The following is a 72089-nucleotide window of genomic DNA, read 5'->3' on the forward strand; positions in this document are numbered from 1 at the left end:
AACTCCATTCACCGCAACTCTTTGGGCCCGGCCATCCAGCCAGTTTTTTACCCAGCGAAGCGTGTGCCCATCCAAGCCGCAAGCAGTCAGCTTCGCCAGGAGAATGCTGAGGGAAACGGTGTCAAAGGCCTTACTGAAGTCAAGGTAGACAACATCCACAGCCTTTCCATCATCCAATAAGCGGGTCGCCCTGTTGTAGAAGGAGATCAGGTTTGTCAGGCAGGACCTGCCTTTCATAAACCCATGCTGACTAGGCCTGATCCCCTGGTTGTCCATTATATGACTTTTAAGGGCACTCGAGATGACCTGCTCCATGACCTTCCCTGGCTCCAAGGTGAGACTGACAGGTCTATAGTTTCCTGGATCCTCCTTTCTGCCTTTCTGGTAGATGGGTGTCACATTTGCCACCCTCCAGTCCAATGGGACCTCCCCAGTTAGCCATGTTTTCCAGTAAATCATGGAAAGTGGCTTGGCAAGCACATCTGCCAACTCCCTCACACCCTTGGGTGTAACCCATCCGGTCCCACAGACTTGTGTGCATCCAAGTGATGTAGCAGGTCTCTGACCACCTCCTCTTCAACTGTGCTGACCTCAATCTGCTTCCCCTCCCCATCTCCCAGCTCATGAGGCTGGATGTCCAGGGAACAGCCAGTTCCACTGCTAAAGACTGAGGCAAAGTAGGCATTGAGCACCTCAGCCTTTTCCTCATCCTTAGTTACCGTGTTTCCCTCTGCATCCACTAAAGGAGGGAGATTTTCCCTAATCCTCCTTTTGCTGTTAATTTATAGAAACACTTTTTGTTATCCTTAACAGCTGTAGCCAAGTTGAGCTCTAGCTGTGCTTTGGCTCTCCTAATGTTCTCCCTGCATAACTTCACTACATCTTTATAGTCTTCATGAGACCTGGCCCCTCTTCCAAAGGCAATAGATTCTCCTTTTGTTCTTGAGATCCAGCCAAAGGTCCCTGTTTAGCCAGGCCGGTCTCCTTCCCTGCCTGCTTGTTTTTTGGCACACGGGAACAGCCTGCTCCTGTGCCTTTAAGACTTCTCTCTTGAAGTATGTCCAGCCTTCCTGGACTCCCATATCCTTCAAGGCAGCCTCCCAAGGGATTTTGTTAATCAGTCTTTTGAACAGGTCAAAGTTTGCCCTCCAGAAGTCTAAGGTGGCAGTTTTACTAACCCCTCTCTTTGTTTCTCCAAGGATCAAAAACTCAATAATCTCATGATCACTGCACCCTAGACAGCCTCCAACCTTTACTTCCCCCACAAGCTCCTCCCTGTTCACAAGAAGCAGGTCCAGGAGGGCACCTTCCCTGGTCGGCTCACTCACCAGCTGTGTGAGGAAGTTATCCTCCACACATTCCAGGAACCTCCTGGATTGTTCCCTCTCTGCTGTGCTGTGATCCCAGCAGATACCCAGGAGGTTAAAGTCCCCCACAAGAACAGCGGCATGTGATGACAAGATTTCTCCCAACTGTTTATAGAAAGCTTCATCCACCTCACTGCTTTGGTTGGGAGGTCTGTAGCAGACTCCCACAGCAAGATCTGCTTTATTGGCCCTTAACCTAATCCAAACACTCTCAACCCCGTTATCACTATACTTGATATTTTTCTCCCTTATACTATAAAAAATTGTTCTCAAAAACTTTGGAAACATTTAGAACTGAAATTTGTAACATCTATTCAATTCATATTAATGAAAGATAATATATATATGTGTTGGAGCTCTGCAAGCATTTTAACCCTTTGTAACAGCAGACAATAACAGCACAGTGCATTTTAAGTACCTTGCTAAAAATACCATTCTCTTACATTTGTGAATATTTTCATTTTTCTTGCTTTTAGAGTGAGGATAATAGGTATTGTTAAATTCACTATAAATACCTAGCAAACATTTCACAGAAAAATATGGTATATGAAACAAAAACTGTTCTTTATTGAGGTAGAAAGAGAAAATGAACTTTGCATTCATTAACTATTTCAAAACTTGTACTGAATTTCTGAGGGGTAAACAGGGAATTCTTGGGGGTAAGCATATTAACTCTGTGTCACGTCCCAATTTCTCAGGACAATGACTCAGATTCGCTGATTCCCAGATCAGGTTTAAGGTGAAATGACACCAAGGATTCTTCAATTTACACAACTTAATTTTTATTCGCTCATGTACCGGGTCTGGCTGAGCCAGAATTGGTTTTCCCCTGTAGCAGCCCTCATGGCACTGTGTTTTATGTTGGGAGCTGGCAGGGTGTTGATAGCACACTGGTGTTGTGGCTACTGCTGAGTAGTGCTTACACAGCACCAAGGCTCTTTCTGACATTTCCAACCCCCCCACAGTGGGACGGGGTGGGCAAGATCTTGGGAGGGGACACAACCAGGACAGCTGACCCGAACTGACCAAAGGGATATTCCAGACCATATGACTTCTGCTCAGTATAAAGCTGGGAGAAAGGAGGAAGGGGGTGGGGTCACCCTTGGTCCTCTGAGGCAACCACTACGCGTATTGGAGCCCTGCTTCCTGAGAAGGCCCGACATCGCCTGTTCATGAGAAGTAGAGAATAAATCTGTTTTCTTTTTTTGCTTCCGCGCGTGGACCTTTGCTTTGCTTTGCTTATATTAAACTGCTTTTGTTTTACCCATAAGGGTTGTTTTGTTTTCCTATCTTATTTTCTTTCCCCTCTTTGCCCTGTTGAGAAAAAAGGGGAAGCGGGGGGGAAGTGATAGAGCGACTTGGTGGGTACCTGGCATTTAGCCAAGGTCAAACCACCACAGCTCACAACAGATAATTGGCATGAAACTTTTTCAGTAATCTTTGCATCCTCTGCAACAGGCATTAAACTCACACCTACTAGTTGCAGATCTTATAACATCTTGCCCCAACAAGCCTTGCCTTATACGCAGGCATACAGAATAAGAATGGGAGAGAAAAGGGGAAAGAGGAGAAGAGTGAGAGAGAAGGACAAAAAGGAAAATTTCACCAGTCCTGGTTCCATCGTTGGTCCAGCCAGCCTAGGGGTCCAGTTCTGGTGTGGTTCAGCCACCCGGGGCTCTGACTTGTGTCCTTTCATAATTCCTTGCCCCTCCTCCATGTGGACACTTGGACTCATCAGGCTAATTAGACATCATGAGCAGTTTATGCTTTCAGATTCTTCTGGAAATGAGTCGATGGGCGCATTGTGAAAATAGTCTCTACATTGGCTCTTCATAAAGTCACTCAAGGTAGGGGAGTTCAGTCTCAGAAAAATGTGGTCCCACCTCCGCAGGACCCCCTCTTCTTGCTGCACCTCCCTGCCATTACCTGCACAGCCCAGGCATTTCCACAGAAACATTTCCTTTGTCAGAATTCTTTACCGGATGGCTGAGACATTAACTGTGGTTTCATCAGACCGTCACACGCTGCTATGGGTACCTATTTCCAATACTACACGTTCAACAGATTGAGTAATTCGGCATACTTAGTTTAAATATCAAAGCGAAAATGTTTCCAGAAAAGACCCTCCTCTCACTGTAATACAAAATAATTTTAGTAGATATCTTTTCATAGCTTCTTTGTCAAATTCCCGAATTTACAGACATGCTTGAAATAACCTTTATTCCTTCAGTATGTTTTGAGAAATAAGTCCAAATAGATTCTAGTCCTGAAACAGAGAAACAAGACAGCTACAAAAGAAAGGTACTTTTAATCTTTTCCATTATTGAATGGTCTTAACAGTTCATTGCTTTTTCCAGCCAACTTCAGTGGGAAATTACACTTTTAGCATATTACTTACTGATGTTTGTTTATTTATTTGCTTTTTTCTTTCCTTTTGCTTCTTAACAAGCCTCCACTTAGGTTGTTGATTTCTTGGGGAATGATTCCTGTCCATTGAGCTTCCGATGGAAAGCCAGAAACTCCAGTCTAAGAAGAACGTCACATCATAGCTTGAGAAGTTGTGATGTCAATGTGCATTTTTTTGTTTGTGGAGTTGTGTTGTGTTCTTTACTTGGGAATATCTGTAAATTGTGGATTTCAACAAGTAGCTGCAGTCTTTCCAACACTATGAACAAAATTCTTATTTGATCTTGGCCATTTTTAAAATTTGTAGAGTGAAAACAGGTTACTGAGCTTTACGGATTTTTTTGTGCCTTTAACTAACAACTTTCAGTTTTAGAGAAGATTCATACTGTTGCTTCTGAACACATTATCCAGGTGAAATTGTTGAGTATTTTATTTGCTAAATTATAGGGTACGTTTAAAAAGAGAAAAAATTATCTCTGTGCAAAGTCCACTGAAGCCTTCTACCTATCTCTCCTTATGGAATTTTCAAAAGTGCAGTGGTGTTAAGATAGGTCCATCAAACAGATATGAGTGTATGATATTGTTTCCTGAAAAGTGGAGGTTCAAGTTTTGCAACATCCATGTGCAACTTAGTAAGTTTTCAGTACAGACAGTCCATTTTAATAGCCTACTGAGCTGATAGCAAATCATCTACTTTGGGGAACAGATGACAGAGACATCCATGAATTTGAAAACAATGAGAAGTCTGCTTACACCTAGCTGACACCTAGAGTGGAGTATGGGTGATAAGTTTGGTACATTTATTATCTTATCCTTGCTGACTTTTCTCTGATGTTTAAAGATATCTTTAGAAAGTGTAAGCTCACAGAGCGTTGAGAAAATCTTACAGTGCAGTTACTTTACATAAAGGGGACCAAGCAGATCCTTAGGGCAACTACAATATAAGGAAACAGCCATTAAAGTTTAAGTGAACCACCAAGTATTACTGTGCAAGTCATTTAAAGTATTGAAAATTCAACTGCTATCTCTTTGCCTCCTAAGCATATACCCATCTGTGGTGGTTTAATCCCTGCCAGGGTCTGAGACCACGCGGCCGCTGCCTCTCCTCCACAAAGGGAGTTAAATGCAAAGCCACGGGGCTGAGATAAGGAAAGGTTTAATACAACAGAGCAACAGCAACACAACAATAACAATAACAGTAACAATAATAACAATGAACAGAGCAAGATAGATATATATACCGATACAGCAGTGAGAGGACCGGCTGCGCCAACCACACGATCACCGATTCTTCCTGCGCTCTGGCCCCGGACGTGACGTCGGCATGGTATATGAATAACCCAGCTAGAGCTTCCCCCCACTGCTGGGGAAACTTAACCCTATCCTGGCTAAACCAGGACACCATCAAATCACACTCCTGTTAATTTTTGGGGGACTTGATATCAAAACATGATATTGCTATTTCTTTTCAATAAATATTAAAAACCATAATTTTAATTAAAATGGTTATTGACAGTAATAACTGATCTTTTTTTAATAGGTATTTAATCCAAATATTTATACTTGGGTAGTTTTACAAACAAGGGACTCTGAAAAATATTATATATAACACTATCATTAATGCTGTCAGTGCTTGGAAATATTAGATAATGTCCCCCTCCTGCAATATTAGACAAACTGCTTACTAAAAATATTTTTTGTAAATACTGAAGATTAAAATATATATATATAATGCAAAACTAATAAAGTTCCTTTGTGCACATAATCTCAGTTGTTACATTCAGACAATCTTAAATAAGCCCCAGGGACTCATTTAGGTTAATCTATTATACTCTTTCAAAGAAAAATCTGTCCTCCACATTATTCTCAAGCTTTTTGATATGCCTGAAAATATTTCATATATCCACTCAAATCAGCTATCAAAGACGTTCCCGTTTTCTAGATTAAAAGTAACACTTACTACTAGCTTGCCCCAAGGCCATCAGGTTGGACATTTAGGGAACAGTGATGTAGAGCTCCAGTGTGCAGATGCTGCTTTACTTTCCATGTTTGCTTAATGTTCTTAAGTTCCAAAATTACATGGAACACTTCTGAACGTCCTCATTGAAGGAGTGTAAATACAGGGCAATGTACCCAGAAGACTCTCTATTCTTAGAGAGACCAGGAAAGGGCTAAGCAGGACTGAAATCCTGGACTTCCAAAGGGCTGACTTTGTCTTGTTTAGGCACCAGCTTGACAGGATCCCTTGGGAGATGTTCCTGAAGGGTATAGGGGTCCAGGAAGGCTGGGCGCTCTTTAAGAAGGAAGTGTTAATGGCTCAGGAGCAGGCTGTCCCCAGGTGCTCTAAGAGGAGCAGGCAGCAGAGAAGACCACCCTGGCTGAACAGGGAGCTGTGGCTGCAACTTAAAAAAAATGAGAGTTTACAGCCTTTGGAGGAAGGGGCTAGCCACTCACAGTGATTACAAAGAGGCTGTGAGGCTATGCAGGGCAGAAATCAGGAGGTCCAAAGTCCAGCTGGAAATTAATCTGGCTTCAGCAATCAAAGATAACAAGAAATGTTTCTGTAAGTATGTCAATAGCAAAAGAAAGACCAGGGAGAGTCTCTATCCCCTGCTAGATGCTGAAGGAAACTTGGTAGCAAGTGATGAGGGGAAGGCTGAGGTACTTAATGCCTTCTTTGCCTCAGTCTTTAATAACAAGATTAGTTGTATTGAGGGAATCCAGCCCCCTCAGCCAGATGATAGAGACTGGGAGAACGACCCCCTCGCAATCCAGGAGAGAGTCAGTAACCTGCTGCATCACATAGACACACACAAGTCTATGGGACCAGATGGGATACACCCGAGGGTGCTGAAGGAGCTGGCTGGGGTGCTCGCCAAGCCGCTTTCCATCATTTACCAGCAGTCCTGGCTGACCGGGGAGGTCCCGACAGATTGGAAATTGGCCAATGTGACGCCCATCTATAAGAAGGGTCGGAAGGATGATCCAGGAAATTACAGGCCTGTCAGCTTGACTTCGGTGCCCAGGAAGCTGATGGAGCAGCTCATTCTGAGTACCACCTTACAACACATGCAGGACAACCAGGGGATCAGGCCCAGTCAGCATGGGTTTATGAAAGGCAGGTCCTGTTTGACAACCTGATCTCCTTCTACTACAGAGTGACCTGCTTATTGGATGAGGGAAAGGCTGTGGATGTAGTTTACCTTGACTTTAGCAAGGTCTTTGACACCATTTCCCACAGCATTCTCCTGGCGAAACTGGCTGGTCGAGGCTTAGATGATTGCACGCTTTGCTGGGTAAAAAACTGGCTGGATGGCCGAGCCCAAAGAGTTGTGGTGAACAGAGTTAAATCCAGTTGGAGGCTGGTCACAAGTGGTGTCCCCCAGGGCTCGGTTTTGGGGCCACTCTTGTTTAACATCTTTATTGATGATCTAGACGAGGGGATCGAGTGCACCCTCAGTAAGTTTGAAGATGACACCAAGTTGGGTGGGAGTGTTGATCTGCTCAAGGGTAGGGAGGGTCTGCAGAGAGATCTGGACAGGCTGGAGCGATGGGCTAAGGCCAACTGTATGAGGTTCAATAAGACCAAATGCCGGGTGCTGCACTTGGGCCACAACAACCCCCAGCAGCGCTACAGGCTTGGGGAAGAGTGGCTGGAGAGCTGCCAGTCAGAGAGGGACCTGGGGGTGTTGATTGACAGCCGGCTGAACATGAGCCAGCAGTGTGCCCAGGTGGCCAAGAAGAAAAATGGCATCCTGGCCTGTATCAGAAATAGCGTGGCCAGCAGGGACAGGGAAGTGATCTTACCCCTGTACTCGGCACTGGTGAGGCCGCACCTCGATTACTGTGTTCAGTTTTGGGCCCCTCACTACAAAAAGGACATTGAATTACTCGAGCGTGTCCAAAGAAGGGCAACGAAGCTGGTGAAGGGTCTGGAGCACATGTCGTACGAGGAGCGGCTGAGGGAACTGGGGTTGTTTAGTCTGGAGAAGAGGAGGCTGAGGGGAGACCTCATCGCCCTCTACAACTCCCTGAAAGGAGGTTGCAGAGAGCTGGGGATGAGTCTCTTTAAACCAAGTAACAAGCTATAGGACAAGAGGTAATGGCCTCAAGTTGCGCCAGGGAAGGTTTAGACTAGATGTCAGGAAGTATTTGTTTACAGAACGGGTTATTAGGCAGTGGAATGGATTGCCCAGGGAGGTGGTGGAGTCCCCATCCCTGGAGGTGTTTAAGAGTAGGGTCGACATAGCGCTGAGAGATATGGTGTAGATGGGAACAGTTAATGTTAGGCTAATGGTTGGACTAGATGATCTTCAAGGTCCTTTCCAACCTAGATGATTCTGTGATTCTGTGATTCTGTGACTCTACATCTGCAGTGCAAATGCCTCACTGAGGGAACAAGAGTGGAGAATGTGGAAACCTGTGATGATATCAATGTACCCCAGTAACAGATTTTCTAAAGTGGAGACCCAACAGTTTTAATAGCAAAAATGTTCCTTGAATACATATATTTATTTTGACCCAAATACACTGTAGCAATCCATGAAGCCCTTTAAGTATAGTAAGAATTCTTTGATTTGTAGACTCATGAGAGACAAGGAACCAGATGCTTCGTCCATTCTTCCTGCCCACAGCTTCAAATCCACTAGCTAACTCAGCAAGGAGAATTTGCAGGACTGATCATTTACATCAAATGACCTAGTAGAGGAAAAAACAAGGTTATCAAGGGATTCTGAGACAAGATAATATGTTGTTTACACCAAGTATAGATGTGCATAGATGTGCAGAGTTTCATTCAGATTTCTCTGTGGTATTTTATGTGTAAAAGACTGAATCCATCTCAAATATCAAGGCCTAACATTGCTACGGACAGTTACTATACACAATTCTTCATCTAATTTACTAATAAAAACAGAAACAGAGTGCTGGGTTCAAGCCACAGTAAACTTCAAATATGCATGATGGAAAAGTTGTTCTGACCATTTTCTTTGTTGTGCAATATAATGCTATTTGTACAAAAATTAATTACACACAAATATGACTACTTGAATTTTAAAGATCTTATGATGAGACATCTGGCCACAGATGCACTAGCAGACAGTTTCAGCTGGGTTTACTCCTTTTGTTTTCTGTTGCCAGATCAAGAGAGAACAAAGGCAGGATTCTCCCATAATGGTCATATGTTGTATTAAAAACAGAGAGGAAAATATTTTCTCATGTTTAAAGTTAATTTGTTTCTAGCAAGAGCTCAAAGCAAAGAAAAACCCTGGCTGAAGTAAAGTCTATTTCATTTCAATGACCTAAAATGTCAGCTCTTCCTAACTATGATTAAACTCTAAGTTAGCTTTGAGGTGGATACGGAAGGTCCAGAACAAACCAACTACATGATTTAATCCATGTTTTTTCCAAGAGAAACAGAACAGAAATATTCAACAGAACAACTCACCTTTATAGCAGAAGCAACTCAGATCTGCTGAATTAGACAGGTTGAAAAGAAATCTGCACCATATTGACTATGTCAGTGAAGGTCATGTCCTCTCTCCTGGTCTTAGAGTCAGTCCACCCAAAACAGGTTTCCTTAGTTGCAGCAAGCATAATGCAGTTTACTTGGTGCCCCTAGAAAACACTCCTTTCAACACTCTCAGAGCCTTGATTGTCTGTTCCTCTCATCAGCAGCCACTTTGCTCATGCTATGGACTTTCACACTGCTTTTCTCTGTTTCACCCACTTCACTTCAAATATTTCTCCTAGCTCAGCACACAGCTTCCCTGAGGGCATGTGAGCAATCTCATCACCTCTCCAAACCAGGGGCAATCATAATGGATGTGTCTGGTCATGATGGCTGCATCCAATTTGAAGTGGATTCTGGGGAGACAGATAATAATACAATAGCTAAGGGCTAATTTGTACAGTGTACCCACCTATCCACAGTACTGGTCAATGTCTGACTCAAACCAAATTTGGAAGAAACTAACTTCTGTAGTCAGTATGTATAAGTCAATTAATTATCTTACTTCATAAATAGTGGACAGCCCACTGAGCTCTCCTGCACAGCAGCGGGCTGCAGGCCAGGATCTCCCCTTGAGTAGGGACACCTCTCAAAGTTACCCCTTGAGGCTGAGAAAGTCCTTGCTGCAGCAGATTCTTGGTAAGTGATTAACAGCATGTTAAACTTTGAAATTCTAACTAAGTGATATAAAGGATTGACTGTGCACATATAATCCTTTAGACATAAACCATTGACCAAGTCTGGGACTAGGAGTGCATCCAGCTGCACCTAGACTCCTCTCTGAGAAAGAGTTTAGAAAACAAGGGGGTGCATTCTGAACCTTGTGTCTCAATGGGAGGATGTCCCTGGCAGTTTTGTCTGACCCTGTTCTCTATGCAGTAAACATCAAGTGAACCTTGCCATTGAATCTTGTTAAACCACTGTCACATTTACTGTCAAACTTTGTTAAATCACTGGTTTATATCACTAAACATAATCCTACTTGTCTCTTATGAATGAAGTACATCACTCTATCCTCAACAAGGAGGCAAAAAGACATACCACATGTGCATGGATTACATCTCCAGGGTCTTCCAGCACTACTTCCTGATGTCCAGACACAATCTCTTCACCAAACATATGGTAACCACACAATAAACTGAAAGCAAAGAAGAGTTATATTATCTATCATATGGACATCAAAAATGTGGCAATGTGTTTCTGCTTTAATATAAAATGTTTGCCATTACTATATACAGAAATGCCGATAATCTATTTCATTTACAGTTTTAAATGGAAAAAAAAAAAGAAGTCAATATTCAAACCTCCTTGCCTTGCCAAAGAGTAAGTAGCCATACTTGTTGGGTATTGTTGGACTATCAAGCGATTCTATGTGGAGAAATTTTTCTCTGATTCTTCTGAATTTCATTAGAAAATGCTATCATAGACAGATTCTCAGCAAATGCAAAGTTCTCCAACATCCAAAGGTTCATGTCCAAAGATGATTTTTCCATCTGTTTTTTTGTTTATACACATTAACAAGAAGAGTTTCTAGGAACAGAAATTGGACATAACTGAAAGCCAGTCTGACAGAGTTGGTACAGAGAAATAACTATAGGGACTCCTTCATCCCTGTTTTCTCTCTGCAAAAGTGCTTTTTAACTGTATGTCCACAAATCCCTGGAATAACTGATTACTTACTTCATGTGATCCCTAGAAGGTAACAAAGAAAAGCTTAACTAGTGTCAGTAATTTAAATCTGTGTTATGAAGAATTGGAAAAATATACCTCCCCTGCAGAAATTTAAGGATGTGCAAATCCAAGAGGACTGACAAAGGCTGTCTGTCTAAAGGAGTCAAAGATCTGACTTGACTGGCAGCTGTACCACAGAACTATGGATTGCATATGTCTTAGAATTACAAAATACTAGAATACCCTCCAAAGCAGCTCAAATGAAATGACTGGAAAATGACTACAGCATCTGTAACACAAACTCCAATGCTGGCTTAAAATAAAAAATCAGTGCAAGCACTTAATTTTACTATTCATTCTTCTACATGTTGAGACATAAATGCCTACTATATAAACACTTTGCTATCACTGAAGTCGGAGGTGATATTTTTTCTTCTCACCTTATCAATAAATGTGCAGTCACAAATAATTTTTTTTCATAATCTGGAGCTACGTAAAAGTCTTTATAATCACTTCTTAGCTGTTAAACAGTTCTATTATAATTATTTGTTCTACTGACATATCAAAAAATATTCAGTTGAGTATGTGGGGAACACAACATACATCTTCTATAACTGTTAATGAAAATTGTAAGTCTGAATGTTTGCATGTACCTTGCTAGAAATGTATTCCATAAATTGTCTCCTGATACAAATTACTAAAACCAGCTGAGACCTTGGGTGAACAATATGCCCACGTCATCTAAGATGTTAGATGGAAGTTGCAAGGAAGTTGTACTGGCAGCATATATTACTTCTACCTTTAAAAGACCCTAGAGATCTCCAGGTAATTTATTATCTACAATTTTTCCTTGCTCAGTAGAATCAGTTCTTTCCATTTGAAGTTTTTAACATGCTTAGGCATGCACAGGGAATAAGGGCCGACTCTATTTAAGAGAGATTCTGAAAGCCTGAGGAGTGATTTAAATTAAGTGACAAAAGTTGTATCACTGAAAGATTATATATTGCAATTCAAAGCAGTGGTTTGCCACAGCTGTTTTCAAAAGTCAATTCACTAGTTGCTGTCATTGTCTGTAAGACTTGTCTTCCATGTTGTTTTCTTTATGCCAGATTTATATTTTAACCTTTAAGCCTCTTGGTGAAAAAATCCACCCTCCTGTTCCAGTTCAGAACCTATCTAGCCCCTCCACATAGTGCCCATCCTGTCAGAGCTCCTTGGGAAAAAAATATGTCTCATGTTACAGTATGGGAGACCAAAATGAGTCATTAACTCCCTGAGGCAGATGCTTTTATAGGATTGAATATATTAACTATAAGTCAGTGCATAGAAAATTCATATTAGCCAAAGATGAAAGAAGATGACAAAAAAAAAAATTCAAAGTAATCCTTGAAAATTTTGAAGTTTCTGAAACATTACAGTAGCTTGCCTCTGAGTCTGACCAAGATTACAAGCAAAAGCATGCAGAAATCATGAGAAAATGGTGATATTCAAATAACTGTAGATCTAGCCAATGCTAAAAAGCTGTAGTATTCTGACCAAGCCTCTTGTCAAGAGTCTTAACCTGGTCTTGACTCTGGCTGAAACAGCTTTCAGTACCACTGAGTCAAGGAGCTTTAACAGAGTTGTTTAGGAAGTTTTAGGCCAAACAATTTCTCTTTTAAAAAATGGCATGTCATGAAAATGTATGTTTTTGTAGGAAATTATGACAGATGTCTTAATTTGTTGACCTCAAATTAATTGCAAGAAAAGTTTCAACTGAAAATCAACATTACAAATCAGCTCTCTTATGGACAATGACTTTTCATTTTGAAGCTATGCATAGTAAAAAATATTAAAGTAAGACACTACTGACATAAAGTTTTTTTTACCATTTTTTACCTTTCACCTTATTTTTAGGAGGGAAAATAATATACCCTTCACCAAATGTTCAGCAGATAAAAACTATGTTTTCCTACCTTATGTATTATTGAAACTTACCTGCTATCCTTACTTCATTGATTAATACTTAGGCAATAAACCAATACTCAATTAAATTTGGCTTGGTTGTGTAGTGAACACATGGGACCAACAGCTGCTGCAATTCATTTTTACACTGTTTACATGGCAGGTCAGTTTAATATACTTCATGTTTACTATTCTTTCTAGTCAAAGATGTTTATGTGCTCTTCATATCTATTATTTTCTCTCTGGCTCCTTACAATGTAATTTTTGCTTGCTTTCAATTTATTAACTGCTAACCTGGACAATGTGAATTTGTAGAGCTATGATTTTCCTCTCCCTGTTATGTCAACCTCATGGCTGTATCTATACTACTTGGTAGAATGACTGAAGGACCCTTCTCTGGATCTGGGGCCATCCAGATAGTTGAAGTCTCTTTTCTTCCTAGCGAAGGCAGTCTGTCAGAACTGGCTGTTGTGATGATCATTAACCCATGTATTCTATGTCCAGACAGCAAATAGAATAGAATAGAACAGAATATTTCAGTTGGAAGGGCCCTACAACAATGATCTAGTCTAACTGTTACATTCAACAGCTGCACTGAGATCATTGATAAACACATTGAACAAAACTGGCCCTAGAATTTGAGTCTGTCTATTGTCACATGCCAAATGTGTCAAGGAGAATGCTATTAATTTCACAGAAGGGATAATTGTGAGTTAGCACTCAGGTCCAAGACCTCAGACTGTTTAGCTTAATAAGAAAAAATTAGCCCTAGAGTCCAAGGTTATTTGTAAGGAGGTGTAAAGATCAGTTCAGTAAAGCAAAACTACCATCAGGGGACTTGCATTTGCCATACAGGCATTTCAGAAAAAATGGACAGGCAAGGGTCAATTCCCAAAAGCCTGTAAACAAGCAACAATTTGGCATGTCAGTAGTAGGATGAACATGTTAGATTTGAGGAGTGTCTTCTGAAGCTGATTCCTAGATCCTGTCAATCTCTGCCCCTGAACTGAGAGAGGATCAGTGACCATAACCCCAGTGCAGCACTTGCTGATTCTCAGGGGTGAATGAACAGGTGACTGTACCCTGTTCTTTTAAACCATGAAGACACTGCACACAGTGTAACTTTATATGCCATATAAGATTTGTAATTTAAAATCTTGTAATTTAAAATGGATAAATAGAAATATAAGTTGGCAGTTCCAACCTACCAAGGATACCCATCAACCTCAAAAATCCTTCTAGACAAAGACAAGATTCACCTTCTAACCATCACTACTATCACTGTTCAAAGTTCCAGTGCCCAAAATCAAGGTGATTAAAATAACAAACCCAAACAGAGTCTTCTGGTCTGTGCAAACTACGCTGTCCACAGAAGACCCTCAATTTTATTGCTAAATCCCTCCTAAGCTGTTCACAGTAACAGCAAAAATGTTTAAGATGGGTAATTGATATTGATTCTAGCAGCAGCTATTCACTTGAGTGTGCAAGAGGCAAAGAGCAGCAGGACCAAACTGCCTTTTCTTTTAATGTCTCCTGACTATAAATAGAAATCTATGTGTTTACCCATATATTTAATACCCATTTATCCCATCCCAATGAGTTGTAAACACTATAATAAAAAGAAAAAGAAAAGTAGCAGAAAAGAGCAGGAGTTCTGCACTTCCCATCTTTCTGTCCACGCCCTTACATACTATTGTCTTCTAATTTGTGGAAGCTCCAGTTAATAAGGCAGGCAATACTATAACTTTCATTCTATTATTTCCTTTGTGAAAGAAAATGCTTTCCAGAAGTATACAAATTGCAAAGATTGTGACTTTTAACATTTTGAAAGTATATAACCATTACACAGGGGAAGATTCCTATCTGTATTCATGTTCTTGGGCTCCCTTGAGTGCCCCAGCTGTCCCTGTCTGCATTGTCTGCACCACAAATGCTTGAGGGAATACACTGGGAATGCACATAGCTCAGCATTGGGTTGGAGCTTTACCAGAAGGTGTAGTCTTGTGATTTCTGCAGTTTGAGAAATACGGAGAGAGAATGGGATATTACAGCCCTTGCATGAATGCTCATTCTTATTCTATGAAGGACTGTACAGAATTTACACAAAGATAAACCAATCTGATCTGACTGTAGGTACTTACGGGAATGTCTGAAAAATGCATTCTGTCAGGATGGCTAAAATGTATTACAGTATTTATGGCTTGATGTATTTTATTCACCCACATTTATCACTGAAATAAGCATGGACCTTTACAAGATTTAGAGGACACTTGCAGAGCTAAACCTTGACCTTTTGTTCAGCCTTTTCACCAGCTGCAGGTACCAGGACATGTTCCTGGAAGAAAGCCCATGAATGCTCAAGCATGTGTTACGTAACAAGGCAGACCATATCACTGAGACTACAAATATGAAATTTGCAGACTATCAGCATACACATGATTTAACATTAATCATTCCAATTTGGAGCTCTTCCTCTGTTATATTCATACACTTGAAGATTATTCCTTGCAGAAGAATAACCACTCTTGACAGTCAAACTCAACTTTTTTATAGTATAAGTGTAACAAATCAAGACATCATTACCTTGTTTATAGGAAAATAGAACCTAATCAAGATTCTTATTGAGTCTATACATATAGCTGATACTTTCTAAAGAACGGCTTGTCTCACACGGAAGCATTTTTTGAACAATTTCAGTGGATGTGGGGATTAAGTATTTGAGCAGCACAATAAATGTAGGTAGTTATTTTGAAAATATTTCCACAATTATTAGGAAGAAAGATGGGTCTTAATCCTTTGTCCTGTATTATACAGAAAGGATACAACTGTACACTGCAATGAGCAAGAAACAGATTTGTTCAAAAACTCTATCCTGCATATAAAGAAACACACCATAACAGGATCCTATGGAGCTATTAATAGGTCTCCTCCTTTATTCCTTCCTCTTCTTTCTTCTCTTCCCATTTGTTAGGCTTTCTCAATCCATGTAAATATAAATATATATCCTCTTAATACCAGTTTGGGGAAAGGAAGCACCATTTCTATTTTGTAGACACAGCACAGAGTAAATGTGAAGCCCAGGGTCACAGAGGAAGTCTGTGACTGAGCCAGGTAATGGAATATGTTTCCATTTCAGCCTCCTAGTAAAGATTTGTCACCAGCAAATTAAATGCTGTTCGCAGCTGCATAAAAATGGTTCTTTTCTTCACTTTACAGATGGTGGAAAGATTCTTAAAAAGTTTTAGACGCACGCATATGAAAACTTGAGGATTACAGAATAATATACACCTGTAAGCTACAAAACAATACAGTGGGTAGTATTAAAAATGATCAAGAGAGAAGTCACATGGGCTTAATGAAAACTTTGCTCTAAGCATAATATAACACATCTGCCCAACTTCTTGACAGGATCTCAACTCCTTTATAGCCATTTATGCCAGACCCTGACAGCATATAAGCTTTACATGATGTGATGGCAGAGAACAACTTAGGCAGCAGGTAGAGTTACACTGGGGGTTGGTCCAGGCTTATCAGACACCAGCTGGGCAGCCCTGCAACACACCACAGCTCAGCTCTGGCTATGCCAGCAACAGTGCATCAAGGACCTTGGCACTTAGGATGCTCCAGAGGAATATAAAAGGCTCACAAATGCTTGATACCTATTCGCCGCGTGAAAGCAGGAACCAGGAAAAAATTGGTGTCTGCTGAGACAAATTCCTGTTTGCAAAACAGTGAGCTTTGCCCAGAGGTCTGGCTAGCAATCTAGACGTTTCAGCTCCAGGGACTAACAAAAGCAAACAAGGAAAAACGTGCTAAAGAAAACTAATATGTCACTTGCCTAGGGTATCTCAGAGACAAAGAGCAGTTACTGTACTTTAAAATCTCTTCATGCATAAACTAAACTCAAATCCTCTCTCAAAGCACAGGACGCTAGAAGTATAGTCAGCAACAAAGGATGTAAAAAGGAGAGAAAACCAAAATGTGTCCTCTTTTTCTCCTGTGTTAATAGTAGCTGGACAATTTGGGTTTGTTTTGTATTCTATCAAAGCATCAAGTTTTGAGAAGTGGTAAGCACCTCTTTTCTTAACTGCCTTCAAAGGGAGTTGTAGGTGGTGGCCAGAATCACTTGGAGCTTACTACTGTAATTAAATAAAGAAGATTAATCTTGCTCTGTATTCACTTACTCTGTATGATGAGCAGAGAGCTTAGGAGCATGTAAGGGAGAGAGAGAGAGAAAACCACAGTGAAATAAGGGTATTATTTTAAAGTAAACAATTAAGTTTTCAAAGTGTCTTCCAGAACCCAAATCAGGTCCTCCTCCATCTTTTCATGCAGAGCATTTCCTTCCTCTTTCTGCTTATAAAAATAAATTCATTGAGAGAAAGTACCTTAAACAAAATGCCCTGGAGTACAGGTAGAGATTAGGAGGACTACACCATAAGCTTCTGAGGTGTAATTTCCAGCATTAAAGTTCCCCCTTTAAAATTCATGGATTATATGTAAAATAGCACTAAATTTTAAGCCTTAAGAATTTTGCAGTACTGGGGCAGATCTCCTTATCTAGGACATCCAAAGGATGTTCAAGTCTACAAGCAGGTTGTTAAGAAACTAGGTGGGCAGGAAAAGATAAAGTGTATCATCTGGTTCATATTTGTGTGAGAATCAAGGAAATTTTTTTCTGAATGCTTTTTAATTTAGGTGACATAAGAATTTCCTCAGTTCCAGTACAAACCAATTTATCAAATCCATATTTAATCTGAGTAGAGCAGAATACATAGTTCATACATCATCCATACAATTTCAACAGAAAGACCAGTTTATTTGTTCCATTAAACATGCCCAACTTGTATTTTATGAGTTATATCATATATTTCCTTTCTCCTTCAGCAGACCCCATTGATGTCCAGTACCTACACAAGTTTTCCACAAAAGCCAGAAGAAACCTGTTATTTGAAAAACTGAGATCATCCATTCAGTTGTTTCAGCTTGTTAATTTGATTTTGAACAAAAGCTGTATTCTTTCCTCTCCTCACCTCACAGTCACAACGGCAGATTACATGTGAAAGAAATGTTCTCCAGACTAATTTTCAAGGGCAAAAAGGCTGCGATAGCACCCAGAGCAAAGTGGCTGATATAAGCAAAACCAAAGACAAAAATATCAGTGTGGTGTTTACAAGAACATAGTTAAAGAGTACAGAGTTTTGTTTTCATGCATAGGCCCAAAGGAGGAAACTACTCTACTATGTCATCATCATGTTTCAATAAAGACAGGCCTCCAGGGAATCTGCTCAAGGAAGTAAGAAGCAAACTGTGCTGGAAGTCTCTTGAGGGGAGAGAAAATGTTCTTTCCATTCTGACTTGCCTTCCATTTAGGATAATATGAAAACACCTTTGTTTCAGCCAACGCCACTATATGCCAGGCCAAGAAAGCCTTCAGTACAGTCAGTGCAACATATCATGCTACTGAATATTTTCCTCACTTTTTTCAGTCTAAATAGCCTCACTGACATATGTAGCATGCAAACTTCTCAAAGCATAAAACTATAAGGAAAGGCAATACTGAATGCATGGCTAGAGTTACATGGCTCATCAGAATATTCATACTGAAGGTAAAAAACTGAGCAGAAGCACTAGTAGAGCATAAATATATGTCTGTAGCACAAACAAGAAGAGGAGATGAAGACAGAGATAACAGAGTCTTACTTAGCATGTGTGGCTTGGTTTAATGATCAAAATGTATAGTTAGAGATGAATGTGAAAAATAAAAAAGTATATGTACAAATAACACAAATCGGAGAAGTACAAAAGCTAACCAGGATATTTGAGGTTCCCAAGGACTCTGAAAACTGCTTGCTAACAATATATTACCCAAAAAAGGAAAAAAAATATAAGGGCAGTCTCTGGGGATTTATTTTGTTTTGCTTTTTTTAATGCCAATGACAAAATGGGAAAACTCTGAACGGTAGGTTAATGAATCTTTAAATCTTTTTTGTCAGCAGAAATTATATTACTGCAGAAAAGCACACCCAGAAATTTGTACTATATTCATTATGCACAGACACTGACTGAGACTTCATTTCAGGAAACAGTTTTATATCCTTGTTTCACCTATGAGCTGGAGCAAATCTCTTGGGTGCTTCAGCTTTCTCATCTGCAAAGAGACGTGATTAAATTGTTTTATGTGGTGGCTGAAGCAGTGATGAAAAGCAATACATGGAGACAAAGTGTTATTATAAAAGTACAAAAAATATGTGTAAGTTATGAAAATACATTTGGCACCAGATAACTTGTTGGTGTTTTATGATTCACATGCAGTAAGTTTACTGATGTAACCACAATAGTGGAACTACATGGTAAGGGAGAAATTTGACCCAAAACCTAAAACATGATTAAGCAGTTACATAATAAGGAAAGAGCAAATTTTCTATCAAATACTATTTTGATCAATTAATTGTAAATTGTTTATTGGAACTATTTAGAAATATGTTTATTTTCATTTTAAAATTATTAGAAAATATAGATTTAAGTAGAAGAAATATGTTGCATAGGATTTCACAATGATATATCCAGTGTCTGGTAAGATTCAGATTTTCATTTCTGAATGAAAAATAGAGAATAAGGTTACAAAATTTGCAAATTACATCACGATGGAGTGGCTGCATGTACACAGGAGCTCAGGATAATAATTCAAAATGTTTTAATTAGAGCTATATCCTGGAAAATAGGGAATGAAATTTAAAATACCTTGAACATATAAAGATTCAAGTGAGGATGGAGAATGGCTATTCAAATTACTGTTCAAAGAAAAAGGTCATAAGTATTATAAAGCTGCACATAAGTCAGCTGTGTCACACAGAAGAGAAGGCAAATACTTACAAAATGTAGTAAGAGCAGTCTTTTTTTGAGACATTAAGTAATTCTTCAGCCTTCCTAGGTATCTGCTGCTTTGCAAAACAGTCTGTGTTTGCATATGGCATTTCAGGAAGATATGGATCAACTGTAGAGAGCCCGAAGATGAGTACTGAGAAATGACAGAGCTCTGGAAAACCTGATTGATGAAGACACATCAAAAACATTGTGGCAAGAGACATTTGGTCTGCAAATGTCTATGAACTAGTTATAAAGAAAAAGAGAATAAACACTTTTCCTTGTCTTGTATGGGAAGAACAAAGATTAGCGAGTTAAAATGGAGGAAGGGAGAGTGAGATTAGATTCAAGGTACAGAATAACTAGAAATAAACACCAAGGAAAACTATATAATTTCAATCCTTGCAACTTTAAAACCAAAAGAAAACAAAACCCTGATTTGATTTTACAGATCCTGATTTTGAGTGGGAAATGGTTATCATGACACCTTGAGGTACTTAGCACACCTATGATTTGTAATTTCTGTGTTCATAAAAATTAGAGAACTGCAAATCTAAATTAACTCCATTTAAGTCATCTGAGTCACTATGGTTTTATATTAATGAATCTGAAAGCAGAAACTTGCCTAAAATGGCCAAAATTTATTCTTGTTTCCAAATGAATGTTCATCTTCAGTCCACTGGTGCCTTTGCTAGAAATGTGTTCTGTCTGTTGTGTGCTACTGCCTCTTGTTTCAAGCAAATAGCAAGAATTTGTAGGCATATGTTGCTTGCGTGGGGAAAAACTTCTTGGGTGCTTTACTGTATTATTGTCCCAATCTAATGTCAGGGGGAGGTTTCAATACGATCCCAAGAGCGAGATTAAGACACAGACAAGGTCAAATGTCGCACAACATTTCAAACTTTATTCCCGTAAAGAGAGGTAATAACGACAGGACAGAGGGAAGCAGAAAAGGTCAGAACAGCTGAGCAAGCAAACGGAAGAGATGCAGCAAGCTCAGTTGCTTGTGTCCTGTTGGTTTGGCCTTGGTGCAGGTGATGGGGGGTTCCTGCAGGTGATGGGGAAACCCCTGAGAGAAGAGTACACAGTCCTTTTATCATCCCAGTCCCCACAATCAGTCCGCCCATTTCCACAGAGCTCATTATCATATTCGCCTCCCCGTGTTCCTCCATGTGCGCATGCCCAGATGTTCATGGTGGTCGTACTGGGGTTGGGATCAGCCAGTGATGCCTTCAGCCTCCGCACGTCCTCCTCATCCCGACTTCTTCCCCTGGCTCTGCGTGCACGTGCAGCTTCGTAGATGTTACAGAAGATCTCGTTGTTCCAGCTGCAGGCAGACACTGTATTTTTTTCAGGGTAATTTTGTCCTCTTCAGGGCATACTTCTTCACAGCAACGAGATGTTGAGGCCCAGTTTAAGCAGTGGTGCAGTGTCAAAACAGGCAGCTGACACAGTCTGACAGTCTTACACCACCCTGCGGCTCAGGAGATGGTAATGACGCAACAGCAATGCCGAGACAAAACAGCTGACACAGTCCCTTACAATTATGCACCTGCAAACAGTAGGAGTTGACAGTTTTGATCTCCCAGAGATCTTAAGTGGATGAAAAAGATCAATGACTGCTTCATCTGCAATTTCAGCTTGCTTCCAAGCATCGAATAGTTGGGAACTGAGGTACCCAGGAGCTCAGCTTGCCTTTCCATGGCAGGCTCAGGGAGCGTAGCCACCATCACCCAAGGGTGCTAAGTGGATTTCTCAATGGATCACTAAACAGCATGTTCAATGGACAGCATGACTGTGAAATATTTTCTTAAGGTGTTAGTGATGTCGTCTACTTCTTTTAATCTGTTAGAGATTGGAGACGGTGTGATAAGCAACACGCCCTTTTTTTTATCCTCTCTTCATAACATTCTCCTGTGAATTTCAGGCAAATAGTATCGTTTTCAATAAAAATCTGATGGAACAGAAACTTTGTAAAATCTTTTCTGGTTCTTTTTGTTATTATTTGCTTTCCTCAAGAGCTCATGCTTTAGTTATTAAACTTTTCAGAGGAGAGAAAAAAAAGAAAAAGTTGTGCTGCTAGCTATTTTTATGTGTTTAAAGTAAATTTCTAGAGACATTTCTAATGGAAAGGTTGAAAATATGATCTGTTGCCAAGAAAGCACTGTAAAATCATCTGAGAGCAGCTCAGATGATAGAAAATAATTTAGTATATTAACAGAAAATCTACACTCATCCAACTTTTACTGTCTGAATATATCAGTCACAGGGAAGTGTAGGAGGATCTCACTGAAATGACAGCAATGTCACACAACCTCAAATTTAATTACTTCAGTTCAAAACTCCTTTGGTCCAACTGATAATTGACTTCCTCTAATGATGGCTGAGTGGATAATCTTTTTTTTCATTATATTTTGTAGCTTTTTATTTGTTAACTTGAATGGATCAATTTTTAGCAAAGCAATCTTATAAGCTTTTAAAATGCCTGTTTTGGTAGAACCTCAAATATACTCCCCTGTTGAAAGATAGATGGGGGTGCTTTATTATTATTATTATATCAAAAAATTCTGTATGTCCCAATTGACCTGCTATAGCTAATAAATATATTTTTAAAAGACCAAATTATTGCCTCTTATCATCAATATAGTATCATTTTGACTTGTGAGAGAGAGAAAGGATTGACTGAAGCATATCATATTCTGGGTCCTATTATGTGAACAGGACATAACTTTTGTTATTGTTATACTAGCTTTGAAAACTTTTACACTTGGAAATTTAATTAGTAAAGCTGTCTTTTTCTGAAATGCAGCTAGCTACATTGACACCTTCTAATTTAACAGATTGTTGTGTCTATTCAGTTCATAGCTACCTACTATTAACATACATTCTGAATCTTTTCCCTTTTTTAGATAAGCTTTGTGAAGGAGGCTAGGAAAAATCATCAATTTCTAATACACACTGACACTAAAAACAACTTTGCTGGCCAAAAGTAAGCAACATGGTGTGAATATTTGTCGTTTTTCTCTTAGAATGATCCTTCCGTTAAAGATTTGTATGTTGTTATTTCCAAAAGTTTTCTTTCTTTATTAAAAATCTTGGGACAATTTCTGAATGCTGCATTAATGTTATTCCCCATACAGAATCTCTAGGAGAGTTCATACCTCATGACCAACTGCCATATTTGCTTATCACAGACGAAAGCTGAGGTAGTCTTCTGCTAGAAACAATTATCCAACTAGACTATTTTCTATATTTATAATATTTCTTAATGGAAGAGACCCACATAGAAGTATATTGGCTTGATAGTCCATTTTATCTAATTAAAAATTACTACAGCTATCCAGTGGAAGTGGAAACATTTTTCATTGTTAAAGCAGACCAATATTTTTCATTCTTAGACCCATCTTCCCATCATTTGCAACTCCATTATATTTAAAGTGTCAAGGTAAGACTTTCCATATGGGTTATATCTATTAGACTTGTTTTTATTATCTTCTGTGATGATTTTTAGCCATTTTAGAGAATGACATGAAGGGAAAATGCATTGTTAATTCCTTATGAAATGTTAGGGAAATTTTTTTAATGTGGCTCCCACTATTACACATGGATAAGACTTGAAATTTAGTAGGGGACCCTCTCCAAGTTACAGACATTCTTTTGGATGTTTTGGAGTAAAATCTGCTCCAGATTTGCCTTTGGTAAAGACAATTTGCACACATTCAGTAGAAACAGCTCACAATTCATGATAAATCCCTTGAAGCTCATGTGTGAACATGAGCTAGTTGAGAGCTTTGCATTTCCTTCAGTTGGATCTCTGAGCGTCTGTAACCAGGACCATCAACTGCTTAAGACTGCAGGTTTCGGTAAGAAATGTAGGCTTTATCCATCCTCTGCTTTATGCTTCCCCAGGAACGAGGAGATGCTTCTGAATGTTCTGCACTCCCACCCCCTCCATTAGCTGTTTTTTGGGAAACTATCTCCCTAAATCTACCTCTCAGCATTACTGTTTAGCAGGTGCACTTAGCCCTAGAGAAGAGGCCATCACTCCTGTGATCCCAGTGACATTGTTGGTAGGAGTCACAGGAGTGAGACAAGAAGCTGACTGGCTCATCCATTGAAAAGACAAGTGTTAGACCTGGGGTGAGTAAAGGGGAATGGAGAAACCATAAGCTGCTGTGACTGAAAGGAAAGGTTAAAGTCAGGAGCATGTTCTAGCACCCAAAGCTGTCCATGAGATAAGGAGAAGCTGAGGTGAAGCTATGAGGTAAACTTGATAACCAGTTAGAAAAGGGTGAAGGTCAAAACATGGCAGCAATGAGGAACCAGAAGCTGGGAGGAGAAAAGTACGAGTGTCTGGTTAAGGAAACTGGATCTGTCATGAGGCATCTAAGGAGAGGATAGAAATCAGTGAATTAAGAAGAGTGAAAGCAGGGGAAGACTCAGGGGAGAGAGAAAAGAGCACAGACAAGAAAGAAATAGTTGGGTTTGAAGTTCAGTCCCCAGTACATGCTCACTCCACAACCAGTAACAGAATTCAGAGTCTTGCTTTTTTCTGTTTTAGTTTACGACAGTTCTATCCTTTCATGAAGGACCAGAGAGAATTACAGTTTACTGCTTTATCAGCCACCATATTAGCTCAGGTGACAGAAATTTATGGGGTCGATCAAAAGCCTCAATAGTGCTGATGATTCACATGAGGGTCAGAATAATTCAGCTTATTTAAAAAAAAAAAAAAAAAAAACCAAAAAAACAAAAACAACCAGGAACCAAAACTGAGGAACTGAGGAAATTTCACACATGCATGCATAGACACATAAAATTTGTATCAGAAGAATATTCTTAAACAGACAAAATTAAATTCATCACATGTGGGAAGAGCCAGGATCATGACCACATTTGTAAACTTGATTCAGCCCCTTTTGTACATTAAAACTATATATTTGGGGGACTTTTTCCACTGAGTACCAGGAAAAAGAATTGATCGTACAGAAGGGAACAGGTCTAAGGGTGAAAGATGATGTAAGAATGATTGGGCAATGAAGGGGGGTCTTGCCGCTGGTCCCCTAAGTCATAAGCAGCAGGAAGTAGTAAACATGTACTGAGGGCTGCTGGTGAAGACCACTTTAATTGTATGTTCCTTATTTTCTGACTGTCTGACTTAAGACATCTGTGGTTTATGTTGCAGAGCTGCTGTAAACTCACAGTTGCACATGAAGTCAGTGTGAACTGTGCTAAAATATGTGAATGTTATGCAATATTATAGACAGACAAGATAAACCCCAAATGCATTGAGCTAAACAACTTAAAAGAAATAGTTCTTTAGACAATAACCTCTGTGCCTATCAGTTTCCATCTGTTTAAAAAAGATAAAAATAAAGCCTTTTATCAGAGCGTCAGAACACAGACATTACTGTTTATGAACCACTCGTCTGTGAATATGATAAGCCCCAAAGAAAAATCCGTGAGGAAGACCAGTTTGGCCTCTGTGAAGGTAGAGGGTGTTGAGTCAAACGCTACATATCAGTGCTCATTAGGGCAGCATTGTGCTTTCTGCATAAACCCTGTGCTACATACAAGGGGAAAAACAACAAAAATAAAATGGGATTCGAATGCATAAGCAGAATGGACATAAATGAAGACAACCTCTACTTTGATTCTAGCATTACCTAAGTAATAAGTAATTTAATTTACAATGTATTGATGTTATTCTAATGTGGATTTATTTTCTATGTACAACCTGTATGAAGGTAATGCTACACATTAGAAATGTTCCTTATTTTTGAGGATTAGTTTTAATGGCAGACTACTGTTGAAGGGAACTTATATTCCATTACCTTAGGGCTCTGCAATGCATGAATCTTTCACATATTTATGGAGTTCATGTGTGTCTCAGAGTCAGAGAACCAGAGAGTCTGCTCATTGTTAAATTCTCCTAAATTACTCTAGTATTGGATGCTGATTCTTGCAATGCTATTGAACTTTTAAAAATGTGAATGGGCACTTCTTACTCCAAGTACTTGCATTTTTTCATTAAGTTTAAATACTTTCATTTATTTTGCTGAACAATTGAAGTTGAAGCAGATGTTTGCTCTTACTGTCTAAATGAAAATAAATACTTTATGAGTGGTAAAGCCCTGATATAGCTCACTCAAATTGCATAGTTGCATAACTGTTTCAAAGAGCATTTACTCTGATTTTAGGTTTCAAATATTTTCCCTCATATTTATGTGCCATTTCATGAATAACACATATGTAAAAAAAAAAAAACCACAATATCAGATTGTCTTGCCTAGCAAGACTGTATTTGCTAGACAATCTTTAGCTCAACAGATTGCTGCAATGGTTGTTCATCTAAGGAAAACAAAGTCCATTCTTGGGAGGATGAGAAACAGTTTGACACTTAAACCACATCTCCATAAGAAGGCTGGAAGTCTAGAGTATTTTCCTTCCACTTCTTGTAACTTCATTAATCTTGCTGGATTCGTGGAGGTCACTGGACAAGTGAATGCAATACGTCTACTCTTTCATATCCCAAGGATTACTGTTATCTAAAATCCTTTCTGAATAAGATTCAGTGGTCATTTTTTAATTAATATAGGTCAGTTCAGAACAAAATCATACAGAGAGGCATACTCAGCATTCATGTCAATGTACTGGTTTTAATGTCATACCTTCTTAAAGTGTATGATGTTTCTCTTTCAGATGCACATGTTTTAATATATCAGAATCCCCCAAGGTCTCTCTCTTGACTGTTCACAAAGAATGCCCAAAATAATTTTGGTTAAAAAGTTGGTTTGGTTCCTTCTTCCCTGATTTTGTTCTCTTCTATTTTATCAAATACGGATTGTCAAAAACAGGTTAACAACAACATTCAGCAGTCCCAATGATAAGGATCAGGCACTTGCAAAGACACTTGCTCTTTATGTTATCACACAGGTTTTAGGTTTCCTGCAAAGTGTATACTACAAAAAACTTCTCAGAAGCATTGACAACTAGTGAATACTCAGCAACATTAAGAAGTCAGAGAGACACAATATATGTTTGTTACGGAGGCTGCCAAATGAGCAACCAACCACCAAAAATAATAAAAAAAAAAAATTATTAACACAGTTAACTAGCTCTCCATAAATTACAGGTTCGAATGTCTGTGAGAGGAGAACAGAACAACTTTCCAGGGGTTAACGGCAACCCAAAACGCATAACAAAGAACTCTATGGGGTTTAACGACAACCCAAAATGCAGAACAAAGCCCCACTCCCTAGGGTTTAACGGCAACCCAAAATGCTTTATCACTCACCTGACAATTGAGGGCTCTCAACCTCGAGGACCTGCTCAGGGCAGCGTCCTGACCCAAGGCACCTCGAGGAGTTTCCTTGGGCAGCGTCCTGACCCAAGGGGAGAGTCCTCGACCGCAGCATGCTGCTCCAAGGGACAAACTCAAAATGGCTCCCCCAGGGGACTCCATTTGTACCCAGGCCCAATCTGACCTGTAGTCAATAGCGGCTCCCATTGGCCAAAGGCCCCAATTACCGCGAAGCCCTGAGAACAAAGGCAGCCAGGAGCTACTGCACTTCAGCAGCCAAGAAGCTCTGCTTTCATTGGGTGGATGCACCTGCCACAATGTTCACCAAAATGCATCTGTAAATCATGCATTTAATCAAACAATATGAGCCCTGCCATTCAGTGCTCTTATTAAAGAAACACTCCCTGTGAGTCTGCATTATATAATTCCCACAATAGCTTTTCTAGTTAAACAAGCCACTTAACACTTTTAACAGAGTGCTTACATTGTGCTCTAAATCTTAGGAGGATAAAAGTTATCCAGTGTTTTTTATGATTCTTTTGGGGAGCAGTTATCTGGTAAGTATATGCATTAATGCAGTTTTTACAGATGAGATTCACTAAATCTTTTTGTTGCAATACTTTAATTGCATGTCTGACACTTTTTCTGTCTATTTAAACCTATCCAGCAGCAAACAGTGATTGTGAAAATTCCTAACTTTCTAGCTTAAAGTGTTGTAGGGTGCAGTATTGACCCTTTCTTTTGGCTCATTCAAAATTCCTGTTCAGTATCCTAAGATGTGTTGCAAGTAGGCTCAAATGGATTAATAAATCACTACCCTCTCACCCTCACTTCTCCTCTATTTTTAGACACTGCCACTATTGCATCATCTCAAAATTAGGATGGAAGCTCTTGCAGGCAAGGGTTATGACTTCCTGCAAAATCCAATTCCCTTCTTCCGCTAAAAAAAAAAAGTAATAAAAAATGTACCAAGGAAAGAGAAAAATGGCTTTGTCATACATTGCTTCTAAATGCACCTGCAGTAACCCAGCTTTCAAGGAAATTATTTTTAATTGGTTAGGAGGAACAGGAGACATTCTCTGGACAATAACAAAAATCCTATGAGCTCACAGCGAGGACATAAATGAAGAGGGGAGAAGTACAGTCAGTAATTCATCAGTGTTTTGCCTGCATCTGGAGCTCAGATGTGTAGTTGGTGTGACTAATGTGTTGCTTGCAGCCATGGCAGTCCTCTCCCCATGGGGAGAAATGGAGGAGGCAGTTGCCCCTGTTCCCCGTGCCATTCGTGCAGGGCACACTTCATCCTGGGCATAGCCATGGCATGGTGGGTGCTCAGGTCTCCTCCCTGGTGCAGACCAAGGGTGCCTCCATCCCCAGATACAGACACACCTTGGAAAGTAAAACAGAGCACCATGCTCTGGCCATACTAATCAATATGCAATCATAACACAACACTTGCACAATAGCGCATTACTACATGGGCTGGTTGCAGACAAGGGGAGAGATACTCTGCTTCCCTGATAGCCTTAAATTACTAGCAATGGTCAAGTATATATTCCTGCTAGAGGGAGGATAGAGTCATAGATGGTCCAGCAGTCAACCTATCATTGCTGGGTTCTTACCCAACCAGCCAGTCAATGTTCTGCTACTACAGAGCCTGTGACCAATTTTAAATATAATTATCTAGCATATGAAAGCTTGAGCTCCTAAAAAGTTCAGTTCTAAAATCAGTTAATCTCATATATAGAAAAGGTCAACATGAACAAACCAGGAGCAGTAAAGCAATAAAATCCAATCATCAAGTGAAGAAATTTAATAGAAAAAGTTCTCTATACATATGTTTCTTCATACTGTAAAACAAGAAAACATGCTCCATACTTTAAAACAATGAAGCACGGCAGGTCAATTTTAAAGCAGCAAACACATTAAAGAACACAGCTGCTAAAAAAAATTAAATCTTAATCAAGTGATAAAGACCAAAACTTCCTGGCTACAACTCACCATGCTGATGCTTTTGGCATTAAAACCTTAAATTGAAAGAGATAGGCAGTTCATGTTTAGGAAGACATTTAGAGACAAAGGAGATTCCTGACACTTCTTCATTTATTGTAAATGTATTAGGAGCTAATTCAGCGGGCCAAAATTTCCATCAGCACTATAGTAATGTGCACTACTACAGCAAGATGACTACAGACCATAGAATGAGAATCATGAAGGTAAAGTGAAATAAATCTGCATCTCCTATTCAATTTTCCTGCTAATAAACAATTGTTCCTCAAAAAACAATTTCAAGTATTTAGTTCAGTTTAATTTCACATGTCTGCAAAGACAGATACTTCATCTGTTTGCTTGAGATTGTAATCCATTCCCTTACAAACTGCTGAGAATTTTTCCTTGACATTCAGCCCATATCTCAGAACAGAAACAATCAAGTTTGTCTCACAAGACTTCCCTTCATTTACCCTTAATGCCCTGTGACTGCTTATCCAAATAGAAAAGTCAAGAGCCACCTCAGTACAAAGATGTTTCTAAAACAAATGAAAAAACACCTTATTCTTATTTTACTATTTTGGTTTTCAGTGAAAATGTAGCACTTGACTTAGAATACAGTGCTTTGTGGTAAATAGGGCCCCATTAGGCTCTTTCCCTGAAGAGAAATTAAAGAGTCAAAGAATAATTATTTTTTTGAACTGTGTAAAACTCAGGGATAGATCTTCATCTGATATAAAACTTTCTGTATGCATTAACTTGAGCAGAGCTCAGCCAAGTTATGATCTGAGGATTTGGATGATTAAGTTTAATATAGTCTTTTGTATGGGGCAATCACCATTGATTAAACATTATTTTTTTGTATTATATAAATGCCTCTGAATATGACTTTTACTGGTCTTTCCTTGGCCACTTCTCTTATTGATTTTGCATTGCGAAAGAAACATTTTTAGGTGAAAGTGGCATGACAATGATGAACATGCATTTGTTCATACTGGCATAAATATTTTGACAACATAAGTTTCTGGATAAAGCTCATAAGTATGTGAAGATCACTTGAGTCCTTTTTGGATAATGGCCAGTCTCAAGTCCAGACATGAAATTCCCTGCAATATATCAGTCTGAGAATATTCCAGAGAGATCACAAAAGTAATATTTATAATTTATGATTCCTAGAAAACCTGAGAAGATGATAGTATTTAGGGCCTGAATAAATAGTTACAGAGTTGAGATTCAGAGTGGAGACTTCTGCATCTCTTGACATCTCTTAGATCAAGCGATGAAGATCAAGTCCATGAGCAATGAACCCACTCATCATCCTTTTCTACTTTACCTCGCTGAGCTAGCACCTTCCACATATTTTCCATTTGCACAGGTAAAAACACATCACACACCTGGCATTAAGCCACCTGGGGAAAATACACTCACAGCTGTGTCACATATCTTCCTTTCTTGAACATCTCAGCAGAAATCAAACATCTCTGGGCATGTGTCTGATGAGGTTGATGTGACCGAGAACTTTCTGACTGGGCCTATAAATTGGCTATTGCTGTTTGCAGCACAGTGTAAGAAATTAGCTAGATATAAGCCTCACAGGAGTCATGTTGCCTTGATAAAACTATTTGTTTTCCAGAGTTTTTGTCAATATGACATTACATAATTTTTCATTTTTGTATCTCAAGCCCACCATCTAATACAGGCAATATAATACAGTTCTTTGTGCAGTCCATAAGACATTGCAATAGCAAAACAAAGTAGTACTATTTGCTTTACCTAATGCATGATCAGCAATCCTAAGGATTTCAGCAAGACCAGTTGCTATAGGTGAGCATAACAAAAGCACAAGTCTTTGCAGTATAGGAGAGTTATGATGGAAAAACAACTGGTCGATGACATAAGCTTCTGAACTCCAATACAATATAGCAGCAGCAACAACAACAGCAAGAGGCAATTGTTAGTGTAACCAGACTTACAGATAATTTGATTTGTACAGTAGTTCTCAATACATTGACTTTACTTTTCAGTCAACCATTTAATATACTTTGTGAATTGTAATTTATGAGTTGCTCTAGAATGTAATTAATTTTTAGAGAGGAAAACCTTTAAAAAATACAAGTCCATAAAAACCACTTTAACAAAACTTTAAATTAAATGCCACTTTAAATCAAAAGATATATTTCATAAAATAAAAAATACAAAATATTTAGGTTTTTCAAAAGGATTTTTTTCTGATTAAAACATTACTCATTAATGATTTCTGATATCAACATAGAATTAAAGGATGATTGAAATATAGTAAAAACTAAGATAATATTAAAACTAAAAAAAGCAAAAACATTAAACTCTCTTCAGAAATTTCAGTGAAAGTATAGTTGTTCTTACTCATAGATCAGCCTTGGGACTGTGTACTAATAATCCTGGTGTATATTGTATATAAATATCCATACGAATATATACATATATGAACAAAATAGATATTGCATCCCTAGTTATGTAAGGGTCAACAGAATATTTCAGAATAGTTACTGAACAAAGGACTAAATTGGCAGTTCTCTGATCCAAAGACTTTTTCTGTGATCAAAAATCAGTTAATTCATCCAGCAACCCACCTCCAATAGTAGAGAAGTACATCCAGTGGATGATCAAATGAGTGAATGAATGAACCTCCTTCGGACAGAAACTCCTAAAGGAATGTAGAGGCAGGAGAGGGGATAAAAACAAGGAGCCCATTTTGTGGTTTTGGAGAGTATACTTGAGGTAAAAACAAGCAGTGAAGGTACTATTGTAATGACTTGTAATTATGTGACCTGTGTATTTTTAAAAGTAGAAATCTGAAATACTTGCCATCTTCAGAAACTCAACATCAATCAGTGTGTACACTGTGCATAACATCATGCATATAGCTGTTTTAAAGCTGCTTAAAAGTATAGTAAAATCTCAGTGATGTCACATCAAGACACCTTTGATGTTCTAGTACAGATTAGTCGCCCTATGTTTAACAAAGCAGTAATTATGTTAACTTTTACAGTGTGAAGTGCAAAAAATAGCATAAGGGTTTTGAAAGATGTTTATAATAGCAATGTATTTTTATAGCCTATCATTTAAGATATGCATATGAGTTATTGACATTATGTTTTTATAGTCAGATGGAAATTGCCAGAAGATTTGGTTTGAGAATCTCTAACAGTAAAATCTACACAGTGCCTGAACTTTAAATTTGTCTTTGCAATATTAATGTCACCTGAAAAAGTCCTACTTTTTAGCAAAGCTAATGGAGATGTGAAAGGCTATTTTTTCACAGCTGTGATGAGAAGAAAATATCAAATTAATTTCTTTAGTAAAGCCATGAACCTTAATTTCCAGTTACTCTAAGTTACTAAGTTACTTAATTTCCAGTTACTCTACTCATCATGGCTCAGTTAAACCATTCCAGTCCTATTTTCATGACTAGTGGGATATAATAAGCTTCACTGTGAAAAAATAAAAAACAAATTAATGATCTTTATAACCATCAATTGTTCACTATAATGCACAATTTCTCTCTAATTATTAGAGAAGGGCTGCTTTTCCAAGCTTTCAAAATATTAATAATCTCCTAAACTTAAAATAAGCCAAATGGCATTTGACATTACTCCTAATTTAGAATAGAATTATAGAATCATAGAATCATCTAGGTTGGAAAAGACCTTGAAGATCATCTAGTCCAACCATTAACCTAACACTGACCATTCTCAACTACACCATATCCCTCAGCGCTATGTCAACCCAAATCTTAAACACCTCCAGGGATGGGGACTCCACCACTGCCCTGGGCAGCCCATTCCAATGTCTAACAACCCCTTCTGTAATTAAATACTTCTTAATATCCAGCCTAAACCTTCTGTGACGCAACTTGAGGCCATTCCCTCTTGTCCTATCGCTTGTTACTTGGTTAAAGAGGCTCATCCCCAGCTCTCTGCAACCTCCTTTCAGGTGGAGGGCAATGAGGTGTCCCCTCAGCCTCCTCTTCTGCAGACTAAACAACCCCAGTTCCCTCAGCCACTCCTCGTACAACGTGTGCTCCAGAGCCTTCACCAGCTTCGTTGTCCTCCTTTGGACACACTCGAGTAATTCAATGTCCTTTTTGTAGTGAGGGGCCCAAAACTGAACACAGTAATTGAGGTGCGGCCTCACCAGTGCCAAGTACAGGGGTAAGATCACTTCCCTGTCCCTGCTGGCCATGCTCTTTCTGATACAAGCCAGGATGCCATTGGCCTTCTTGGCCACCTGCGCACACTGCTGGCTCATGTTCAGCCGGCTGTCAATCAACACCCTCAGGTCCCTCTCTGACTGGCAGCTCTCCAGCCACTCCTCCCCAAATTCATTATGTCAAAAATGTAAGATTAATTAACATGTGATCTATGAAGTCTGTGAGTATGGTCTAGCTGAAATGTTACTTTTGAACATATGATTACTGTAAATACCACCTCCACCACCTTGTTTTGCTTATCAACTCTCCTTCATGTGCCAAAAATCTCCATCCATCTTTCTCTTAAGTCTTTATCCAGTAAATGATTTGTTGCCTCAACCACATACCAAAACACTACACTGTAGTTTAAGTAACCTTCATGAATTTAGATGAAAATTATACATCTCATCAAGCATATCATATCTAAGTTTTCACTAGTTCTAATAATAGGGCTGCTTTCGGTGTTTATTGTGTACTTTTGTAAATAGCAATGCATTAGAAAATGATATTTTTGAAAAATAAAAGTGAACTCATCTATTGTAATCTCCTTCAGTAGTGATGGTGCAGTTCATATGCATACTGCACTAGAATTTAAGGGCAACTAAAACAGTTCACTGTTGTTTATAGTAGCAAAGTTTATGACCAAAGGAAGAATTATGCTGTAAAATCAGGTTGTACTTTTCATGTGCCTATATTTTGCCTTGACAACCAGAAATCTCTAATTTCCCTAAAGTTTACATTGGTCCTCCACGCCAATAAATGTGATTTTCCAGCTCCTTGCAAAGCTGTATTTCAATCAAATGTCAGCACCTACTAGATTAACCAACGTGGTATTAGGGATAAGGAGGTCAAATAATCTGACCCAGCTGTGATGTGACTTGGTAAGTAAGCAGTGGCCAAAGAATTTCTGGAAAAGATTATATTACTTCAAGCTGTCCTAATGTGTAATGGAGCAAAAATTACAATTTTTGCTGATTGTACTGCTTAGAATTCTGGGTCAATGGACTATAGTCTTAACCTTAATATGTCCTCTCTTCAGCTCATGCTAATATTAAGCGGCAATCAACATCAAGACACAGTAGAAGGAGAAAAAAAAGACAAAAAGTCAGAAGGAAAACAGAGTCTGAAAACTTTAAAGTTTCAATAAATGATAAAAACAGAACTAGTTGTCATAAAACAAATAGGTAGTAAGACTCCAAAGTAAGTTGAGTCTAAGTGCCCACTTTCTTAAACAAGTACTTTTCCTATTTTGATTTAACATTCCTGACAACTAAGCACACTTTGTTGTCTGATCAAACTGTCCCTATTAACTTACTGAGGTGACAATCAGGACAGAAATCACAAAACTTAGTGAAGAAATTTGGTTCTCTTTCAAAGAAATATCAGGTGATAAGGAAGCTGCATTGAATGCATTGTGCAGCATAGAAGGACTGTGAGACTGGAATCTGTCTGGTTGTGCTGATCAGCCTCTTAGATTTTCATCCTATTTCCTCCCCAGGGAAAAGATGAATATGTACCATGATATTTTACCTGTTTTGCAAAGGACAGAAAGTTCCACATAATAACAGAGTATGATTTTCACACAAAATCTATTTAATTTAGGAACAATCAAGTAATTGGATGTGGTACCCAGTTTGCCAGAGCACCTTTATGCTCATTAGAGTACGCATTTTCTTAGCCTGGTGCCTAAATCAATATTTAGAATGTGATTTCAGGCAAACGTAGATGGAAACAGGGACTACTGTTACATTTCACTTTCTCTGTCTGTTTCAATATCATTGTCTATTTTTTAAAATAAAAATGTATATTATGATAGAGTGGATATTCAAAGAATATTTTTGATCATAAATTCTTTGGGTTAACACTGCTGGTACTAGCCTTCATTATAACATATAAACTTTCATCCTGGAAGTAGTGATATACATGCTTAATTTGAAGCATATGAACAATAAAATTATCAGCTACTAGACTACATGAAAGAAGCACTTATATAGGGTTTACTCAGTTAAAAGGAGCATTGGAGTATTTTTAAGGAAAAAAAAAAAAAAGATACATCCTTATATATATAGTTATACCAAAAATACAATGTTGCATTTGTACCCATTCAAATGTAGAAGATCTCATGATGTATGGGTGACTTTGACATTGCTTTGTTTAACTCAGCAACTTGTTGGTCCAATCTTGTTTCTTATGGTAACTTATTTCCCTTCAGGCTCATCTTTATTCTTCCCAGCTTGTGTTTTCTCAGCAGAAAATCACAAGAAAATTCATATCATTTTAGTATGTTTAGCAGCTAAGATAATAATTCTTTTTTTAAATAGCACATAGCATATATGTGGTTAATGCTTCAGCATTTTGCTTACAGCTGAACCTGAAATAATTTAATATCATCCACAGAAGGAGGTATGGAACATTTAAGCTGAACTTTATTATGGTTAGTGGACCATGTTATTAAATATATATTGTTAAAGAGACATATTTTTCAAATTCTTTTGGCTGTTAGGTTGCAAGGAACACAATGAATATTGATTTAATTGCATACCATGGGTTTGACCTAGACTTAAAATCGTTAACTGGAGTAACTAAATGCACAACTTTAGCACAAATAGCATATACATGACTTCAAAATAGCAGAAAAAGAATGAATTAAATGGAACTTCTTTCTCTGAGCAGGCAACACCCAGTCCCCTGCCCACCTCATTTACCAGCTGCAGAAAGGCCAACTTTTGACTTCATTTGTATACCTGATGTATATTTCCTGCTCAGTTAGGCAGTTGGCTGAGGACGGTGATTTGAGGCAGAGCACCTTCCTTTGCCCTTTTGATAGCTGGATGCATGACTGCTTGGAAATTAATGTGAATAATCTCATCCCTGGGAAACTTGGGAGCAACAGGTAACTAATTTTATGTCAAATACCTGGTCTGAATTTTTAGCTTTGTCTGAAGAAAACTCAAGTATTCTTTTTAGGCAAGGTAAAAGATGAAGTAGCTGGAGCTTGCCTTAGCTTATACTAAGCTAAGGTAGGGTGAGACCCTACCTGAGGTACTGTGTCCAGCTCTGGGATCCCAGCATAAGAAGGACATCAACCTGCTCAAGCAGGTCCAGAGGAGGCCACGAAGATGATCAGGGGGCTGGAGCACCTCCCTTATGAGGACAAGCTGAGAGAGTTGGGGTTGTTCAGTCTGGAGAAGAGAAGGCTCCAGGAAGACCTTATAACACCTTCCAGTACTTAAAGGGGGCCTACAGGGAAGATGGGGAGGGACTCTTTATCAGACACTCTAGGGATTATAGTGATAGGACCACAGGTAATGATTTTAAACTGAAAGAGGGTAGATTTAGGTCAGATATAAGCAAGAAATTCTTTACTGTGAGGGTGGTGAGACACTGGCACAGGTTGCCCAGAGAAGCTGTGGATGCCCCCTCACTGGAAGTGTTCAAGGCCAGGTTGGACGGGGCTTTGAGCAACCTGGTCTAGTAGAAGGTTTCCCTGCCCATGGCAGGGGGCTTGGAACTAAATGGTCTGTAAGGTCCTTTTCAACCCAAACCACTCTATGATTCTGTGATTCTATGATCACTCTTCAAGTCCTTTAATAAAGTATGGAATTCCGATATTCTAAGACAGGACTCTTGAGTTATACTTATCCAGTTGAAGAACACATCATATTTTATAAACACAACATCTATATTCCATCCTATTTCCTAGAACAGAAAAAAAGACAAATATTTGCCTTAAATGTGGTATATTGCTTCTGAAAGACAAGGGAAATGAAGACTTCTACCTCTCTGTACTCTGCTACCATTGCCACATCTATTCATAATGATCTTCCCTGTAAAAAAACTTATCCTTGATAGCCTTATTTTTATTTTCAAGATTTCTGAGAAAATTCAGTAACCATTATCTGATTGCGTATAATCAGTGCTTCTACATATTTTTCTCATGCATTGTTCTGTGTCAGAGTTTATCTGGGTTGTTTTCCATATGACATTAAATTTAAAGAAAAATCTTTAAAATGCCATTAAAAACCCAGAGAATTTTACAAGGAAAGAGCAATAATATATTATATGAGATTCTGCCACTGCACAAACCATGGCACATATTTTATCAGAGCACTTGCTATTTCAGTCTTTCACTGTGGTAAATACCAGAGTTTTTACCTGGAACTCTGAATGCTTGTGTCACTTGCTCCCATAATGCAGAGAAATGTAAACAGATATAGGTGAAATCCTCACACCACTGTAGCTATGGGAAAAAGTAATACTGGCTTCAAAGAGTCCACAACTTGAAAACCAAAGGACAGGACAACATAGACATATTAGAAGGAAGGTAAAGGATCATAAGCCGGGCCATTATGAAATCCTCCACCCTCACATCTTTTTTATATTCCTGTAAATAGAGCATTTTTGAGCTCTGAACTTATCATTTATTTCTTGACTTCTCTCAATTTCAACACAATGAGAAATGGCTGATGTCCTCTTATTAAGCACATGATTAACTTCTAAAAGAAGAGATTTATAACAAACCAACCTTATTGAGTTGAAGGGCACAGTAATTGAAAAGCATCCAACGCTGCCTTTTTCCAGAAGAAAGCAAACAAGAATTCAGCAGCAGAGTAATGAATTTTGGAGTGACCATGAGCTGCTAAATGATCACAGGTTGTTGTTTCCACAAGAAAGCTATTTGTAATAGACTTTAAATTAGCAGGAGGGAGATATAAGTTTAAATACTTTTGAAATCTTACAAGTGTGAAAGACTTCATACATCATAACTGAAATAAAGAAGGTGATTAATAATTTTCCTTTACCTAAATGAGTTGCCAGATGCACTGACTCTCAAGCGTAAAAAAAAAAAAAAAAAAAAAAAGGTAAAAAAAATGTAATCTGGAAAACTAGATATTCTTGATGCAAAATTGCTCACAAGTCTTCCTGTTAACCCTACCAAGTTTAAAAGGGAATAATTCTTCAAAGACTGCTTTGTATTAAGAGATCCAGCAGGGAATTATAGACCTGCTTATGGAATTTTAGATTTAAAGATGGCTGGGTTCACTGGTTTGCCTGGGTCAGCTTCTCCAGTGCAGTCATGCATAACAACAACACAGAAGTAGTAGTATTGATCAGAGTTCACTTATCTACTTAAATAATTTGCTGAATTTAGGTGTTAAATTTACATTTATTATCTCACTACAGAGGTAAATGTTACTGTTTGTATTTTTTTCAATATTGTGATGTTTTAAGTTGGAATAGTTGCATTTATACAGGTTCTTTGACTTCCTTTATCCTCTTAAAATACATTTGGAGAAATTTTCTCAGATTTGAAAGAAGATTGGAGAAATTAAAGCTTCCAATCAACAAACAGAAGCAGATGACAGACACAACCCATCATCTTAAGGCAAGGCTGGGCAATGACTACAATGGCAAGTAGAAATTCTTTAGTTACAGGAATCATGGCAGGAAAAGAGTGGTGTTAGAAGGAAAGGATTGTAGAGTTAACATGAATTTGGAGACATGCAAAAATACTGGGTGGCCCCCTTGCTCCTTAAAGCTCCATTTTGTGACTGTGGTAATGATCATTTTCCACATCACTACTTGACTGGAAAAGTCTAGTTCAGAGGTGTGGACAGGAGTTTTCTTACAGCCAGGCATACAGAGAAAAATTCTTGCTTCCAAAAATTCTCTTCTATAAAAACAAACATTGAAAGATAGTCTGTATCTAATTTTTCTTTTCTTTGGGACTATCTAACCGTAGTTTTAAACATGGAGGTAGGTTTTTGCACTTTCACAACCAGAAATGTTCTGATACATATATATGACCCACCACTTTACATCTCCTACTCATTCAGATACTGCATATTTTGTTATTAGTGAAGTATCAGACTGCTCAAAAGATGAAAGATTAATTCAACATAAACACATATATACATAAATGTACATTACTTGATTCTTCTATCTCCCTTAGTAATGAAACTTTTTATACTTTATAATTGATATGTGCATTAATTACACAAAATGCCATCTGTTAAGTAAAATAGATTGATTCACTGTGGGCTTAAGATATATCCCTTTTTCTTTTGCTTTCAGCTTTTATGATATCCATATTTTTTCAGATGTGATCTTATTTGTCAGGTATTATCCTTTGTGTCCTGAGTGGGTGATACTGCTTGAACAAATAAATTTGTTGTCAAGTAAAAGCTTCCACCTCTAGCTATATTTTTAGCTTATTTCCTTAATGGGCCTTTAAACACTTTAAGCTAGACTCTATGTAAATAGTATATGGGAAAAGTAATGCCCATATTTTACAAAACCTTTAATACTAAAAATATCTATTAGCAAAAATAGATTTCATGACAGTTTTCAAACAGATATATATGTCTTCTTAAAAACCAACTGTGTCAAAGTGTTTGAGGGATTAGTAAAAGGTGTTCAACTCAGCTTGAAAGTTGCAGTGGAATAAACAAAACACTGATTTTTAACATTAATAAGAACTGCCAAGGACTTCCATCTTATTTTTATTAAATACACCTCTGATTATCTGTGTCTAGAGTCTGATGTTCTGGTAATATTAGTGTTAGCATGGGGCTGGACTGAATACTAGTCTGATCCTTTTTTCTAAGTTATCCAATGCTTTAAATTAATGTAATTTTGTAGACAGGACTGAAGCTCTCTGCTGAGTGCTGAGAAGTGCTACTGCATTCTGTAATGATGTCTAATGATGATATGCTCTCACAGCTTTATATAAGATTTCAACATAAGAGTTTTCAAATCAACACCTCTGTGCTGGTTTTATCTGGGGCAGTTAATTTTCTTCACAGTACCTGGTATGGGGCTGTATTTTGGATTTGTGCTGGAAACAGTGTTGATAACACAGGGGTGTTTTAGCTGTTGCTGAGCAGCGCTTACACAGAGCCAAGGCCTTTTCTGCTTCTCACCCCACCCCACCTGCGAGGAGACTGGAGGTGCACAAGAAGTTGGGAGGGGGCACAGCCGGGACAGCTGACCCCAAATGACCAAAGGGATATCCTGTATCATATGGTGTCATGCTCAGCATGTAAAGCTGGGGGGAAGAAGAAGGAAAGGGGGGACGTTCGAAGTTATGGCGTTTGTCTTCCCAAGTCACTGTTACACGTGACGGAGCCCTGCTTTCCTGAAGATGGCTGAACTCCTGCCTGCCCATGGGAAGGGGTGAATGAATTCCTTGCTTTGTTTTGCTTGCGCATGCAGCTTTTTCTTTACCTATTAAACTGTCTTTATCTCAGCCCATGAGTTTTCTTACATTTACTCTTCCAATTCTCTCTCCCCCAACTCATCGGCAGGGAGTGAGCAAGCAGCTGTGTGGTGCTTAGTTACCAGCTGAGGTTAAACCACGACAACCTCTTATCAGTTTTATACATTCCCTTCAATTCAGCTTTTTAAGGTGAATGTATCAGACTTCATGCAAATCTGATTTTGAAAAATTACCTTTAAAAGAAAAAGAAAACACTGAGTATGTAATTACATTTCCTGGAACCATTTCTGTTCAGGACTCACACAATATTTATCCTCCAAGTAGATACAGAGTAAATAAAACAAGTGACCTGGAAACCACTTGAAAGAGCAGAGAATTTTTTTGTAAATGAAGTCTCCTATATTTGATCTGTGGCTACCAAAAAGCATTTTAAAAGATGGTGAGCTCTCCTTCTTCACAGCTGAAGGCTTAAATAAATTCTCCAGTTGCCATAACTTTCCTAATTTTCACCTAGCAAGGAAAGTGATAAAAATCAATATATTACATCTTACCTTAGGAATAGCGCTCTTTGTGAAATGTCTATTCCCTCATCTTCTGCCCATTCCCCCTTCCATGTGCAATTCAAACAGGGTCTGTCTAACCTGGCTGTGGTCCACCAAAGTCAAGAACTGGCCTCAGGGCTTGCTGCAGACAAAATGGTTCCCCAAATGCCCTTTCAAGAATTCATGTACAGGTCTAGTGCTGCAGTCCTAAATATTACTGAAAATATGTCTTGACAAGTTCTTACAAGAGTTTGTTAAGCAGGGACATGACTTATACTTCTAAAAACACAATAATTTAAAAGAGTTTTGACTTCCTGATTTCACTGATGTTATGCAAACTTGTAATTACTGAAAGATCATTTCCATTCTCATACCCAACTCCATTAAGCCTTCTCAGAAGACTGTTCCTCTTAAAACTGCAGAGATTTGAATTCTGAAAAGACTTAAATTTTAGATTCATGTCATCCTACCTCAGGAACACTGTGGGTAAACCAGCAAAGCAGTTTTCTCTTTCTGTTGGGATGGTAGTTGGTTTTGGGATGCACCCTGGTGAGAAAAAGCTGTCAGTGATAATGGCTTACTTCACTACTGTTGGTTTAGTTTATTATTGATTGTTTTGGCTACTTCTTGGTTTAGTGCTTGCCAGACATTTGTGACTGCATAACCATACGCAGTCTGAAGCAGACTGAAAGTTATTCCAGTCTACATCTATACAACATCGTCCAATAGGTATGAATGGGTGATGAGGACCTAACACCTGTACCACACACACTTTGGGGATGAGGGGCATGTTACTTTGCACAAGGTGTGAACTGAATTTACAGACTAAAGACCCATCTTTTGGTTTAATTCTATCTCAGAAATGCATTATAGTGTAAGCCAAAGCACAGCAAGGAGGAGTGACTGGGCAACTTAGAAAGAATAGCCCTGATCTCAGCTAATATATTGAGTCAGATACCCCCATATTTGAAGAGGATAAGAATTAAAAATGAGGTCTGGGAAAGGAAAGTTTTCTCTTTCTCATTTCGAGGGTATGTTTTGCCTCCATAACAAAATGACTATGTCTTGTTCTCACATATCACTATATAACTCATGGACCAAAAGGATATCCTTGAATTTTATGTCAAGAAGAGGGCAAAAAAAATCACTAAGCAATAAATAAAAGTATACATCAGCATTACACAGTTGGAGTACTCAAAGGATTAAGATGAGTTCTTAACCTTAGGGTAGGCTTCTGTAGTTCTTTTCCTTAAGGCACCTTTAAAACATAATAATGTCTTTACTGTCAGTGTTATATTCACATGAGCAATGTCGTGGTTTGAGCTCAGAGGGCAACTGAGCATCACGCAGCCGCTCACTCACCCCTTCTCCCCCTCAGTGCTGAGAAGGAAAAAATAAACAAAGACATCCCTCACTCCCCCCACCCCACCCCCACCCCCACCCCCCCCCCAAGGTGGGAAGAAGGAAAGCAAAAGGCCCAGGAAATTAAGATAAGGACAGAGAGGGATGATCTGATCCATTAAGGCACAGGCAAAACCCAGACTCATTAGGGGAAGAAAAAACATAAAATTTAATGCAGACACTAAGAACAACACCACTTAGCAGAAAGAATAGGACTGTGAGAAGCATCACCACATCTTGAAGACACCTTCCTCCACCCGTCCCTTCTTCCTGGGCTCAGTTTGCTCCCGATATCTCTACTTCCTCTCCCCAAGTGGTGCAGGGGGCAGGGAATGGGGTTGCAGTCAGTCCTGCCACTTCTTCCACCTCAGGGGGGCGGAACTTCTGACATGCTTTCCCTGTCCCAGTGCAGACCACCTCTCACAACAGATCATCCTCCACAAACCAACTCTGACATGAGTCACTCCCACGGGCATGTGGGTGAACCCTGCGTATTGCAGTCCTCCCAGTGCTGAACTGCAACAGTGGGGCTTTCTTCCTGTAGGGTCCTGGTCTTCTTTGGGCACAGTCATCTGCTCCAGTGTGGGGTCCCCCACAGGCCACAGGTCAGTATCTGCTCCACTGTGGATCTCCATGGGTTGCAGGGGGGCAGCCCTGCCATCTTACCACAGGATACAGGGGAGTCTCTGCTCTAGTGTACCTCCCCCTCTTCTCCTCCTTTCTTCCACTGACCTTGGTGTTCTCATAGGTGTTCTCACAACTCCTCTTCACAACTCCAACTCCTCCTCCCAGATTCCCCTTCTTAAATATGTTAATTGCAGAAGCACAGCTAATTGTCCTGGCCTTGGTGCAAAGGCAGGTCCAACGTGGAGCTGGGGAAGCTTCAAGAAGCCCCCTCCCCTGCTACCAAAAAACCCCCACCACTCACTCAAACCAGCACAGCAGTTAGTTCCAACTTTTGATGAAATGGAAAAGGATATTTTAGAACTGAGTGTCTAAGAACAGAGCTCCAGAATATGTGACTTGACTATCAGAAATGACAAGTCAGTAAAATCTGACTTTTGTGAATGAGGATGTTTATTCTGGTAACTTCATGAGGACTGGACTATCTAACTTTTAGTACCCTGTTTTGGCAAATAGATTTCTAAAATCCATAATAAGTCACACATCTAAAAATAATTCTCCAATTAATCATCAATATCAAACTTAATGATTTATTAATATAAAACCTAGTAGGGAGGACTTTTTCTCATACAGATCAGTGAACAAAATTATAATAGCAACTAATAATTCAGTTGAGTCTGATCATTGTAGAATAAAGTATGGCATCATGGAGAGATTGAGTATGGCAGATGGATTTCTAGAATTGACAATGCAAGGCAAATTAGGGACAAAAATCTGATATCACAAACTTTAATTTCCTAGGAAGTTTACGTGATCTTATCTCCATTACCATTGATAAGCAGGATCTGCTGATATTTTATGACAAATTTGGGCTGAAAGCACTCATGAATGTTTCTGTTTCTAATTCAGGAAAGCATAGTCATGAGATAAATAACAGTCAATTGGAAATTTAAAGCATAAGTGCCGGGTTTGAATACATGGGTAGTGTTGGGTGGTTTATCTCCTTTTTCATATGTTTCTAATAATAATGTGTTTGTTTTGGTTTTTTCCTAGATATCACCTACATGATATAGGCAAGCTTATCAACTAGTTAGCTACTGTGGTCAAGGAAAACCTTCATGAGTGTTAGAAAACTGCTTTACAGGATTTTTGTTTGTTTTTAATGTTTAAAGATCATGGAGATAAACTCAGTCTTAAGCATTTCTATTCTGGGAGAAAAAGCCTAGATAAAAAATAATTGCCAAAGTTAAGAAGCAGGCAGGTATTTTTAATCACTTCAGAATAAGATTTAAGATCTTTTATAACCTAGATTACTTGTCTAGCCAGTTCAAGACATTAAGTCAGAAAGATGTGGTTTGAATATGTGAGTGTTTATTTTGCCAAAATAGTTTTGCCCTTGCTATCACTTTGCTTTGTTCAGAGTAATTAGCAGTATTCAATTAATTGTTTACTGGGCTGTTGATATTACTGGTCATCAGGTTATTGACTCGTTCACAGTAATTCAATGATTTGGATTAGAACTTGCCTACCACACATTTAAGTGAGTTATCATGAAAGAGGCATAGATCACTCTTAACAGTGTTCATTCATTGTGTCATCACAAAACTACTGTATTTTACATTTACTCTTTATTTTAACCCAAATTCAGCCTGAGGTGTTGACAAACGATTCAAAACATTCTTGATGTGTGTTGTCATTCTGCAAATAATATGTGGGTTTTGTCTGTTTATTGGAGCCAAATACCTCCATATGCTATAATATATTCATGAGGAAAAAAAACCCACTTTCTATATGGTCTATGCATTTTATCAAGAAACTAAAAAATACACCAGACTGAAAACACAAACATGAAAAATGCAGAAATCCATTTCTCTTACATGCAAACCAGGGCACTTAGACCACACATATTAATCAAAATCATCTCTAGAACTTCACATTTCCAGTTGCATAAACATTAAAAATTCAGGTTCAGATTAGCAGAGACATATCTTCAGATGCTTCAGTAATAGCTGAGACCCAGTCTTCATTATATGAAAGTCAATATGAGAGAAGGTGACAACAGAAGAGCATTGAGGTGAATATCAGTTTCCTCCAGATGGTAATTTCAGGGTAGGAAAAAAACTGAACTAATTAGAAAAACAAAACAAGAACAACAAGACTATTGATGAATTTTCAATTGATTAGAACATTTGACCTGAGTCATAGAACAGATTTGTTAAAAATTATATTGCTTATAGAGTGAAAAATGTGAAGACCTCAATCTTGTCAAGTTTAGTTAATTAGTTAGTTAGCTAGTTATTTAGTTCACCTTGGTGGGGGAGGCAGGGGGAGGGCAACAAGAACAATAACATTTTCTTTTCTCCAAACTGATTTTGGGAAAAAAACAAAAGCAAAAACCAAGGCAATTGCTTTGGCTTTGTCACTACTTTTATGGGGTTTAAAAAAGAAAGAAAAAAGATGATTCACTGAAACTATATTGGGGCTTAACCCATGTCTTGTTTCTTACAAACTTACTTGATTCATTTCTTTACCTAACTGAAATAAAAATTTAACATTCAAGGCCGAAGCTGCTCTCCTATGCCCATCCAGATTTTGACTGAAGTCTATGTAACTTTATACAATTCACAAGTGTGACGTAACTGACCCCAAAAAATGATTGAATTTATAGGAAAAGAACAATAATGTAAAAAAAATGGTCCTGGCCTCAATTGCTAGCTGAGAAACAAATTTCTCTCTGATATCTGACTTCATCTTTTATTCATGAGAATTACCAGTTAAGCCAAGAAAAATGTAATGACAGAAGCAACATGGGATATTCCTATATGACGTGAGACCACAGAGATAAGACCTCAAGAATTACATTCAGTGCTACAATCTGTGATCTCCTCAGAGGGGGAAAAAGGCAGATGTGAGAAAGACACTAATAATTTAGGTAATAAACATATGCTTGTGCCTGACTTTTGTTATTGTCAGTTATCTGCTTATCTGCTCTTATTAAATACTAACTGCTTATAAAAGGGATGTCACTGATATGAAATGGCACAGCACAGACAAAAGCTTGGAACTAAAATGAAATATGTAGAAGACAGACAAGATACACGAGTTGGCAGTAACTATATGCTACCAGTTTCATGTACAAAGTAGTCTTCAGGAAAATTCTAGAGAAATACAGCAGCATCAGTAGACATTATCAGGCTTTTTCATCTTATTTTTCTCTAAACAAGAAAATTTAACCTGTACTGCAAATCATTGACTTATTAATTTGATTTACAAAGCATTTCCTTTTATTCTTCTCTGACCCTTGCAGTCTTACAGACACACATATCCTTAGTTTAACTGAAAATCATTGTTCCTGTCAGCTAATTAACACCTAATCCAAAAGTCACCCTCTCCAAAATTTGATCCATTCACAAAAACTTTTAAAAATTTTCTGTGTGAAAGCCCAAGCTTGACTTCTCTTTCATTTTTTTCCCTGGCGCTTCTCTGTTTCAAGCTAGCTATTTTGCCACAGGCAACAGTCACATATATTCAGCTGGAGTCCAGCTATCCCAGTGACAGTATGCAATCAGCTAGACTGGTGTAGGTAACACAGGAACCTCACCAGTCTTCTGTAATTAAAACTAATTCTCCTACAGATTTTCCTTGTCAACAGGGCCCTGCAAATACTCCTTTCATGTAGTGAGAAAAAGCAAGATGTTCTGATCAGTCTGTCTCCCTTATGAGATTGTGTTGAGTGTGGGTGTTGGCACCTCTGGGAAAGCATAAGAAAGGGCAAAACATTGCGCAGCAGTAAGAGGTGAGGGGAAAAGTGTGAGAAACAGCCCTGTGAGCACAAAGGTGAGAAAAGGAGGAGGGGGAGGAGGTGCTCCATGTGCTGGAACAAAGATTCCCCTGCAGACCGTGGAGAGGACCATGCCAGAGCAGATACCCATACTGCAGCCCATGGAGGACCCTAGGTCAGAGCAGGTGCATATTTTCTGAAGGAACTGTGGCCCACAGGGAGACCCCACAGTGGGGCAGGGGAAAGGTGTGAGGAGGAAGAAATGGCAGAGAGGAGCTGTCATGGACTGACTGCAAGCCCCCATTCCGCATCCCACTGTGCTGCTCAGGGTGGAGAGGCAGAGGAATCACGAATGAGGGAGAAAAGTTGAGCCTGGGCAGAAAGAAGGGTGAGGGGAAAGCATTTTAGTTTTTGTCTTTGTTTCTCACCATCCAACTCTATTTTTAATTAGCAATAAATTAGATTAATCTTCCCCAAGTCAAGTCTGTTTTGCCAGTGACAGTAATTGGTAAGTGATGTCCCCACCTTTACCTCAAGCCATGAGCTTTTTCATCTTATTTTATCACCTGTCCTGTTGAGGAGGGGAAGTGAGAGCAGCTGGGTGGGCATCTGACAGCTAGCCAATGTCAACCCACACCATAGGATATGAGGCAAAGAAATGTATCTCACACATGCACTCCAATGTCCTTCCCAGCACACACCACTTGGTGCAGTTTGACTAAGAAGTATTTTTTAAAAAATCTGTATTTTGAATATTAAATACTTGCCTCACATATGCTGAAGGCCACAATAGCTCATTCTGTTTTGCAAAAATATAGAAGTAGAACATATAAAGGCAAATTGTGCAGCTAATGTACTTTGTAGATGTAATTGATGTAATTAAAAGGTATAACATTGAAAGTTTTAAAATAGGTTATTGACATGATTCCAGTGAAGACTTATATTTAGAGTTCTCTGTACCCCAGCTTCACATTCTGTCTCTGTTCATGCATTCATCATCTATACTATCAAACTGCTACAGTTTCAATGCACTGAAATGGCACTACATGCATGGTTTGTCATGGCAATGAACATATGCTCCATCTCAAAAACACATAGTTTTCATTGTCTGGTGATAGTTGGAAAGTGTACTATCTGAGGAATATTGAGATGTCAGTCTATTGTGTCTTCACTACTGCGTAATTTATTTATGCTGTTTACAAAGCTACTCATTAATGCTTCACAAAAATACTGATTTTTAAAGAAGTGGCACTACAGATCGCAATTTTTTGAAAAAAGATAAAGAATGAACGGAGATAGAGATAAATATTTCGGTAATTCATTCTGTCTTCACATTTGAATGTATGTTGTTCTGTTGCTATTTAGGTTCATGAAATTTCTTTCCAGTTTCTAATACTGCATACTCATCAAATATATTGACAGATACATGCATAGACAAACAGCTAACTTAAGGTGTTCAATAAAAACTATTTCCTGTCTCTTTCATACAGAAACACACATTATGTGTGAGCCTCACACTGTGAGGCTTCTCAGGGTTCTGGAATATCTAGTTTCTGAAGAAATCGAATCATGAGGTCTGGTGGTCACAGGTGCATGATAATTCATTCTGTGACTTCCAGGGAAAATGATATAAAATCTTAACACATAAATATTGTATGGGTCTTTCTATCATATTGAAGGAGACATAAAGGTTACTAATTGTCACTGATATCCATCTGTAGTTAATAGTTAATAAAAAACATAGTTGCAGTTGTTTGATGACATGTGGCAGCTGCCAGACAGCTAAGACTGTTACTGTACCCCTTGGTGTCCATCCTTTTCTTTTGATGGATGTTCCTGCCATGAAATAGGGAGATCTGATGAGCTCTCAAATTCCCTCCTGAACTGCCAAACTTCTCAGATTGGCAGAATAAAGTAAACCAACTCCAATGTCCATTAGAGTGCAGACTGAACAGGAGGTTCGGTAGCAAACTTTCCAGTTATTAATTGCCTCCACATGCCTGTGTGATTACTGTGATCTTATGTTATATAGGTATTCTTACACAGAGAATTTCACTTAAGTATCTCAGACACTGTGATGTGGTAACCTCTCATAAACTCTTGCTGTTGATCATTTGTCAGTGCGCACACTAATTTTTAATGGTCTGACCCTGGAAGACATTGAACATGTTCACCTCCTTCTAAATCCTTCTAAAGTGGCAGCCCTGTGCGTGGCAGGAGGTGGGGAAGGGGTAAGAGTTTGTTGTGAAAATGTATCCCTAAGTCGTGTTTTGGGGACCCAGGCAGTAATCGAGGCACACCTGTGGGGTGCAGAGTCAAAGGCTGGCAGGGAAAGGTTACAGCTCACCCCAACCCTTTTATTGACCCCCAGACCGGGGGTGATGACCAGTCGGGTTCCCGTCGGACCTGCGGCAAAACCAGCTTCCCCTCATGCCCACTCTGCCCTCGGCAGCTGCTGCATGGCGGGGGGTGCTGCAACAGGATTTTCTGTGGGAGGAGGCGCCGCCAGCATGGCCCTGGGGCTCTGGGGGCTCATGGCCGTGCCCCCAGCAGGCGGGTGCCACCCACGGTGGGGCACAGGGGGGGAAAGGAAAGGCACCGAGAAAAGGGGGAGAAAGCAGCACCCAGAGATGGGGTCAAGGAAACAGAAATTTATTTTCTAGTTAATAAAGATTTGCTGCAGCCCTGCTAGTGCTGCCGGCAGGGCGGCCTCTTGCGGGGCTGGGGGGAGTCCTGGGGGCCGGGGGCCCTCCACTTCGGGGCACGCCTGGGCCTCCCACGGGAGCGGTTCCTGCGTTGCCTGGGAGTGGAGGGGCTGCGGCTGCACCCCCGGGCAGAGGGCCCTGCTGCCGCCTCCCCCAGCCCCTCCTGGAGCTGCTCCTGCTCTGCCAGGATGGGCGCAGATGGGGGGCGGCCGGGACCCCCGTGGAGGGCAGCCTCCGACTTGCCGGCTTCCTCCTCCCTGTTAGAGGTGTCATGGCTGCTGGAGGAGGGGCTGCCAGTCCTGCACCAGGAGCAGTTGCAGCTTAAGAAGACGGGGCTGGAGTTGGCCTCAGACGTCTCGTCCTCTGCCCCCACAGCCGGGGAGCGCAGCAGCCTCCGGGCCTCCTCGCTGCACTGGCTCGCGATGATGTCGATGATGCCGCGGGCCAGAGGTGCTGCGCGTTCCCCAAGGCCTGGCTGCAGCACCCGGACCATGGCCTCCTCCACCGGACCGCTGACACACAGGGCGTGCACGATGTTGCCCACTGCACGTCGTGTGTGCCACCACATTGGCCCATGTATTGTCCACAGCTCCTGCCGCAGCCAGGCCAGCATGGGATCGAGGAGACGTGCTTGGCTCTGGAAGAGTTCTGCCCAGACCTCGGGCAGGAGGCCCCCCACAGCCTCTGGCTCTTCAGCCCCCCGCTCGTGTAGGGACAGTGTCCCCTGTGGAGAGGATGGAGGGGACGCCATGGGGTGACGGGCGCTGTTCTCCGCCCGGCGGCTGGGAGCTGGGCCTGCCTGGCTGCTACCTCCTGGAGACACTTCGAGGAGCGTCACAACATACTGGTGGCCACCAGATCTTCCCTGCCCGGAAAACTGCACAAAGTCCACCAGTTCTCTGCAGAGTGGGCACTCTGGTTTCATCTGCATCCACCGTATGATGCAGCCTAGGCAGAACTGGTGGCAACAGGGCATTGCATAAGCGACATCACCTCGATCATGGCAGCAGATGGGGCAGATCTCCTCTGTCTCCGAGGCCATGTTCTTGTGCTATAGGAGATTGGGGAACGCTGAGGATGAGGACCTGCTCCTGCTTGCTGGCACCGGCACCGCCAAAGGGTGTCACGTGCTGCAAAAGTGAGAGTGGTCACTCGCTGTCCCAGCGAGGAGAGGGGAGGGAGGGGAGGAAGGAATGCCCAGGCCCTGGCGAAGAACACCCTCACAGGTCCCCAAGCCCAGTCACCCGCCCCAGGGCCGCCCTGCTCAGCTCACCTCCACTGCCGCAAGGGTGCCTGTCAGTGCCCGGCTGCCTGACCCAGGCAGGGCCGGGGAAACACAGGGGATGGCTCGGGGATGGGCACTGAGAGCTGCCCACAGGACCAGCACTGGGAGCAGCCTTGCTTGGCCCTTCAGACCTCGCAGGCTTGCTGCCAGAATCCAGGCTCAAGCCAGACTGAGCCAGGCTCTGCCGGTGCCCAAAGCTTCGAGGGGTGTGAGGTCACAGTCCATCACCCGCTGATGTCACAGCTCACCACTTGGTGATTGGACATCTACCCCCGCAGCACTCGTGCCTCCACACACACCTCTGGGGCTACCGCAACCCCGCTTTCCTCTCCCTCTCCTCAGTTCTGTCTTCTGCTTGCCACCAGTGTTTCATGCCAGTCACCAAGGCCTTGGCTGTGTCTTCTGTTCAGCCCCATCAGATGCCCCGAACTTCACTGTGGTGGTGCAATTCCCCCCTCTCCCCCCTCCTCTGCCACTTGGGGATTAGTGTGATTCCTCCCCCACTCCTGGGCCACAGACTGACCTGAGGAGTTAAGTCCTGCTGATGGCACTAAACAGAGCATTAAGACGCTGCTTTCTGGCTCTGCCCTCCTTATCAGCTGGGGAGGGTTATAACAGCCCCTCACGTCCTAATGGCCTGGGAGAACAATAAGAGAATTGCACACCCAGCAAGTTCTTGCACAGCTGGTGGAAGACACCAGAACACCTCATTGTCCGAGCTTGGCCGGAGTGAGAAGTGTCTGACAAAAAAAGTCAACAGGAGAACTTCGTAGAGTAGGGCTGATGGTTGGACTCGATGATCCCAAGCGTCTTTTCCAACCTGAATGATTCTGTGATTCTGTGATTCTGTGAAATCTAATTCTCAGCACCTGCCTGATCCTGCTTTCTAAGCAATCATCCACCAAACATCAGAAAGAATCATAGTGAAGCAAGTGATGATGGTGCAACAGCTTCTTTCTTGGAAATGTTATAACAGCATTTGACGTGACAGTCACTGGATCACCTCGTTACACAGACTCTGACATACTTCCTATAGCAGAAGACCACAGACACATCCTGAGGATGTGAATACTCACTGGGTACTGATTTTGGCTCTGCAGCTTTCTGAATAGACAAGACAGCAAGTAAGGGAGTTTTCATTTTGTTTTGGTCAGCAAACTGAAGCAGATTTGCTCTTGAGGGACAGGTAATTGGAATAACCTTGCCATTACTTTGTAAGGTCTTGGTCACCACTTTTGTTCCAGGACTAGTGTTCAATAAGAGTATGTGGGGATTCAGTGTCACTGATTACTCCTTTCCCCAAAAACTGACCAATGAAGACTTAGGAACTTCCTTGCAGAGAGGAAATATGTTAAAACCACATACATCAGCCACTGGCAGACCATTGCAAGGGCCTTATAATAGTGTTGCGAATTTGTAAGCAGAGTTCACAGAATCATAGAATCATCTAGGTTGGAAAAGACCTTGAAGATCATCTAGTCCAACCATTAACCTAACACTGACTGTTCCCAACTACACCATATCCCTCAGCGCTATGTCAACCCAAATCTTAAACACCTCCAGGGATGGGGACTCCACCACTGCCCTGGGCAGCCCATTCCAATGTCTAACAACCCCTTCTGTAATTAAATACTTCCTAATACCCAGTCTAAACCTTTCCTGGCACAATTTGAGGCCATTCCCTCTTGTCCTATCGCTTGCTCCTTGGTTAAAGAGACTCATCCCCAGCTCTCTGCAATCTCCTTTCAGGGAGTTGTAGAGGGCAATGAGGTCTCCCCTCAGCCTCCTCTTCTCCAGACTAAACAACCCCAGTTCCCTCAGCCGCTCCTCCTCGTACGACATGTGCTCCAGACCCTTCACCAGCTTCGTTGCCCTTCTCTGGACACACTCGAGTAATTCAATGTCCTTTTTGTAGTGAGGGGCCCAAAACTGAACACGGTAATCGAGGTGTGGCCTCACCAGTGCGGAGTACAGGGGTAAGATCACTTCCCTGTCCCTGCTGGCCACGCTATTTCTGATACAAGCCAGGATGCCATTTTTCTTCTTGGCCACCTGGGCACACTGCTGGCTCATGTTTAGCCAGCTGTCAATCAACACCCCCAGGTCCCTCTCTGACTGGCAGCTCTCCAGCCACTGCTCCCCAAGCCTGTAGCACTGCTGGGGGTTGTTGTGGCCCAAGTGCAGAAATCATGATATTCTTGTGTTCCAGAAATCACGTGACTTGCTGTGAGTTAATCCTTAAAACACCCCAGTTTGGTTTGTGTTAATCCAGATCGTTAAAAATTGCTGAGTATGCCAACTTCAATAAGAAGCTTGGCATCTGTCACATTAACAGATTCTTTATGCACCAGGTCTCCGCTACAAACATAACAAGGAAATACAACATCAAATAAACATTCAGGTTCTGGTTCTTATCTCATCATTGTAGCACAACCCTTCCTTGGCCATCAAGGATGCATTACGATCCCTCAATGGCTGGTTTAGGATTCAAAATATCAATGTTTTCCTTTTTACTTAGGAAAAATTAGTGCAGTCTGTGCCACTTCCACTCACAGAAGACAAAATGACCAGGAAGAATGTCAACACTGACAGCTGTAGGTGCAAAGAGTCAGTGTTATTATAATTGTTGATAGCCTCTAATTACTGAAAACACCTAGAGCTGTTATATCTTTATTAGGTCTGCTTCCATCTTTGGCATAGCTAAAAGCATGATCTGAATCAACTTTGTTGAGGACAAAATTTAGCCTAGTATTCTTTCTCAAAGCAAAAACCTCAAAAAAAAATCACTTATATCTGTTTGTTTTATTGGAGACATAAATGAAATCCTACAAAAGCTGAAAGTATTGCATTTATAAACATTTCCAGTATATATATTTTCTGTAGAAATTGCCCTTTAGAGATTGGTATTTTATCAGTACAGAATAGGGACATATTTACAGATCTTCTGTTTGTCTATTGCAGTAACAGGAAATTCAATTTAAAAAATTGCAGCTAATAAAAGTGCAGTGAAGAGAGGAACAGTAGCCATAAAACTACTGTTAATGTTTGATTAGATGATAGATTAAAAAAATAAATAAAAATGTCTTAAGTAGATTCAAGTAAAATTACTTTTTATAAAGTTATCTAATTTCTCCAGAGTGACACATTATCTGTTTCATGTTATTTTTCACATAGCTCTGGGAACATTTTGTACCTAGCCTTCACTGACACGCAGCTTTGCATTATTAGAATGCCATTTGCATGCAATTAGGCAGAAAGCAACCCTGTGTATACGTTGTTGGTTGGAAGACATAGAAGGAGAGGCAAAGAATATTTTTTTTCTTGAAGATTTCAAATATCATATGCTCACAAATATAATACACTTTCTCCTTTGTTAAACTGCAGCAAGAAGAGAATTAAGCCAAAATCAAATGTCCAGCCATATGGATCAATATCCTTTGCAGACACTTAAAGACCTGTATTTTTGTTTATTAGCTGTCAACAGTAAATATGTGCATAGCCTTTAGTTAGTCTAGTCCCCTATTCATAAAGGCACTACTCCTTGTTTTAATTATGCGAATAGTTTCACTGAAGCCTATATATGAAATTGTCTGCAGAACCAAGATTTTAGTTTGTAGGGTAATCAGTTTGTTGCTAAGCAAATTAAATTCTTAACAGCTGCTACTCCAGGACATGTTACTGTATTAGGTAGAGTAATAACAGTGATTATTTCATTGGAGTCTTCAAAGATGAGTTGTGCATTAAGTGAACCCCCACAAATGCCTTCTATCCATAAGTAGAACCAAATCTAGCTTTAAGAATGTAATTGGCCCTGTTGACTTCAGTGACAAGGTTTATATAAGAAAGTCAAGCACATAACTGTGGGATTTCCTGAATCACGTACAATAGCTTTAAATATCAGGAGGGAAAACATAGAAAGCCATAAATAATAAAAAAATGTTAATAGATTAAAAGTGGATTTTTATAGTGAGTGGCAATATATTTTTCCCTTGCACAGGACAATATGGATTTTTATTTTTTCTGTGGAATATCTCACAGTGCCAGAGTATACTAAATAAGTGTGTCATCCAATTGCACACTTCACAAGTCAAATGTACATATGGAAATGAACTCTGCTACCAAAACCTGGGGATGTAGAGATAATAAAAGACTATATATTCATTATTTTCAAATCTTTTTGCCTTGTAAAAAGCATATAAATACATAAAAGAACATTCATCAGATTTCATCATTGCAAGTCATATGTCATCTCTGAATCCATGCTGAATGCATAGAGTTCTTCAGTATACCTGTCATTTTGCATGCAAAGAAAATGTCGAGATTGCTGCTATTCTAATGCAAGGGCCAGTCTCCTCAGTTGCATAAATTTAATCATACATCCACTCACTTCTAAGATTCCTATATTTAAAAAAAAAAAAAAAAAAGAACAACAAAAACAAAACAACAAACCACACAAAACAAACCACAGCACAATCTTCATCCTCCCAGGTAGGGACCCAAAACTTTTACTGCTTTGTGTATATGCAAAATACATTAGTGGCTTCCTCTCAAGCAAAGTACAATATTTACTACTGCTACACTGATAGTCTGTTGGATTTTTATATTACTATTAGATTATTTTGTTATTTGACCACACTCTCTTAGTTAGTAATTTTTTTTTTTCTCAAAAGCTTCTCAGAAGCCAACTGAGTAGTATAAGTACCATAATAATAAAGTACTGTTACTGAGATGTGTTTTGTAGCAGGGAGAAATCACACATCTAAATGGAGATGTTTATCATTACAATGATATCCTATGCTAGTTATTAAGGGCCCACTTGTATTGAACAATAAAGAAGGGGATCACCATTTTTCTTAGAAACCACTTGTATGTTGTATAAATTGTATACTTAGACAAGAAGCCTCACTGAACTAGAAACTCTGTTGAAAGTACACAGAACTTTGACAGGGATTGGGCGTAATCACAGCTATAAAGAGTAGGCAAGGTTGAATACACACGCGCTCAGATCCTTCAAACCTGTCCCAGCTGACAGAATACTTTGCTCCTTCAATTTTTTTTTTTTCAAACTTCTTTCAAGATAGAAAATCAGCTAACTCACAAGCAGAAAAGTAATCTAGACTATATTATTTTTTGCACTTGTTTGACCCTTTATATACTCCCAGTTCTAAAATATCACCAGTCCCAGTTGTTTCCTTATTTGAACTTGCCCATATAGTGGCAGTTGTTGACTTTTCATGAAAGACTTTGCCTGCAACTTCAGTCACCAGGTTGTAAAGAACCAAGTTACAGAATTTGTTACCTCCACCCTACATCAACACCCCTTCTCTCATTACCTTCAGAATTTCACTTATTCTTTTTTTTTAAATGTTCACATTTTGCTCTTACTGCCTTGGTGGGCACTGCAGCTTTCTCGTGTTCCTGGATTCTAGGAAGCACTGATGTAAGTCTGTGCAGAAACACATGGGGTAATAGAGACACAAGTTTGACCTCAGGAAGCTCCAGAAGGAAAACATACTGGGATTAAACACTAGCATCTGATGTTCCAGAAACTATTGCTAACAAAAGCTTCATTGCTGTGTTCCATGTTTAAAAATCCTGAGATGGGCCATAAACTAGCTGTCTGTCCTTTTCTGGTAAACATGGGTCACTAAAATCTGCCTGTTGAGACTGCAGAGTATAACATACATTTTATTAACTCTAGGGGAGGAACGAAGGAGGGACGTCTTTAACCATCACATAAGAATAGACATGTTGAAAGGAAGTTTTATAATTGGCCTCAGGGTTGAGGTTCATACATCAGGGGATAATTACATTTCATTGTTAAAATATGTAACAGGCCCCAAGCTATTAAATTAATTAACTTTGGGAACATTATTGAGCTGGAATTTATAATCAAATAGACAGATGGCATTTTAGAAGCCTCTTTAGGCACTATGAAATTTGGTTATATTTATGAGGAATTTGATGATTTAATGGTTGGCCAGCATTTATAACTAGCTTGTTGACGTTCTGACACTACTGACTCATTCTTCATTTAGTTAAATATTAACCACAGCTCAACTCTGTGGATATATTTTCTTGATATTTTTTAGCTTCTTTAATAAGTTTCAACATATTGTGTAAAATGACAACACAAATATTTCACAACACAATATTTTTACAAAATTGTGAGGATCTAGGGCAATATGGGCAGATGACTCAAGAAACCTAGACTTTTGCAGTTCTTTTTATAAAATGATTAATAAATAAGGTATTAGGTTAGATTTTAGAAAATGGTTCACAATGTAAGGACAATCAAGGAAAATTATCATAGGCAAGAGGAGGGAGCAGGAATTAACATTATACTTGTTTTGTTATGACTGGCTAAGAAGATCAGACAAGTTTGAGCAATTACAGAAGGAAAAATTAGCTAAAGTTTTGGTCTACTTTGTTTAACTAGAGAGTTCATATCCTCTTACTGTTGTGGATCAATGGTAGCAATTAGATAATCAAAGTGGCTGCTCTGAAGCATCTCATCACTTAACGATTACTTCTTATGAATATCAACTATATGAGGTGTGCCATTTTTAAACAACCTTATCTTATCTTACTCTGCAAGTACTTCACTAATTTCAATCCATTATGAATAAAACCGGTACTTTTTCTTTAAGCATCAGAAACAATATTTTGTTCTTTCGTTTCAAAATATATTGCTTTTGCTTTAAATGTGCCATTATGAATCCTATTTTTTGCAAACACCTTTTCAGTTTTTTGCTCATGCCAAATGCTTATAAATAAATCTGCCCACTTGAAACACTAAAAACTCTTTTCATTAGCATATAGCTAATGAACAACTCTTCATCGTCTCATAAACATAAAGTTCTGTGAAATATGCAATAGAGAAACAAGGAAAGCATTAAAATATTAGGGACGAAGAATACAAATTTTCATTTCCTTAAAATAGTAATTCCATTTAAAGATTATTGTAAAATCCATTCGTTTCCTAATGTTCTGCAATGGAGTAAAATATCAAAATTGAGGTGCCTGTTCACTTTTCTCTCATTACTACAGGTTTTGATAATGAGCTCATAAAGTTCTAAATAATTTATGGAACCACACAGTTCTAAGTACCTTTGGAACAGAGAAAAGAAATCTGCATTGAATGACCTTTAAGGCACAAAGCATTTTTATACAGATACAAGGAAAGCTTTATATTTCTAATGGTATTGTTAAACATAGTTCTAGTGATAGATGGAACTTCCAATTAGACCAGTGTGAAGCCATCATATCTCAGAAAGCTGGATTTTAATGTTTCATTTTGTATAGCTGAGAGAAGCTTCAGTTTCATTTTGAGTTTTAAACTCTTAGAATGGCAAGTGAAATAAGCCAAGCCATGTGAGTACTGAGAAGCCTGAAGTCTGAAATTTTCAGAGTTCTTGAAAAGGACTGATTTTGCAATTATTTTCAGGATAAGCACTTCTGTTGGTATTGCAAGAAGAGGACAACAATAATAATTTTTTTCACACAAAGGATCAAATTATGGTTTATTCTTCCCCTCAGGTATTTATGATAAATAAGTGGCAAAAAAGTTCAAATCTTGTAAGTATAGAAAATTTTTTGAGAAGTTTTCTTTTTTTTTTCCAACTTGTCTATATTCATATTAGCAACCTCAAGAACAGGACTCAAGTTCTTCAAGCAATCAAGGTAGGGAACATCTAACAATGGTCATGTCAATCCACATTTGACTGCTGAAGATCACAGTAAGAAATCTATCTTATGAAAGAGCTGAGTGGTAAGATGCATTCATACTGTCAATAGAAAAAAAAAAAAAAAAACACCTTCATAAAGAAAGGCAAAGGAATATTTATCCCTATGAAAAAATGAAATCAGATTTCAGTGAGTTCATACTAGCTACTTAGGTGAATATGCAACTCTTATCATGCAAAAGCTGGGTACATATACTTTATTAAATAAAAAACATTTCCATTTTTAGCAAGAGTATTGTCCATCATTCTTTCTTAATGTCACTCACATATTGTGTATCTTCGGTAACTTACACAGAAATATTTAGAATAGAGACTGTTTCTTACCATGTATGCAGAAAAATTCAAATCACAGAGTCAAGCCCTTAAGAATCACTGGAATGGAAGTAATAAAAAATGTTACTTTTACTGGTCTAGAGGGAAAAAAGTGCTTAGCTGAAGACGCTTATATTTCAGCTTTAACTTCATTACAAAGATGGAGGAAGCAGAATGAAGTTGTTGAAAATTCTATTACCTTTTCTTTATTTTCAGAAGAATGCACAACATCTGATTTTATACTAAAAGATAATTAATAATAATAAAAATTACACTTAGCGTAACATTGAGGTGACAGGTTATGAGATAGGTATTTTCTACAATACCTGAGAAGAAGATTCTATACTGACAGATTTTAAAAGAGACAAAACAGGTGTGTCTTGCACATTAATGTTTGGGTGCATATGTGCAAATAATTGTATAAAACAGATTTCTTGGACTGGGCTGTAAGATGCTGCTAATCATCTGTACTGAAGAGAAGATACAAGCACTTACAAGATATAGTCTAACAGCTTTAATTATGTTTTTAAACCACCTGAGTTCATAAAGTTTAGATGGGGAGGGAACTTGGTTCATGTTTGAAAGATGATTGAAATCATTCCCACTGTAAATCCATGCTGGGGATAGGGGTACATATCCTAGGAAATTCCTACTTAAACTTAATTATGATCATTGCTCCAGAGGAAAATGAAAAAATTTCACACTGCTACCTCAAAAATATGATCACATTTGTCAGTAAGAAATGAAATAGCAGGAAATGAATAGCAATTCTGTGAGAATTTAGGGAGCTGATTTGGCTTTATAAGATAGATTTTCCTTTTAACTAAAGAAAAAAAAGTATTTTCTTCATAAAATACAAAGAATCTGTCTAATGTGCTCATAAAAAAAACTAAAGCCAAATTCTGCACAGGAGAACATCTTTTGGTTTAACCATATTTCTCATACGTTTAAAGCTTTATTATCAACAAGCTAATTGTTTTGAGGTTGCAACTGAATTGTGAACACAGTAGGAAAGTCTTTGCTTTTTACAGGGTTCAAAAAATGAACTCACTTTTCTGTTTCTTATATGCAAATCAGGGGTATCTGCTCTGAAATCAACATAGTAAAATCCTCACATTCAAAAACCAGTGCAAATAACAAAAGAATACAGATATTATAATCAGGAAAAAGTATAGTTTGAAGAGCTTGAGTTAAAAAGAAGTATATTTTTCTGATTGTGGGAGCTAACAGAGACACTAAAATAAAAGGCCACATTCAGAAAGAAAATATAGATCCTGATTATTGATTTGAAATGCTTTTTGTTTTGGACAAGATAAAAACAAACCCAACAATGAAAGTGTGTAGTAGTGCTGTGTCAGGCAGGAAAAGGAAACAGCTTAGACAGATGAGTGTGAACTTGCATGCCAAGCCATTAAGCAGCAACTTTTATCCCCTTCCTCCCAAAACATGTACACACACAAAGCATTTCAGAAATGGATTTCAAAACTGGATCAGGTTCAAAATAGTTCTTGCAAACAGCTCCTCTCAAACACCTCACTCCTCTAAAGTACTGATGTGGAAGAAAGAAGATTTTACAAAGCATTTGCAATGTCCTAGAGAACAAGGAAGACAGGAATGGAAAAGAGGACTATAGAAGATCTTGAAAAGCATCTATTTTAAAAAAAAAACCTTCCAGTGTGTAGAAGAAACATGCACAGGTGACAAGTATGATACAAAAGGGAAAGAAAGGAGATCATTTTACCATTCTAAATAGCTGGCATTCCACTTTATATTAATCCATATCCATAGATAGTGCAATAAGAAGGGCATGACACTATGAAATTATTTGTTCCTCATATTACCTCACCAGGTAATACTTCAGCTGTATTGAAAGAAAAGCACTTGAACACTTCAGTTATTCCCTCCCAATCAACATCTAGTGATGAAGTTTGCTAACTGCACAGTAAACTGAAAGTTACCTTTCTATGGAAAAGAATCTGCTTTTCCCAAAGTTTCTTCACTGCCATTGAACGACTAGTGTTCAGGAAAACATAATCTAGGTTGTTTTTTTGAGCATCTTTGACAGCACATTTGAATGACATGTAAGCTTAGTTTTAAGTATTTTTTTCAAATTTAAAGTTCTTTCTTTTTTTCTCCACCTTTTTGTGGTCTGCAGGAGGCACAGTGACAGGTATGAAATAAAACAAAATTGTTAGTTCAAACAGAATTTTCAGAGATACCATGGCAATCATCAAAAATAAAAGTTTTGTTGCAGGTGAATTTCTAATGCTACATTTCATTTCAGTACAAATGAAACTTTTTTACCTACCAAATCAAAGTATTTCATTCATTTTTTTATTATCTAATCTTTTCTTTTAAAAAAACCAATGGCTACCACCCAGTTTATATAACATATAGGTTAATTTCAAACCATAACATCATTTTGAAATAAAATGTTCTGACTTTCCAGAAAGCATATCTAGAAAATGACAAATGCAACATTATAAGTTCTCCCCAGTGATCACTTTTTAATTTGGAATTACTTTTCAAATTCACCACATTGAAAATAATTTTTAATTTGTTAATGTTTTATCTTCAGTGAATTGTTTGTTCTCTTTCCTTTGTTCCACTCCCCCAAATAATCGAACTACCACTGTGGTTTAAGATCAATGATCAATATTTAGAGGGAAAGGTTTGTAGCTTCATTGTAAGCAGTAGCTAACAAATGGCAAGCAAATATGAGGGACACATCCCTAAAGGACAATAAAATTACATCGCAGGAATTACTGAGCCAGACTGGCCAATATGGTAAATCCCTATGCCACAGAGCATACCAAGTAGACAGGTCAGCTAAAGACCATAAGCACTAGTCCACTACAGCTACATTTGCACAGTTCTGGGTCTGAACTGATATAAGCCCTTCCACTGAACCAGTCTGGGTGTCTATTGTGTAGACTGGCAATAGACACTGGGGTCTGGATGGATCTAAGATGTCATGACAGATCTATAGCATGGTCAGTATAGCTCTGAAATTCTTATGGCAAATCATTTATTAATCTGAGATTTATCTCTGTACAAGAAACATCACAGTTTTCTAGAAATGACTCACTAATACTTATTTTTAAGCATATTGCTAAGATTTTTCTACTCGTTGTAGAAAATACATACTACTTTTTTATTCTGAGTTCTTTATCATCACACCTACAATTTTATGGGCCTACTCATATTTGGAAATGTAAATTTCTCTTTCTTGAATATTACTTAAAATCTATCAAAAGTAGGTCATCATTTATGCAAAATCTCTTCTAATAACTGTTAGTTGGATTACCACCATGTATGCATATAAAAAAAGAGAAAAATGTAACTGAGACAAAAACCAGTTTTTCCCTCTGAGAGGATATAGCTTGCTAGTCTTTCAAACATTTTCTTAATTTTCTTAATTTTCTTAATTCCAATTTTATTTTTTTTCTTTCTTATGAAATATACAAAGGGCATATTTTTCAAAAGCATTTAAAGACCTTTTTCTAATTGTGGTCATATTTTAAAGTAGATTAAAAAGCTACTTTTTCAGTCACTTTCCTTTAGAAAATAGAAATAAAAGCAAGGCAACCTTGCTTCCACAGTAGCCTTAGGCTTGAAATTCTCATGAAACCTAATTTTCAAAAAGTGAAAGATTCTCTCTGAAAATCTATTCATTTTAAAATTCCTTAAGATTAGATGTCCACAATCACCGGTTAGTACAGTCTTCCATTGTTCAAATATTAGTTTGAAACACTCTCTCATCCTGTACCCAGTAACAGAATATATTTTCAATAACTTAATAATTTCAAGTCATCTGTCAGGCCCTAGGTTAATTTCTTTTTGTTGCCTACAATTACAGATCTTCATGATGCCCTTATAACCAAAAATTTGTCCCACCATCAGCAGTCAGACCTCACAGAGGTCTGCTGAAACAAGTTGAAGAAATGTCATAAATTATTCACAGTGACCATCTATTTTGTTTGGTCCTGTTTGAATTGCCTTAAATCATTCCCCACAGGCAGCTCAGTGGTCTCAGGCTTCCATGTAAAATAAACACAAAAATGGAGTTGAAACAATGATTTTATAAAAAGGGGGAAACAACCCCCATCCTCGAGTAACAAACCTGTCATAAAAGCAGCATGGCTAATGGGTTTCTAATGTAGGTGGAAGGTTTTAGTCAAATCAAGACAAAGGTGTGATTGACAGGAACAATTGTACCTTTTAGTGATATTCTTGGAGCTGAAGGAATATGATGGAAACAGTTATTTCACTAGTCCTGCCTCCTATTGTCTGCCTCTTTTCATCATTCTGCAGTAAAGGTATATTTATCTATATGGTTAATTTATATTTACTACTGTTTCAGTACTTTGCACATGTTTTGACAAAGATAGAATGTTCCAGAACGTTCATTTTGCTTCAAGAATGATGGAGCTGAAGGATGAAGTATAATAGTAGCCACTCACTTTTCAGCTGCCAAGTTCAACAAGAACAGAAGTGGGTTATGTCAGTTGTGGTGGCTTAAGGATAGTTCTCAGACATAACACGTACATATTGCAGAAATGTCTTTCTGCACAAGTGGTTACACAGATATTTGCTCTTGTAAAGAAATAAATACAATGGGGTAGCATAATGTGACATGGTAATGGCCTTTCTCCTATAACATAGTTGCTGAATCAGACCAAGGAGTTTATGGAAGACAAGCAAGGCTATTACTATGAAGTGGGAGGCTAATATCTAGTCTGACAACAGAAAACAGAAAATTATTTATTTAAACTAAAGTCAGTGTTAAATAAGAGCGAAAGTTACAAAAGCAGATGACCCAGAAAGACTCAACTTTCAGTGTGTATAGGTACACGTACAAAAAAATGTCCTCAGAAAGAGATATTTCTAGTTGCTTTAAGGAAATAACTTAAGGATGCAAATCATAAGACAACATACTTTAAATGCTCTACTCTAGCTGAATATTTGACAAGGCAGGCAAATCCAATAAAACATTTATGTATCTTCCCAACTTAGCATAAGAGTCTTGGTGTGGAGGCAAGGACAGGCAGCACAAGGTGGCTGCCTGGCAGAATCCCATCCTCAGAAGCTTTGTGGGTCAGGACACCTGCCTTATCACTGGATTTTTATCACTATCACACTGAACATAAACACTGTCTCCAGAGATTTGGAAAGCAGTGGAACCCAAACCTGTTTTCTTTGGACATACCATGCAGAAATAGGGCATGTACGGGATCTTCTTTAGGATGTAACTGGTATATCAGAGTTTGAGTTATTTCACTTTATAGAATAAGTTGTAATATATCTTAGATCCTTGATCTACTGGGTCTAGTATAGTCTGTGGAGTAGTCAATATCTCCCATCTTAATTGGACATTACTAGTATAAAATACATTGTGGTTTGAACTCAGCTGGTAGCCAGTCACCATGTGACCAGCTGTTTACCTCCCCCCCATCCCCGGTGAAATAGGGGAGGGACAAAAGAAAAATTCATAGATTGAATTTAAAAAAAAATAGTAATAGTAATAAAACAACAGTAACAATAGTAAGTCCAAAACGGGTAAAAATGTAGCAGTGGCTTACTGACCGCACCAGAAATCCTGCCACGCTGACCCGGAAACTGAAGACAGGGTGTGAGAGAGCACAGGTCTGCCTATATACTGAGCATGATGCAAATGATATGGAATTCTCGAATGATCGATCCGGACCCAGGCCTCTAGCTGTGCTCCCTCTCAGCCCAAGAAAAGTTAACTCTATCCTGGACAAAACCAGGACAGTCTTCACCCCTTATTCCATATCATTACGTTATGTTCAGGTTCCAAATACATTCTAAGGAATCACCACCCCTTTTCCCAGGTCTCACAGATATCATTCCCTCAGTCTATGGGCCATCCTTCCAAAATGTCTACTGAGTTCATTTAGTCCATAACTTTGGGTTCCATCTGTCATGACAGTCTTTAAGGGTGGAGGAATGAGGTGGAGCTGGCTCAGTCAGTGGAGCAGGAAGCTTTGGATGTGGCACGAGGATGTTGCAAGGCACCTGTTACAATAACAGGGTTATTTGACAGTTCAATTCATTGGCTATTTTCACCTAAAATCAAATCTTCTTGAGGTACACATTGGACTTCTCCATCCTGCATTACCCACCAAGTGCACCCAGGTCCTTGGGCAAAAGCGATACCACACATGGGTTTACCTTTACCCGATGCAGGAGTAACCCAGACTGTCTTCCCCAGCATATTTTTAATGTGCACTATGTGGGCTTTATCCCCATCTACAGTATGTAGGAGGTTTGATTGAGCAGGGCCAGCTTGTTTGGCAGATCCTCTGATATTGACTAACCAGGTGGCTTTTGCTAAATGCACGTCCCAGTGTTTGAAAGTTCCACCACCCATTGCTCTCAGTGTAGTTTTTAGCAACCCATTGTATCGCTCCATTTTCCCAGAGGCTGGTGCATGGTAGGGAATGTGATATATCCACTCAATGTCATGTTCTTTGGCCCAGGCGTCTATGAGGTTGTTTTGGAAATGGGTCCCATTATCTGACTCAATCCTTTCTGGCGTGCCATGCCGCCATAAGACTTTCTCCTCAAGGCCTAAAATGGTGTTCCGGGCAGTGGCATGGGGCACAGCATAAGTTTTCAACCAACCAGTGGCTGCTTCCACCATTGTAAGGACATAGTGTTTTCCATGCCGAGTTTGTGGGAGCGTGATATAATCAATCTGCCAGGCCTCCCCATATTTATATTTTAACCATCGTCCTCCACACCAAATGGGCTTTAACCGTTTGGCTTGCTTGATCATAGCATATGTCTGACATTCATGGATTACCTGTGCAATAGCATCCATGGTTAAGTCCATCCCTCGGTCATGAGCCCATCTATATGTTGCATCTCTTCCCTGATGGCCTGAGGATTCATAGGCCCAGCGAGCCATAAATTGTTCACCCTTATGTTGCCAGTCCAGATCTACTTGAGCCACCTTGATCTTGGCAGTGGCCCAGCTCTTGGGTACATGAGCATCTACATGGTGTACTTTCACAACCAGATTCTCTACCCGAGCAGCAATATCTTGCCATAATTCAGCAGCCCAGATGGGTTTGCCTCTGTGCTGCCAGTTGCTCTGTTTCCACTGCTGTAACCACCCCCACAGCACATTTGCCACCATCCATGAGTCAGTATAGAGGTAGAGCACTGGCCACTTTTCTCGCTCAGTGATATCCAAGGCCAGCTGAATGGCTTTCACCTCTGCGAACTGACTCGATTCACCTTCTCCTTCAGCAGCTTCAGTAACCCATCGTGTGGGGCTCCATACAGCTGCCTTCCACCTTTGATGTTTCCCCACAATGCAACAGGACCCGTCGGTAAACAGGGCACATCGCTTCTCATTATCCAGTAGTTTATTATATGGTGGGGCCTCTTCAGCACGTGTTACCTCTTCCTCTGGCGCCATTCCGAAACCTTTGCCTTCTGGCCAATTTGTAATCACTTCCAATATTCCTGGACAGCTGGGGCTCCCTATTTGAGCCCATTGTGTGATTAATGCAACCCATTTACTCCACGTGGCATCAGTAGCATGGTGTGTAGAGGGGACACTCCCTTTGAACACCCAGCCCAGCACTGGCAGTCGGGGAGCCAGGAGGAGCTGTGCTTCAGTCCCGATCACCTCTGAAGCAGCCCAGACCCCTTCATATGCTGCCAGTATCTCCTTTTTAGTTGGAGTATAGGTGTCTTCTGATCCTCTGTATCCCCGACTCCAAAACCCCAGGGGTCAACCCCGAGTCTCCCCTGGTGCTCTCTGCCAGAGACTCCAGGTAGGGCCATTGTTCCCAGCTGCAGTGTAGAGCACATTTTTAACATCTTGTCCTGTTCAAACCAGCCAGAGGGCTACTGCATGAACTATTTCCTGATTAATTTGTTCAAAAGCCTGTTGCTGCTCCGGGCCGCATATAAAATCATTCTTTTTCCAGGTCACTTGATAGAGGAGGCTTACCATCTGGCTGTAATTTGGAATGTGCAGTCTCCAGAAACCCACACCACCTAAGAAAGCTTGTGTTTCGTTTTTGTTAGTCGGTGGGGACATAGCTGTTGTTTTATTAATCACCTCCATTGGAATCTGACGACGACCATCTTGCCATTTTACTCCTGAAAACTGAAACTCTTTTGCAGGTGCCTTGATCTTACCACACTTTATGGCAAAACCAGCTCTCAGAAGGATTTGGATTATTTTCTCCCCTTTCTCAAAAACTTATTCTGCTGTATTACCCCATATAATGATGTCATCAATGTACTGTAAATGTTCTGGGGCTTCACCCTGTTCCAGTGCAGTCTGGATCAGTCCATGGCAAATGGTGGGGCTGTGTTTCCACCCCTGGGGCAGCCGATTCCAGGTGTATTGGACACCCCTCCAGGTAAAAGCAAACTGTGGCCTGCACTCTGCTGACAAAGGGATGGAGAAAAATGCGTTGGCAATATCAGTCATGATATGCCGCTTGGCTGCCTTTGACTCCAGTTCATACTGAAGTTCTAGCATGTCTGGCACGGCAGCACTCAGCGGTGGCGTGACTTCATTCAGGCCATGATAGTCTACTGTCAGTCTCCACTCTCCATTAGACTTTCGCACTGCCCATATGGGGCTTTTAAAGGGGGAGCGCGTCTTGCTGATGACTCCTTGGATCTCTAGTTGACAAATCAGTTTATGGATAGGGATTACAGAGTCTCGACTGGTGCAATATTGCCATCGGTGCCCTGTGGTAGTGGCAGTTGGCACCCGTTGCTCTTCAACCCTCAGCAATCCCACAACAGAAGGATCCTCTGAGAGACCAGGTAACACAGACAGCTGTTTCATTTCCTCTGTTTCCAAGGCAGCTATACCAAAAGCCCACCAATACGCTTTTGGGTCCTTAAAATAGCCTCCCCTGAGATAATCTATACCAAGAATACATGAAGCTTCTGGGCCAGTCACAATGGGGTGTTTTTCCCACTCTTTTCCACTTAGGCTCACCTCGGCCTCCAATACAGCCAACTGTTGAGACTCCTGTCACTCCTGAAATACAAACGGGTTCTGCCCCTTTAAAATTTGACAGCATTAGGGTGCATTGAGCACGAGTGTCCACTAAAGCCTTATACTGATGGGGGTCAGATGTGCCAAGCCATCAAATCCACATGGGCCAGTAAACTTGACTGTCTCTGTCCTTCGCCTGGCTGGAGGCAGGAGACCTCTAATGTTGGCCATAATACCAGCTAGTGAAAAATGGGTTAGTGTGGTGTGCACGGGTTTCAGTCTCATCTTGATCACTCACTTCTTGTGAATACAAATCAGAAGTTCTTCTCATAGGATTGTAAGCAAAGTTGACCTTTCTGCTGTGTTTGGGCACTTGATTACTGGAAACCAGAACAGCATTTCTCCTGAAAGAACCCTGGTTTGTACTTGTTCTTCCTTCCAACTCACATACGCACTCTTCTAGGAGGTAGGTAGGTTTTCCATCCCATTTCCTAATGTCTTCTCCATAGTCATGCAGGGGATGCCACAGCTTCCCCCGTGGTGTATACCGGTTCTCTTGAGTAGAGAAACGACAGGGTAGCAGATGTGACACCCATCTACAAGAGAAGCAGAAAGGAGGATCCAGGAAACTATAGACCTGTCAGTCTGACCTCTGTGCCAGGGAAGGTCATGGAGCAGGTCATCTCGGGTGCCATTAAAAGTCATATAATGGACAACCAGGGGATCAGGCCTAGTCAGCATGGGTTTATGAAAGGCAGGTCCTGCCTGACAAACCTGATCTCTTTCTAAGACAAGATGACCTGACTATTGGACGAGGGAAAAGTTGTGGATATTGTCTTTCTGGATTTTTGAAAAGCATTCAACATAGTTCCGCATAGAATTCTCATAGAAAAACAGGCTGCCCATGGCCTGGATGGCAAACAGTCTGCTGGATCAAGCACTGGCTGGATGAATGCTCCCAGAGAGTGGTGGTCAGTGGAGATAAATCCAGCTGGTGGCCAGTCACAAGTGGTGTTCCTCAGGGCTTTTTGTTAGGACCATTTTGTTTAACATCTTTATTGATGATCTTGATAAGGACATAGAGTGTACCATTAGTAAGTTCGCAGATGACACCAAGTTAAGCGGGAGTGTCGATCTGCGTGAAGATAAGGAGGCACTACAGAGAGACTTGGATAGATTGGATCGGTGGGCCAATGTTAATGGGATGGGCTTTAAAAGGGCCAAGTGCCAGGTCCTGCACTTGGGCCAAAACAACTCCATGCATTGCTATAGGCTTGGGGAGGTGTGGCTGGAGAGCTGTGTGGAAGAGAAGGATCTGGGGGTTCTAACTGACAAACAGCTGAACATGAACCGGCAGTGTGCCCAGGTGGCCAAGAAAGCCAACAGCATCCTGACTTGTATTAGAAATAGCGTGGCCAGCAGAAGTAGGGAGGTGATAGTCTCCCTGTACTCTGCACTGGTGCGGCCGCACCTGGAGTATTGTGTCCAGTTTTGGGCACCTCAATACGAGAGGGATATTGAGGTGCTGGAGTGAGTGCAGAGGAGGCAACAAAGCTGGTGAAGGGCCTGGAGAATAAATCCTGTAAGGAGCGATTGAAGGAACTGGGACTGTTTAGTTTGAGGAAGAGAAGGCTGAGGGGAGACCTCATCACTCTCTACAACTACCTGAAAGGACATTGTGGAGAGGTTGGTGCTGGTCTCTTCTCATAGGTGATTAGTGACAGAACAAGAGGGAATGGCTTAAACTGCAACAGCAGAGGTTTAGACTGGACATTAGGAAAAAATTTTTCACAGAAAGAGTGGTCAGACAGTGGAATAGGCTGCCCAGAGAGGTGGTGGAGTCACCATCCCTGGATGTGTTTAAGGGTCGTTTGAATGAGATGTTGGGGGATGTGGTGTAGGAGAGAACTTTGTAGAGTAGGGCTGATAGTTGGACTCGATGATCCCAAGCGTCTTTTCCAACCTGACTGATTCTGTAATTCTGTGTGACTACTCCTAATAGCCGAGATTCTAGTCCGTGAAAGTGGGGAGTAGGGCATGTCCTCTTTAAATTGCTGGAATTCTTGAGATAATTTCTCCACAGCCGCAATCAGGGAGGAAGAGAGACTTTCTTCATATTGTCGTAGTCGGCGAGCCAGTTCATCCACTGTTGGTCCCTCTTTGTCTCTGCAGTCCATTACTGCTAATGCATTGGCATATGGTGATGGTACAAACTTCCACCACATCAGCTGGGTGCATTGGACTTCATCTGGATCTGTGGGTAGCCGCACATTATCTGGGTCATAGTAAACCATCTCCCTCAAGTATTGAATGCCTCTTTGCATAGTGGTCCACTTACTTGGATGACATACAAAATCTTCCTTGAAGGGATACCTCTCCCTCACACTTGACAGGAGTCACCTCCAGAGACTGAGATTTTTTGTCTTCTTTCCAATGGCTTTGTCAATGCCCCCTTCCCTAGACAGGGATCCTAGCTGCCTGGCCTCCCTACCCTCTAGTTCCACACTACTGGCCCCACTATCCCAGCACCGGAGCAGCCGGGTAACGAGTTGCTCACCTGGATGGCAGCTGAAATCTTTTCGCATGTCTCACAACTCACTCAGGGATAAGGATTGGGTGACTACCACTGACTCTGCCTCCTCCTAGGAATACACTAGCTCCTAGCAGTAAGACAACCATGTCAATGTCAACGTTCCAAAGATATCTGAAATTCCTAAATTCCTCAAACACAACTGTAAATAGCTCCAGGGCTGATGACTGCACCCTACCATAGATGAGCATCACACAGGACAGCAAAACCAAAATCTTAACCCAACTTTCACGGAAGTGAGCAACAGCATAGGAAATACATATTGCAAATGAGGTGATAAAATCTTAAGGAGCCAAACAGTCAACATTATTACCCGTTCTGTCATTACCTCAAACCTTAGGCCCCACGTTGGGCGCCAAAAACTGTTGTGGTTTGAATTCAGCCGGTAGCCAATTGCCACGTGGCCAGTTGTTTACTTCCCCCCCCCCCCCCCTCCCCTGGTGAAATAGGGGAGGGACAAAAGAAGAAATTCATAGGTTGAATAAAAAAATTTAGTAATAGTAGCAAAAACAACAGTAATAATAGTAAGTCCAAAATGGGTAAAACGCAGCAAGTGGCTCACTGAGCGGCAACCGGTACGAAGCCTGCCCCCAGCAGTGATCCCAACCGCACCAGAAAATCCCACCATGCCGACCCGGAAACCAAAAATGGGGCATGAGGGAGCACTATACATCCGCCTATATACTAAGCATGATGTCAAATGATATGGAATGCTCCAATGATCAATTCGGGCCCGGGCCTCTAGCTGTGTTCCCTCTCATCCCAAGGAAAGTTAACTCTATCCTGTCCAAAACAAGGACATATGTCCAGGGAAGCTGCTTAGCCAAATGAATATATGGCTCTTCATGTAACTTCAGTTGATTTTTAAGTGCACTGCTTTAATATTTCTGAATAAACTAGAGCTTCAAGGGAACTTTTGAAAAATATTTCTATTAGAAGTTCAGCAATTTTGTCAACCTTCCAAAACAATGACTATAGCATAAGCTTAACAGCAGTCAAATAAACATACTTAACATCAGCACAGACTATAACCTGATATGCTAATCCTAAATTTTGTTTACAGGGAGGAAGCTGGACTAACTTTACTGATTTTAAAGCAAACTTAATAAAGTGCTATGAGAACATCCATGTCTGTTTCAAGACAGCTGAAAGACCATTGAAGGCAATGAGAAAACAAAGGTGCTTAAAGTTCAACATGTTTAAATGTTTTCCTGAACAATGTTGAAGCTGGCAAGACTTCACCCTTACAGTTAATAGGATCAGAAAGTATGCAAGCATTTCATTGACCTTAGATGTGCTAAAGATCCCTGATGAAGACATACTTTTTACCTTATTGTGAATGCTCGACACCATAACCAGTCATGTTATCTTAGAATATACTCACCTAAAATTAAGTTCATATTGGTTCTTTGTATCTCAGTTAGGAAAGAAAGTTGATTTTACCTAGGATTTTATTATTAAGTGAAACTTAATATCAGTCATGTCTGTGGTCTAGTTAACTCCTCTATTTTAAGCTTTTCCAAAGTAACTTGTACATGTTCAAAAGATGTAAGTGAATCTCTAATTCTAAGCAGGTGTATGAAACACTGTTTTCCTACTG

This window comes from Strix aluco, chromosome 2 (assembly GCF_031877795.1).
Source record: "Strix aluco isolate bStrAlu1 chromosome 2, bStrAlu1.hap1, whole genome shotgun sequence".
Taxonomy (NCBI): domain Eukaryota; kingdom Metazoa; phylum Chordata; class Aves; order Strigiformes; family Strigidae; genus Strix; species Strix aluco.